The sequence below is a fragment of the Schistocerca nitens genome, chromosome 2 (assembly GCF_023898315.1).
Source record: "Schistocerca nitens isolate TAMUIC-IGC-003100 chromosome 2, iqSchNite1.1, whole genome shotgun sequence".
Taxonomy (NCBI): domain Eukaryota; kingdom Metazoa; phylum Arthropoda; class Insecta; order Orthoptera; family Acrididae; genus Schistocerca; species Schistocerca nitens.
The window spans coordinates 950,290,051-950,362,139 of NC_064615.1; positions in this window are offsets into that span (position 1 = coordinate 950,290,051).

Here is a 72,089-nt window from a genome sequence, read left to right on the forward strand (position 1 = left end):
CCGGCCGAAGTGGCCGTGCGGTTAAAGGCGCTGCAGTCTGGAACCGCAAGACCACTACGGTCGCAGGTTCGAATCCTGCCTCGGGCATGGATGTTTGTGATGTCCTTAGGTTAGTTAGGTTTAACTAGTTCTAAGTTCTAGGGGACTAATGACCTCAGCAGTTGAGTCCCATAGTGCTCAGAGCCATTTGAACCATTTTTTTGTATTGACTGAGACGAATTTCACTTGTGACTATTCGACAGATGCAGAAAATAAAATGACAAACAAATGACGCTGAAAGGAATAGATAAGTTATGTACCATTCCTAACTCAAATCAGTATTTACGGGGATCGCTAACTCCTCGCATCTCATAAACGACATTTTGACAGAACATAAAACCTGCTAATCACAATATTAAAATGCTTGGAGGCTCGCAACTTTGGATATATCATACGTCCTCTGGGCTTGGATGGAACAGCTACTTCGGGTGTGTTAGAACGAGTGAGCGAATTTTTCTTCTTGTATCAGCCGCATATTGTCAACAGGAGCCAGGAATTCTATTGTGTGGCTGTTTTTTACCGTCGTAGCCAGTGCCCAAAGGTCACTGACATAACGTGAAAACACTTTGGCCTGAGTTATTGCCACTACAATTTTAGTCTGACACAATTCCGCCCATTACCAAATCGGATGATTCTTGACGCCTCAGGATGTGCTCTATTAACTAACCCATTCCGTTTTGGCAAATTGTCCATAAATTTCTTTTGTCCCTGAGTCGACTGAGAACCTCTCCATTTGTGAACCCGTTTACCAATCTAGCCGGCCGGAGTGGCCGAGCGGTTCTAGGCGCTACAGTCTGGAGCCGCGCGACCGCTACGGTCGCAGGTTCGAATTCTGCCTCGGGCATGGATGTGTGTGATGTCCTTTGGTTAGTTAGGCTTAAGTAGTTCTAAATTCTAGGGGACTGATGACCTCAGAAGTTAAGTCCCATAGTGCTCAGAGCCATTTGAACCATTTACCCATCTAATCTTCAGTACTTTTATCCAGCACCAACACTTCAAAAGCCTCTCTTATCTTCTTATTTGTATTGTAAACTGTCTAATTTTCGCTTTTGAACAGTGCCACACTAATAACAAATCCATTCAGAAATCACTTTCTGATGCTTAGATTACTCTTTTTTCAGAAACGTTTTTTCTTGATATTGCCAGTCTGCATTTTATACCCTTTCTATTTCGAGCGTTGTCAGTTGCCGAACAACCCCTGACGTCCTCTCCCGGCCAATAAAAACAATACGATCAATTCTTTTCACCAACGTCATTACAATAATCGTCACTATTATCAGTCATCCCCTAATCGGTATACATTTCACTACTTCTCCTCGCATTACGATCTTTATTTGTTCACAAGCAAGTCTATCCTGCTTGTTTCCTTGTTTTGTGAATTCATTTGCCATCACGTCGATTTGTAGATCGTTCTGTTGTCACAAGGGATCATGAAATCCTGTACAGAATCTCCTTAGCCCCTCTGACATTTCAGGGATTTTCTCTGCCTCGTTATGACTGGGTGTTGTGTGATGTCCTTAGGGTAGTTAGGTTTAAGTAGTTCTAAGTTCTAGGGGACTGATGACCATAGATGTTAAGTCCCATAGTGCTCAGAGCCATTTGAACCATTTGAACCCTCTGACATTTCGTCTAGCTATATCTACAGCCCGTCTCCATTTCAGTTTCGTTAACGATCACTGTCACATCCTCAACTTGAGTCTCTACTCTCAGCCGTTCTTGCTATGCTCAGTATGGATCTATTCGCTAGGCAATCCTGAATTTTCAAACTGCTTTTTATCGTTTAGCAGCCATTTTCACTACAGTTTCCCGTGCAAGTATTGCTTGAAAATCAGCGCCAGAGTAGTCGTAGGAGCGCTGCGGGTATGACGGAAGGTTAAACTGCAGGGAAACATTGTAAATGTGAATGTGTCGTTAAGGTGACACTGCCCGGTCAGAAGCAGCCACCTCTTCCCCGTTTCCTGACGGCTGCCACAGGAGTGGCTCCCCTTTCGCTGGCTACCTGCGCGTCTAGGGAGGCAACAAGTCCCTCACTAGAAGTCAGTTAGGCCACCCGGCAAACAGCTCCTTCACGACGCTACATGGGGGACCCCTGTGAAGGCTTCAGAGAGACAAGTTACGTAGCCAGTTTCGAAACTATCAGCTATTGTGCACGCAGGTCTTCCGCTAGTATTCGTGCGTATTTCCTTATTTCCTCTTTTTCTTCGTAAATATTGTCATTCTGGAAATTTTCCAACTGTACAACTAAGATTGATGTCGTACAATACCGTAAACTAGCTCTCTTTTGTGACTTGCGATGGTTTTAGTTGCGACATAAACAGCACATACGTTGTCAATATTAAGTGTAACATGTTTAGGGAATAATAATGCATAACCTTCCTGACTATTTAAGTGATAGTGATTTTAGGAAATGTCATCCCCCCTCAGTAGACTAACTCGCCCCACTGAAGCGACGAAGAAAATGAATGAAAAATAACCGCCTTGGATATGGTACCACCAGACGTCACAACAGCGCGGGACGAGCAGCAAGCTCGAGAATTCGACAGAAATATCACTATAAACTTTTATTTTTTGATTGCTGTTGTTACATCTGAAATATACCGTAGAAGTTATTTTAGTCCATGTTGCACAATTTTTTATTATTAAAATCCACAGTGCCATATAATCGCTAAGGTAGGTCGTGGATATAGAACCAATAAAATAAACTAGACCGCGGGTCGAACGAAAGATCGAACAGAATCCAAGATTACCCCAACTGTGACGTAAGCTGTACGATCACTTTGACTCGCGAATCAGTGAAAACAGAACTGAAACAATAGAAGACGAATTCTCCAAAAACCACAAAAAGATACTCATTGAAAAATGTAACAACACATGGCGCAACTAATCATCTTTCCACACAGGTAAAGACGTATTCATTCGTCATACTCCGTTGACACCCAGTGATTCCAATATACCCTTCCGTATAAAGGGAATGCAGTTTGCAGTGTTGCTTGCATTCGCTAGAGTATCAACAAGGCACAGGGCCAATCACTTTGGGTGGCAGATACTGAACATACCGTGCAGTGCTGGACACTGGAGCTAGTTTCTCATAACAGTGGAATGTTTTCGGACATGACACTATTTTCCTTGATATCTTATCCCAGTCTTTTATCATCAATATCAATCAGTCCTACATCTGTTCCTAAACTGTACTAACCTTTTCATCTCTACGTGGTTACTTCAAGCAACTTCGTCTATAATCTACTTTGCATGTAAATGGTGGGCAAAATAAAACTGCCCCGTACAATATTTCATGCACCTTAAGATACGTAACCAAGCTTACATCAGTTACCCCGGTTATGGATGATGTAAGTTGGATTACCTATCGTAAGGTGCATGAAATATTTTAAGCGGCTGTTTTATTTTTCACACTCAGTACTGGTAGCTGTATGACCCTAGTGTTTTTTTGTCTCTGCTGATCCTCTAGTGCCACCTCTGTAGTTCCTAGATCCGTACCAGAAGTCTCACTAATCTGTCCGTCCTCCTAGAAAGGATCTTCCATACATTTCTTTCGTCACTTATTCTTTTCAGTATTCTTTCAATATTCACCTTAACGGCCCACTAAAATTTTAACGTTCTTCCCTAGCAACTGATATGAAATGCATACAGTATCCAGATTTACGATCTTCCACGTTCCATTTTGATACGCTGCTGCAGTCCAGACCTACACTTTCTGCATTTCTTTCCTCATATCTGTAACAATACCTGGTATCAGTGAAGATCTTTTTAATGGAAGAAAACTTTCGTCACCTGTGCCTATCTGATTCTGGTATTTTCCTTGTTCCTGTCATCCTCTGTGATTTTGCTTCTTAAAAGGAAGAAATAATCCACTAGTCTGACGTTCCGAATTTTAATGTTGAACAAGTCGTCATGCTCCTTTCTGCTACTCTTCATCTTACTGCTCACTGCTTTAACCACCCTTAACCCACATTCGGTGCTACGTCGCCCTTTCTTTTCAACAGCTATTCTAAGTTTCCCCAACATCCGACCAAACCTTTGCATTGCTGTCTGTCTCTCTTACACTTCTATTCCTCTTCCGAAACTTTCCTTCACGTCTTTCATAGTTTTTCAACGTAAAAGCTGAACAACACTGATGACAAGCTATAGCCTTTATTACGCCCACCTCAACACAAGGTTTTATATGTTGACCTTCCACATTTACTACTTACAACTGGCTATTGTAGATGTTGTAAAGTATTCGTCCATCACTGTACTTTACCCCTATCTCGTAAGGATTATAAACAATTTATTCCACTTTGTATTATCTAAGACCTCATCTAGGTGCTCAAATACTAGGAACATATTTTGATTGGTCTTGAATCTTACTTCCATGACTGAGTGCAACGTCAGAATTGCTTATCTGATACATTTTCCCTTACTGAAAGCATACTCGCTATTTTTTAGTACTTTACCTGACAACCCTTTAGGACGTGTTTGCCCAAAATAACACGGTCTGTGAGATTTAATACATTATTGGAATGCTAAGGGTAGCAACTTCTTTCATGATGAGAAGTACTGTCTACACATTTTCTTGGACATATTATTCATTGTGTCTTCTTTTCACCGAAAAGAACGTCACTGTTTACGACCATGTTCCCTTAGATCAAAAAATACTTATGAGACCCCTTCTCGAGCGAAAGACAATTTCTTGTTATTCACTATTTTCCATGCACGAAGTACTGCCGTTGAATACCCCTCAATTTCTATTCATTTAAATGCAAAAATCTTGACAAACAAATCCACACACGTAATCAATTTCTCCAACAAATTTTACAAAACGTATATCCCAGCAGCATATTCACTTGCTCTTGTTTACTGTCTGCCTTATTTCTTACGCATGATGTTTTAGTAAGGTCATGTGCAAATAATAATGGTTTGTCCTATGCTGTCCTTTATGTCAAACCAAAAATTACTAAAATATGAAACTGAATGTCTGTGTTGGTCATAGAATTTGCATAGTAATGTTGCTGATGGTGTTGATGACGGAGCGGCTGTTGTTCGACTGTGGCCATCTTTAGTGGCTCGATTACCATCTCTTTGTTGAAAATATTACGTTGCGTGGAATTTTGGAACAGCAAAGGATGCAGGAGCCGGAGTGAAACTGTGGGTTGTAGACTCAAGTGGCTCTAAGCACTATGGGACTTAACATCAGAGATCATCAGTACCCTAACTTAGAACTACTTAAACCTAACTAACCTATGGCCATCACACACATCCATGCCCGAGGCAGGATTCGAAACTGCGACCGTAGCAGCAGCGTGGTTCCGGACTGAAGCGCCTAGAACCGCTCGGCTGGGTTGTAGAAGTGAATTCAAGCTACGTATTGCGAAGGTTGGAGTAATGTATCTGGCTGTACCCATGGTCGCGACTGATTGCAGTAGGATAAAGATGCTGCATAGGGTAAGATGGGATTGGTATCAGATAAGGGTATTTAGGTGGGAAAAAGTGAAACAAGAGTTGCACTGCGACTATGTGGTTGTGACATCAAAGATAAATATGGAATAGGCTTCTATTGTAATTTGCAGGAGGAAATGGGGTCGCTTAAAATGTTGGATATTTTGGAGTACTAAGTCAGGAGATTGTAATTTTTGCAGTGAGGACAAATTGGAGGCTTTTTAAGTCTTCAGTGAGGTGATAAAAGTATTTTGGTTACTTTAGACATCTGTGTGATTGGGCCTCGTATCTGGTGCGTTCAACACTGTGTCTCCTGTGGAAAATGCAGGTGCCATTGGTTGTGAGGCGATTGGTGGAGGAGAGGGTTTCAGAGAAAATTCAGACAAAAAGAGTAGTGACGGAGTTGTTGTAAATGTGAAGAACTTTGCTGATAGAGGAGTCTGGGTTTGAATTTAGCTTCCAATCGACCTCATCTTCCCCTTTCTCCAGGTCAACCCCTTTGTCTACGGCATGGCAGGTGGCAGTGTCTGGGAGTTGTTCGAGCCCTACGGGTGCATGAGGAAGCAAGTAAGCTTGAGGAACAAAGAGTATGCTGTTATGGAACCGAGTTTGTGCAGCTGGAAATAGTGGAGTTTAGGGTCTGTGAATGTAATGATTACAGTACTGATATGGATTGTGTTAAAGTTGGGAGACACTTCTCAAAGGTTTTTAGGATAAAAATTTTGCTTCACGAAGGTACAGGACACAGGAAATTTGTTCAGGCATTCGTGCGTATTGTCATGGATGATAGAGTCTCCTGAATCGTTAGGCTGCGACGTATTTTTCTTCAGACTTCTCTGATACTCTTAGGATCTTTTTCACGATTACAGTGGTATTCCTGGATGCCTGGTCACTATGTTCACCCATCCAGGGATACTAATGGAGTCCTAAATAAAACTGAACAAAGCTCCACGGTAGTAAGAAATCTCTATCAGATTGTATGCCGAATATGAGACTGATTAGCACTTTATTTTAACCATAACTTACCGTAGATCCATCGACACAAAACCGCTGCGGTGGTTGGAAGAAAGTACAGGTTACACCCGTCCACCAGAATGGCAGTAGAAGCGATCCACAAAAATGCTTACGAATATCCTCGACATCCATTTGCTGTAGAATCTAAGAACACATTCTGAACTCAAACGTAATGAGTTATCTCAAACGGAATGACCTCCTCCACACTAACTATCGTGTGAATCCCACCTCGCATTTTTCTCTCACAACAGACTGAAAGTCTTCGATGAATGATGCTGTATTTCTCGATTTTCGGAAACAATGAGCACCCCAGTTACGCTTATTAGCAAAAGTGCAATCGTATCGGGTATTAAGTAAAATTTGTGACTGGATTTAGGATTTATTGATAGAAAGAAAGCTGGATCTTATCATGGATGTAGAGTCATCGACGATGTAGAAGTACCTTCGGGTGTGCCCCAGGGAAGTCTATTTGAACCCTCGGTGCTTATGTTTTATATATATAATAAAGTACTAATCGCTGGAGGAAGCTGCTGATATTCTCGGATCTTCATAAGTTTACGAAGTCATATAAAGATTGGCAATTTGTTTTAAATATAAAATTGTGCACATCACTAAACGAAAAAGCGTAGTATCCTATGTGTAGAATATCAGTTAGTCAGAATTGGTATCAGTCAACTCATACAAATACCTGGATGTAACACATTGTGGGTAAACGAAATGGAAAGATCACACAGTCTCAGTCGCAGGTGAGGCAGGTGGCAGACTTCTGTTTGTTGGTAGAACACTAGGTCAATGCAGTTTGTCTAAAAGGAGATTGCTTACAAATCATTCTTGCGACACAACGTAGAATAATGCTCAAGTGTATGCGTCCATATTATACAGGTTGTTACATTCCTCACACACAAAGAAAGAAAATATGTTATGTGGACATGTGTCCGGAAATGCTTACTTTCCATGTTAGAGCTCATTTTATTACTGCTCTTCAAATCACATTAATCATGGAATGGAAACACACAGCAACAGAACGTACCAGCGTGACTTCAAAGACTTTGTTACAGGAAATGTTCAAAATGTCCTCCGTTAGCGAGGATACATGCATCCACCCTCCGTCGCATGGAATCCCTGATGCGCTGATGCAGCCCTGGAGAATGGCGTATTGTATCACAGCCGTCCACAATACGAGCACGAAGAGTCTCTACATTTGGTACCAGGGTTGCGTAGACAACAGCTTTCAAATGCCCCCATAAATGAAAGTCAAGAGGGTTGAGGTCAGGAGAGCGTGGAGGCCATGGAATTGGTCTGCCTCTACCAACCCATTGGTCACCGAATCTGTTGTTGAGAAGCGTACGAACACTTCGACTGAAATGTGCAGGAGCTCCATCGTGCATGAACCACATGTTGTGTCGTAATTGAAAAGGCACATGTTCTAGCAGCACAGGTAGAGTATTCCGTATGAAATCATGATAACGTGCTCCATTGAGCGTAGGTGGAAGAACATGGGGCCCAATCAAGACATCACCAACAATGCCTGCCCAAACGTTCACAGAAAATCTGTGTTGATGACGTGATTGCACAATTGCGTGCGGATTCTCGTCAGCCCACACATGCTGATTGTGAAAATATACAATTTGATCACGTTGGAATGAAGCCTCATCCGTAAAGAGAACATTTGCACTGAAATGAGGATTGATACATTGTTGGATGAACCATTCGCAGAAGTGTACCCGTGGAGGCCAATCAGCTGCTGATAGTGCCTGCACACGCTGTACATGGTACGGAAACAACTGGTTCTCCCGTAGCACTCTCCATACAGTGACGTGGTCAACGTTACCTTGTACAGCAGCAACTTCTCTGACGCTGACATTAAGGTTATCGTCAACTGCACGAAGAATTGTCTCATCCATTGCAGGTGTCCTCGTCGTTCTAGGTCTTTCCCAGTCGCGAGTCATAGGGTGGAATGTTCCGTGCTCCCTAAGACGCCGATCAATTGCTTCGAACGTCTTCCTGTCGGGACACCTTCGTTCTGGAAATCTGTCTCGATACAAACGTACCGCGCCACGGCTATTGCCCCGTACTAATCTATACATCAAATGGGCATCTGCCAACTCCGCATTTGTAAACATTGCACTGACTGCAAAACCACGTTCATGATGAACAGTAACCTGTTGATGCTACGTACCGATGTGCTTGATGCTAGTAATGTAGAGCAATGAGTCGCATGTCAGCAAAAGCACCGAAGTCCTTCAATTGGGCCAACTGGCTGTGAATCGAGGAAGTACAGTACATACTAACGAAACTAAAATGAGCTCTAACACGGAAATTAAGCGTTTCCGGACACATGTCCACATAACATCTTTTCTTTATTTGTGTGTGAGGAATGTTTCCTGAAAGTTTGGCCGTACCCTTTTGTAACACCCTGTATAAGAGTAATACGGGGCACTGAATGTATACAGAGGACAGCACGAATTATCACGTGTTTGTTTGGCCGTTGGGAGAGTCTCCTTGAGATTATGAGAAACTGAACAGGTAGACATTTTAAAGTAAATGCAAATTATCTCGAGAAAGCTGAATCTAGGAGCGTAATGCAACCCCATACATTCACTACTGTACGCGTTAAGAGAAGATTAGATTAATTACAGCACACACAGACGCATTTAATAAGTCATTCTTTCCGTCGTCCATACGTGAATGGAATGGGAGGATGGCTAATAAACGGTATAATGGGAAGCACCGTATGCCGTTGACTTCACAGTAGTTTGTAGAGTACCGATGTAGATGTACACGAAGAAGATCCCAGCAGATGGGTCGAAATGTCGAGCATCAAAGAAATTTGAAGAGGAATGTGATATTGTCTAACGATTGAGATTTTACCATTTTGGAGGAGAAGTTTAGAGAGTGATGGGTGTCGTGCTGAAGTAGTTCCAATATATTAAGACACATAGGTATAGAAGCAGTGTCAGCCAGTGATTATGTGCTAATGTGCTACAGCACCCTGTAAATGCCGCACTAAAATTACGCCATCTCTATGAATGCGTGCTGATATGCAAATAAAATGGACGAAAACATGTTTTGCGGCGCTATCTCCACAATAGCTAGAAACCAGTGTTGAGTACATCTACATCTACATACATACCCCGCAATCCACCATACGGTGCGTGGCGGAGGGTACCTCGTACCACAACAGGCATCTTCTCTCCCTGTTCCACTCCCAAACAGAACGAGGGAAAAATGACTGCCTATATGCCTCTGTAGGAGCCCTAATCTCTCTTATTTTTGTGGTCTTTCCGCTAAATGTAAGTTGGTGGCAGTAAAATTGTACTGCAGTCATCCTCAAATGTTGGTTCTCTAAATTTCCTCAGTAGCGATTTACGAAAAGAACGCCTCCTTTCCTCTAGAGACTCCCACCCGAGTTCCTGAAGCATTTCCGTAACACTCGCGTGATGATCAAACCTACCAGTAACAAATCTAGCAGCCCGCCTCTGAATTGCTTCTATGTCCTCCCTCAATCCGACCTGATAGGGATCCCAAACGCTCGAGCAGTACTCAAGAATAGGTCGTATTAGTGTTTTATAAGCGGTCTCCTTTACAGATGAACCACAACTTCCCAAAATTCTACCAATGAACCGGAGACGACTATCCGCCTTCCCCACAACTGCCATTACATGCTTGTCCCACTTAATATCGCTCTGCAATGTTACGCCCAAATATTTCATCGACGTGACTGTGTCAAGCGCTACACTACTAATGGAGTATTCAGACATTACAGGATTCTTTTTCCTATTTATCTGCATTAATTTACATTTATCTATATTTAGAGTCATCTTGTATCCTCCTACAGTCACTCAACGACGACACCTTCCCGTACACCACAGCATCATCAGCAAACAGCCGCACATTGCTATCCACCCTATCCAAAAGATCATTTATGTAGATAGAAAACAACAGCGGACCTACCACACTTCCCTGGAGCACTCCAGATGATACCCTCACCTCCGATGAACACTCACCATCGAGGACAACGTACTGGGTTCTATTACGTAAGAAGTCTTCGAGCCACTCACATACTTGGGAACCAATCCCATATGCTCGTACCTTAGTTAGGAGTCTGCAGTGGGGCACCGAATCAAACGCTTTCCGGAAGTCAAGGAATATGGCGTCCGTCTGATACCCTTCATCCGTGGTTCGCAAGATATCATGTGAAAAAAGGGGCGAGTTGCGTTTCGCAGGAGCGATGCTTTCTAAAGCCGTGCTGAGTACTGAAATGATGGTCAGCCATGTTGTGGTACACTCAGAGAAGGGACGCAGTTGTTTGATTTCGACTGCGAATGTCTCTGCCGGCATTAAGGGTGCTACTTTACTCACAGCACATCTTCTGTGAAAGTTTGTGTAAAGTACTGTGCAAACAACTTGGAAAATATTAGATGATCCCCTAGAGAGATTCTTTTCCAGTAGGTGTTAGGAGGAGAAAACGAGAAGTAAAGAGTTGGGAAAACTTGCTCCAAATTTAAATCTGACAAGGAAAGGGTGTGGGATGTGGATCACCGACTTGGCTCAGACTGTGTGAGTAGAAATACGGCATTTTTCAAGTTCCTAGTATAATTCGTGTAAGTGATCTGTAGGAAAAGGTAAAATGCTCTTTACAGATTTACGAGTATCAGGAATTTTTGAGTAGTTGTTGACGAATCGGTGTTGTGGCGCAGTGGTCATGTGCAGAGACTGACAATTCGTCGGTCTGGACTCGATTCTCATTGCTACAATTTTTTTCATTCAACTTTATTACTTGCAATGTTAAACTATTAATTACAAAATTTAAATATATTACAATAGTTCAGTATATATACTTAAAATTAATATATTCAGTGTAGACTGGTGTCCAAAATTAAAGCAACAAACCGCTCTTTCCCCGTGTTGTGTCTGATTTATGGTATAATCACGCAAAATGTCAACAGATGTCCGTACAATTGTGTTCTTCATGGGAGATGGCATTCCGGTCAATGGACAACCACGTCAACGATGACGTCATGGCACCTGTCAAACGAGGCAGTATTTGCCAAGTAGTCCCATATCCACAATCGCGGTATTTACAGTCACATACGCTGCAGTATAGCACAAGCCTACCAGACTCTCTGCGGCGGAGGGCCGTAAGAAGAATGGAAGCCGGACAGTCGCAAATAGATGTGACCCAAAGGCTTAATGTGAATCGCCCTGTTATTTCTCGGATGTGGCGACATTTTACAGAGACCGAAACAGTATTCCGAAGACCAGGGCATGGCCGACCACGTATGACATCAAAGGAGAGGACCGTTATTTGGCCGTAAAGGTACGAAAAATGGTTCAAATGGCTCTGAGCGCTATGGGACTTACAGCTGAGGTCATCAGTCCGCTAGAACTTAGAACTACTTAAACCTAACTAACCTAAGGACATCACACACATCCATGCCCGAGTCAGGATTCGAACCTGCGTGATGTGGTTCAAATGGCTCTGAGCACTATGGGACTTAACATCTGAGGTCATCAGTCCCCTAGAACTTAGAACTACTTAAACCTAACTACCCTAAGGACATCACACACGTCCATGCCCGAGGCAGGATTCGAACCTGCGACCGTAGTGGTCCCGCGGTTCCAGACCGCAGCTCAGTTGGTATAGCAGTTGCCTGCAAAAGGCAAAGGCCCCAAAATTGAGTCTCAGTCTGATACACAGTTTTAATCTGTGGGAAGTTTGAAGCGCGGTCTGTTTATTTATGTAATATAGTAACACAATGGTGAAATTTTGCACGAGCCACTGCTGTAGAGAAGTGAGAGAGAGGAACGAAAGAGGTGGTAAGCGGGAGACGGTTGTTGTTTGTTGTGGTCTTCAGTCCTGAGACTCGTTTGATGCAGCTCTCCATGCTACTCTATCCTGTGCAAGCTTCTTCATCTCCCAGTACCTACTGCAACCTACATCTTTCTGAATCTGCTTAGTGTATTCATCTCTTGGTCTTCCTCTACGATTTTTACCCTCCACGCTGCCCTCCAATGCTAAATTTGTGATCCCTTGATGCCTCAAAACATCTCCTACCAACCGGTCCCTTCTTTATGTCAAGTTGTGCCACAAACTCCTCTTCTCCCCAATTCTGTTCAATACCTCCGCATTAGTTATATGATCTACCCATCTAATCTTCAGCATTCTTCTGTAGCACCACGTTTCGAAAGCTTCTATTCTCTTCTTGTCCAAACTAGTTATCGTCCATGTTTCACTTCCATACATGGCTACACTCCATAAAAATACTTTCAGAAACGACTTCCTGACACTTAAATCTATACTTAATGTTAACAAATTTCTCTTCTTCAGAAACGCTTTCCTTGCCATTGCCAGTCTACATTATCTGAAAGTAATCTTTGTCAGATACTGCCAGCTTGATGGTCTCCAGACTGGGGAGCAGCACAGAGGAGCTGTCGCCGCTGGTTTCCCATGATGCCGGACGGCGCGGCAGTTTCCCGCGCGCGGGAAGCCAGAGCTGCGGCGTTGCCACGTCGCCAGGGCCCGACCGGGGTGTGACGCGCGGTGCCTCCCCGCTCCCGGCTCGCTCCTCAGTCGATCGCCGGCAGCCGCAGCTGGTGGTCGCCCTCTCCGCGGCACGCTACCCCACTGCTCTCCCGTCCCGCCTCGCGCCGCTCGTGTTCGCGACCCCACGCGCACGTGCGCCCAGTTGCTGCGTGACTCCGGGCGTCAGCATATTCTGTCTTCGCCAGCCTGAGCGTCCCGTCAGTACCACCTTCTGTTTCCTGTGGTGAGTCGATCACAGTGGCCAAAATATTGTTGCTGTTTGCAGGCATCATCGGAAATATTAGACATGCCTTGCGACATACATTGCAACAATGCCCTTCCGTACATTCACTGGAAATGCCAGCTGAGTGTGACCGATCACACCACCTACTGCTTAAATTTTCGTTCAGTACGACTGCTGCTGCTCATAACACGTTTCTGTCTTTCAGCAGTGAGCGAATGCACATGGAACTACACACCTTCCCGTTCGACTCCATTATGAAAACGAGAGCATTCTGCAATATAGGTTCTTTAAAAAAATCATTGTTTACTAAACCACCAACAGGTTACTTATAAAAAGGACCTGTTCAACAAACTCAATACCTTTTTTTAATGTGTCAGTGGTTTTTGTGTTGCGTAAGGTGCCACTACCCCTGTTTAACAAAAATCTGCAACCTTCGTTGTACGGCTGCTTTAGCGCCTGCAGTGGACAGCGTGCAAAAGAATTTATGGAGCGCTGCACACGGAGACAAATTTCAAGAAATTATACTCAGACCAATCATATTTTAGAGCAGTGGTCTGTGGAATTTGGTGTTATTAAGAGTTTCGATAAATTTTTACGGCAACTATTTGGTTCTAAATAAACATATAATAAATTTTTACTCCGAGTATTTGGTTCTTAATAAAAACATAATATTTTAGGGAATTGAATACAAAACGCAAAGTCAACAATGTTTCCATTGTCTGTCTACAACAGATTATTACAACGAAAACTAAAAAATAATTGGTACTGCCCTTTCTGTAATTACCATATATCCTGACTACAAGTCTTCGTCTTCACGAACAAAACTGAAGAGTGTACTTGCAGTGTACACAGAGAATGATTTGAACACGTTTGCTCTCCTATGAGATACTGTTCAAGGATTGGCCCTTCAGTAGATAGCGATATTTAGAAAAACATTTATATGAAGTTTTTTAATGTTTTGTTTGGTCTTGCTGGAGTCACTGCTCTCGTCTTCTACGTATAAGAAATAAGTTCATTTGCAAACCAATTTCGCATCTTTAGAGCTACATTTTCAGAGTATCTGAATACCAAACAGTATAACACCTAAGTTATTATGTCAATAGCTGCAAAATTAAAACATAAATAACTTCCACTCAGGTGGAAGTTGTTTATACTTAATTGCTTTTCAGTTTCTGTGAGACAATCTGAGCTACTCACTCATGGAACAAATTACTGCAGAACTGACAACACTCAGCGATAAATTAAAGATATATAATAAAAAAATGCGGGAACAAAAGATTTGTGACTCTTTAAAATTTAATTTTCTGTTCCAAGTAATAGAGTGGGCTGTCGGGCGTCCATTACGTTATAGAATGACGGTTTTGTCACTCAGCTACAAAGCGGACTAACAGTGAGCCAGGTAGGTCCCCAGTTGAGAATAAATGGGGGGAACCAATTATGGCGTCTGTGTTAATGACGAGACCCAGGTCGAAATGCGGCCAGTGTTGTACATTGCGTCAGACAGAAATGAAAAGCTTCTGCACATGTGTACGCTGATGCACTCGCGTGCGTGCGAGCATGTGTATTTGTGTGTGTTTCTGTGTTTGAAACATTTGCGAAGAGCGCAATACACTGGTCTGTATGAACAGCAAAAGGCTACAGACGGCTGTAGGTTCAGAATAAAATGGTACAGCTACAGAACGAAGAGAATGATCTACAAAGAATCCTTTAAATTTGTATTTGAAAATCTGGGCTATATCACTGGACATTTTAGGGCTACTGCTGGAAGATTATTGAAACTGGAACTTGTAGGACAGGGTACATTCATCTTTACAGTCGTTAAACAGGTATTAATAAAGTACAGCTCTTGTTTCTTTGGAGAACTGATTAACTGAAAGCTTCAGTACTTATTAATGAAGTTCATATTATTAATCACACATCTTCTCAATGCATAATTACGTGGGGGCTTATAAGTAATAGCGAAAACTGATACGCCTGAATATATTCGATAACACGACGAAAATCTTTGCAGGAAATATGGTACCGCAAATATGAGTGTAGTTACGATTCATTGATTTCACTGTGAAATTCGTCCTAGTTAACACAAATGTAAATGAACTGTGTACTTTTATATACACTTCTGACATCGCAGCGTGGGAGTGATCTGTAGTATTACGAACACTGAATATATTATCATCAGCTAAGATCGCTAAAATCAATTATTCATATAGATGATCGGTTTCGGCAATTCTCTGTTGCCATTTTCGGATCTACAAAAGTGGGAACGAAAACGCTAGGATACAGCAACTAACATAACAGCACTCATAACTATATCCACGATTTGCAGTACACAGAACGGCAGCTTTTCCTATGTTTACGTTGTTATGCAATCTTCTCCCTCAGTATAGTAAGAGGTGTAGTATAATATATGTCCATGTTGGTATCATGAGCTACACTAAAAGTGTGCAGGTCAGTTTTAAAATAACAGATAAAGCACATGAACAAGTTTTCACATTCATCACCACATTACAACTGACAGATCTCACCGTAAGTAGTCTTAGTGATACAGAAGCACATCAGATGATGTATGATGCAGTGGTGGTACGAATCGATATCATCTTTTCTCATTAGATTAAGGCATGAATCTACTATCCCCTATAATACATACGCCTAAATTATTATCGTAACATATAAGCCAAGTCAGTATTCTACATTTTCAAAAACTGTTTCTAAACTCATATGCAACATTCATAAAGCATGATTATAAATAAATACTTTTCTATCATTTTAGAAAATTTTAAAAACATTTTACAAAAATTTTAATAATTGCTTATCAAATTTTTTATACAAAATCACAAGCAATATGACAACTTAAAACCATACAAAACCTCTCTATTTACAGCTAATGGTATTATGTGTAGTTTGATTTTAAAACATCCAGGAACAGCTCGATATCTAACTATACGTCCGCAGCTCGTGGACGTGCGGTAGCGTTCTCGCTTCCCGCGCCCGGGTTCCCGGGTTCGATTCCCGGCTGGGTCAGGGATTTTCTCTACCTCGTGATGACTGGGTGTTGTGTGCAGTCCTTAGGTTAGTTAGGTTTAAGTAGTTCTAAGTTCTAGGGGACTGATGGCCATAGATGTTAAGTCCCATAGTGCTCAGAGCCATTTGAACCATCTACCCATACCTTGAATGTGTAGTTTTTTTTTCTTTATTGTGATTTTAATACCAGTATAACAGGTAGGCTGGCAGCAGCACAATACGCCGCTCTTCAGCCAAAGATAGTACAATGATAAAACAGAGAAGACACATGGGTTGGAACAAAACGGCGGGAGAAAGAAACAGTAGACACACGGACATAAAAAAAAACATGAGGCCGTTCACACTCGAAGACAATGCACACTACAAACTGTTAACACGAGGCACAAACACTGAAGATGTCGATGGCACTGGTGAACGATGGAGTGTGACGGTGAACACTGAACACTAAACATGACGGCACACACGAAACACTGATGGCGGTGATCTCCGGCGCGCGAATGTCCACTTAGCGTGTGCGAGTCCGGGGACCTGCCAAGAGGGGAACAAGGGTGAGGCGGGGCGAGAGGGGAGAAAAAGGATGCCAACGGCTGAGGAGACGGGGGCAGGAGGAGAGGGACAGGGGAGGGGAGGCCCGGGGGAGGAGGGGGGAGAAAAGGAGGAGGGAGGGAAAAGGGAGAGAAGGGAGGGAGGGTGCCCAGAGGAGCAAGCACAGGAGGAGGGCAGGAGGATCAAAGTTGGTAGGAGGGGTAGATGGAGGGGAGGAGGGCATCATCATGGAGGGGGAGCTGGCAGAAGCCACCTTGGGAGAGGGTAAGGAGGGTGGAGAGATGGAGACCGGGTGGGACGTGCGAATACAGGCGCGGCAGCGGGTGGGGGTGGGAGAGGATCGGGGAGACAAGCGGGTGAGGAGGATCGAGTTTGCGGGAGGTGTACAGGACCCGTATCCTTTCAAGGAAAAGGAGGAGGTGGGGGAAGGGAATGAGATCGTACAGGATCCGCGTGGGGGAGGGGAGACGGATGCGATAGGCGAGGCGGAGAGCATGACGTTCAAGGATGTGGAGGGATTTATAAAAGGTAGGGGGGGCGGAGATCCAAGCCGGATGGGCATAACAAAGGATAGGGCGGATGAGGGACTTATAGGTGTGGAGGATGGTGGAGGATTGTGGAGGGGTCCAGACCCCACGTACGGCCGGAGAGGAGCTTGAGGAGACTGAGTCGGGAGCGTGCCTTGGCTTGGATTGTCCGGAGGTGGGGAGTCCAGGAGAGGCGACGGTCGAGGGTGACGCCAAGGTACTTAAGGGTGGGAGTGAGGGCGATAGGACGGCCATAGATGGTGAGATAGAAATCAAGGAGGCGGAAGGAAGGGGTGGTTTTGCCTACAATGATCGCCTGGGTTTTGGAGGGATTGACCTTGAGCAACCACTGGTTGCACCAAGCGGTGAACCGGTCAAGATGGGATTGGAGAAGGTGTTGGGAGCGCTGTAGGGTGGGGGCAAGGGCAAGGAAGGCGGTGTCATCGGCAAACTGGAGAAGGTGGACGGGGGCTGACGGCGGCGGCATGTCCGCCGTGTACAAAAGGTACACAAGGGGGGAGAGGACGGAGCCTTGGGGCACACCGGCAGAGGGGAAAAAGGTGTAGGAATCTGTGTTATGGATGTTGACATAGGAAGGACGGCGGGAGAGAAAGGAGCCGATCAGACGGACGTAGTTAATGGGAAGGGCGAAGGTTTGGAGCTTGAAGAGGAGACCGGAATGCCATACGCGGTCATATGCACGTTCGAGGTCCAGAGAGAGGAAGATTGCGGAGCGACTGGAATTAAGCTGTTCGGAAAGGAGATGAGTGAGGTGAAGGAGAAGGTCGTCGGAAGAGAAGGACGGCCGAAAGCCACACTGGGTAACGGGAAGGAGGCGGTGCTGGCGGAGATGCTGGTGGATGCGTCGGGTGAGGATAGATTCCAGGACCTTGCTGAAGACCGAGGTAAGGCTGATGGGACGGTAGGAGGAGACGGCGGACGGCGGTTTGCCAGGTTTAAGGAACATGAGGATACGGGAGATTTTCCACAGGTCGGGGTAGTAACCAGTGGACAGGACTACATTGTAGAGCCTGGCCAGGGTGGAGAGGAAAAGGACAGGAGCTTCACGAAGGTGACGGTAGGTGACACGATCGTGACCAGGAGCGGTGTTGCGTTTTGTGCGGAGTGTATCAATGAGATCCTGTGTAGTGATAGGAGCATTGAGTTCCGTGTGTGCAATGTTGTCCAAGTACTGGAAACCAGGAGCGAGGGAAGGGACAGAGGTGTCAGTTCGATCGCGGATATCCGGGAAGATGGAGTAATCGAACTGGGGATGAATGTGTGGTTGATGAAATATCATATCTATGCCAGTAGATGTCGAGCTATTCCTGGGTATATTAAAGTCATCCTAGATATGATACCCTTAGCTGGGAAAATTTGGTAAGTAATTATTAAAAATTTTAATAGGTTTATTTATAAACTGTAGTTTATGAATGTTGCACATGGAGGATGTCGTGATATGAAAATGATTAGCTTTTCATAGCATTCACACAAGGTTGGCGCCGGTAGCGACACCTACAACGTGCTGACATCAGGAAATTTTCCAAGCGATTTCTCATACATTAACAGCTGTTGACCGGCGTTGCCTGGTGAAACGCTGTTGTGATGCCTCGTGTAAGGAGGTTCCGACTTTGATAAAGGTCGGATTGTAGCCTATCGCGATTGCGGTTTATCGTATCGCGACACTGCTGCTCGCGTTGGTCGAGATCCAATGACTGTTAGCAGAATATGGAATCGGTGGGTTTAGGAGGGTAATACGGAACGCCGTGCTGGATCCCAACGGCTTCGTATCACTAGCAGTCTCGATACAGGCATCTTATCCGCATGGCTGTACCGGACCGTGCTGCCACGTCTCGATCTCTGAGTGAACAGATGGGGACGTTTGCAAGACAACAACAATCTGCACGAACAGTTCGTCCACGTTTGCAGCAGCATGGACTATCAGATCGGACACCATGGCTGCGGTTACCCTTGACGCCGCATAACAGACAGGAGCGCCTGCGATGGCGTACTCAACGACGAACCTGGGTTCACGAATGGCAAAACGTCATTTTTACGGATGAATCCATGTTCTGTTTACAGCATCATGATGGTCGCATCCGTGTTTGGCGACATCGCGGTGAACGCACATTGGAAGCGTGTATTCGTCATCGCCATACTGGCGTATCACCCGGCGTGAAGGTATGGGGTGCCATTGGTTACATGTCCCGATCACCTCTTGTTCGCATTGACGGCACTTTGAACAGTGGACGCTACATCTGAGATGTGTTACGACCCATGGCTCTACCCTTCATTCGATCACAGCGAAATTCTACATTTCAGCAGGATAATGCACGACCGCATGTTGCAGGTCCAGTACGGACCTTTCTGGATACAGAAAATGTTCGACTGCTGCTCTGGCCAGCACATTCTCCAGATCTCTCACCAACTAGAAACGTCTGGTCAATGGTGGCCGAGAAACTGGCTCGTCACAATACGCCAGTTTCTACTCTTGATGAACTGTGGTATCGTGTTGAAACCGCATGGGCAGCTGTACGTGTGCACGTCATCCAACCTCTGTTTGACCCAATGCTCAGGCGTATCAAGACCGTTATTACGGCCAGAGGTGGTTGTTCTGGGTACTGATTTCTCAGGATCTATGCACCCAAATTGCGTGAAAATGTAATCACAAGTCAGTTCCAGTATAATATATTTGTCCAATGAATACCCGTTTATCATCTGCATTTTTTCTTGGTGTAGCAATTTTAATGGCCAGTAGTGTATTTACAATTTTATAAACTTTATTCGACAATGATAATCAATTACATCGAGCAACATCGAAAATCTGTATTCTTATGTTAATAATTTCTGTGTTTAACTATCTGTATACTCAATGACACATTGTAACACACTCCAGCACACACTGCAATTTTCAATTCTGGAAGCCTCAAGGCGGATTTCCCTGGTTTTACCGTTCATCTATGTTCGAATGAAGAGGCAAGCTATAGCCCAGGGTGGTCTATTCCAGCTTTGAGAACTGTAATGAAACGTAGTTAGTTGTGCACTACACAACCAACATTTGCACCATTACAGTCGCAATAGCTGTAGACTACGACACATGGTGCTTTTTAAGTCACACATAAATGACATTTTATTCTACACTTCAATTTAACGTTCACCATTTTCGAAATCTATTACGCGACATTATTATCAGTGATCAGATGGGATAAGAGCTAAAATTATAGAATCTCATTAGCATTGTGTAAGTAGTCTATATGTGAGAAGAACATGTGACATTCGAATCAACAATGAAAAGTGAACTTAATACTATTTGGTGCAGGGGTTCAGCATAAATTTATACTTCATAATGCAGTACTCCTGTGGAAGCCTAGGTAGCAAAATATACATGGAATGTGTTAAGTACTTTATCGTACATAAGAATCAGAGACAGCATTATTTGTTGACAGTTTTATGAACCAGGCACTTTATTAATAAAGAATATCTTTGACTCTCTTCAGACGTGGGACATGGTAGCGAAATAATTAGATAATTTTTGTTCTGTGTACTAATCAAGAACTGGAGAATAAATCGGTGTACACTACAGGATAACAAGTGAGGCAGGAGCTTAACATATCTCTTATCAAGTGATTTCTAATCTTCTAGAGCTGTTGCAGAACTACTAAGAAGACATAGTGTCAGAAAGAAAGTAACAGACCTTGGAATCAAAGTGCGCTACATACACGGCAATCGTAACGCTAGGCAGACTTTGGCACAGGTTGCGTTGTTGGCAGATTGACCCAAGATGGCAGCCACAGATGCAGCAACGGCCCACTGACGTCATGGTGAGAATTTAAAGTTTTGGTTGGAAATTCGGCAGTTGGGGTAAATCCAATAAACAAACTCCCCCCACCCCCAACTCTCCCCAACCCCTATGACGTCGTCCACTACCACCACCACCCCGCCCCCAAAAATGGCAGGAAACGATCAGTCCTTGTCCAGCTGCCAGAGAGGTTGGTTAGGTTAGTGTACGTGATTTATTTTTGGTGCGAAACTGAAGTAAACATCGCTTCTCATTATGCATCTACACTCCTGGAAATGGAAAAAAGAACACATTGACACCGGTGTGTCAGACCCACCATACTTGCTCCGGACACTGCGAGAGGGCTGTACAAGCAATGATCACACGCACGGCACAGCGGACACACCAGGAACCGCGGTGTTGGCCGTCGAATGGCGCTAGCTGCGCAGCATTTGTGCACCGCCGCCGTCAGTGTCAGCCAGTTTGCCGTGGCATACGGAGCTCCATCGCAGTCTTTAACACTGGTAGCATGCCGCGACAGCGTGGACGTGAACCGTATGTGCAGTTGACGGACTTTGAGCGAGGGCGTATAGTGGGCATGCGGGAGGCCGGGTGGACGTACCGCCGAATTGCTCAACACGTGGGGCGTGAGGTCTCCACAGTACATCGATGTTGTCGCCAGTGGTCGGCGGAAGGTGCACGTGCCCGTCGACCTGGGACCGGACCGCAGCGACGCACGGATGCACGCCAAGACCGTAGGATCCTACGCAGTGCCGTAGGGGACCGCACCGCCACTTCCCAGCAAATTAGGGACACTGTTGCTCCTGGGGTATCGGCGAGGACCATTCGCAACCGTCTCCATGAAGCTGGGCTACGGTCCCGCACACCGTTAGGCCGTCTTCCGCTCACGCCCCAACATCGTGCAGCCCGCCTCCAGTGGTTTCGCGACAGGCGTGAATGGAGGGACGAATGGAGACGTGTCGTCTTCAGCGATGAGAGTCGCTTCTGCCTTGGTGCCAATGATGGTCGTATGCGTGTTTGGCGCCGTGCAGGTGAGCGCCACAATCAGGACTGCATACGACCGAGGCACACAGGGCCAACACCCGGCATCATGGTGTGGGGAGCGATCTCCTACACTGGCCGTACACCACTGGTGATCGTCGAGGGGACACTGAATAGTGCACGGTACATCCAAACCGTCATCGAACCCATCGTTCTACCATTCCTAGACAGGCAAGGGAACCTGCTGTTCCAACAGGACAATGCACGTCCGCATGTATCCCGTGCCACCCAACGTGCTCTACAAGGTGTAAGTCAACTACCCTGGCCAGCAAGGTCTCCGGATCTGTCCCCCATTGAGCATGTTTGGGACTGGATGAAGCGTCGTCTCACGCGGTCTGCACGTCCAGCACGAACGCTGGTCCAACTGAGGCGCCAGGTGGAAATGGCATGGCAAGCCGTTCCACAGGACTACATCCAGCATCTCTACGATCGTCTCCATGGGAGAATAGCAGCCTGCATTGCTGCGAAAGGTGGATATACACTGTACTAGTGCCGACATTGTGCATGCTCTGTTGCCTGTGTCTATGTGCCTGGGGTTCTGTCAGTGTGATCATGTGATGTATCTGACCCCAGGAATGTGGCAATAAAGTTTCCCCTTCCTGGGACAATGAATTCACGGTGTTCTTATTTCAATTTCCAGGAGTGTATATGTGTAGCGCTACATACGAGTGCCTAAAATAGCAATACGGCTCAGAATTGACGACGTTGCATAAATGGCGTTATCCTTCTGGGAAAAAAGTCAAAATACCACTCGAAACTAGTAGCAGGAGGACTCAAAATAAATAGTAACTCTACGTAGGACGTCCCCTTCACCTAGAAGTAGAAATAAATCTCTCTGCCCCGCTTGTGAAGGGGAAAGACTCTCTGTCCCTAAACTCTTGTGTGCCTGGAAATTATGTGGTGTTAAGAAACGAGAACTGCAGTGTTGTTAAAAAGTCATGCTACACATGCCTACTACTGATAATAGCGCCGTGCTGAGAAAGAGTGTGCAAACAGTAACACCACTTCGTCCGTAAATTACAGCTGTGAGCTGTAGGTCAAAAAAACAACACAAAAAAGCTTTGTAAGTTACTGGGTGCTATCGCAGCGGAGGTTAAAAACTTCTACACACGACGCTCGTAATAGTGTATGTAAAGCACGGCGTTAGGTCCTGATCGCCGCGCAGGGAGTCCGGGGGGAGGGGGGGGGGGGCGAGGGAGGGAGGGTGTTGACGCATGACCCATCGAGTTCGGGTAGTGGTGTGACTTGCTCGGTGCTCTCGCAGCAACTGCGGTTTCTACGAGGACTGCCACACACGCTGCTGATAGTTGCAATACCTGCCAGCCACCGGCGGTACTATAGCCTTGCCTCACAGCGAGTCGGGCACCATCCGAATAAGAGGACATCTATCCGTGGCTATTTTTGATGCCGGCTCACTTCTCCCCCCACCCCCCTTCTCAGGCCAAGTGTTTCAAAAGACAATGGAATTCACAGCACACCCCTAAAGACGAGAAAACTGCGAAAGAACTGGAAGTTACGGAGTGTTAAAAAACCACAGTTGCAGTGGTGTTAAAGAATCGGACTACACACATCTGGTACTGATAACACCATGCTAAAAACAACTCCGCCAAGAGTAACACCACTTCGTCTATAAATTACAGCCGTCTGGTGTGGTATATAAAAAGCAACCAAAAAAGCTTTGTAAATTATCGCGTGCTAGCAGAGGATAAAAACTAGTACACACGGTTCTCGTAATTGTGTATTTAATGGACAGTGTGGTGCGGTGTGAGGTCCCGGGTCAGTGGCGGAACTGTAGCTGACGTCGCTAGACAGTCTGCCGGCGACTGCGGTTTGTAGCTGGACTGTCGGGTGTGCTGCCGACTGTCCCTATACGTGACAAATGCTGGCGGAATTATAGCCTTGGTCTGCAGTGAGTAGGGGAGCATCCGAATGACAGGTCTGTTACCCATGACTATTTTTGACGCTACCTGGCTGTCCCCTCTAAGGCCACGTGTTTCAAAAGACAATGGAAGTCGCAGCTCAGTCTTACAGACGAGGAAACTGGGAAAGAAGACAACGTGCTGTCCTACTCATGAGAGACAAAACACCTCCATGGTAATAATAAACATGAGGCACACCTCACCATCCAGGAGAAGCCTCAAATACTGCGTCCCACCACCGTGCCATGTAACGGACCACGAATCCAGTGCAAATACCTGCTGGATGGTGAAAGAGAGAGAGAGAGAGAGAGACTTGTCTCACTCTGACAGACAAGTGTGACATCACGGATCATACCACCTTACAGTAAAATGAGGGATTACTCGAACTTTCGCTCAAAGTCTGAATCTTAGTGGTTCCTGAAAATACTTCTTCAGAACTTCCCATCAACTGCCCTTCCTGATTGGGCATCCATTGAAAATGAGGCAGTCTGATTGGCTGCCTGTGAAACGTGGTGAGTCTATGTAAACCCGACCCCCTCCTTCATTCTCAATCTGCTCCTGTCCACGGCGGTGGCTACAATTACTTGCCTGTTTTGTCTGTCTGTGCATATTTCTTTCTTTCGCTACTGTCTTTATCCCTCATTGGGCGTACTCAACCCTGCCCAATGCGGTATCTCGCATTGGGCAGGATTAAGTACGGATTTGACATGGTTAAGTGAAGGGGTGGCCGGATGCCCTTCCTGCCGCCACCCCGTACCCCCCGGGACGGAATTAGTGTACCCCAGCTGTCTGCGTCTAGTGTAAATCGTGAAATAGTGTGAATGTGTTTCAAATGTCTGCGAGTCGTGTAACTGAGGCGGGACGTGGGGGACCAGCCCGGTATTCACCTAGTTGGATGTGGGAAACCGCCTAAAAACCACATCCAGGCTAGCCGGCACACCGGCCGCCGTCGTTAATCCGCTGGGCGGATTCAATCCGGGGCCGGCGTGCCTGCCCGAGTTCAGGAAGCAGCGCGTTAGCGCTCTCGGCTGTGCTGGCGGGTTTTGTCTGCCTGTGCATGTGTACCTTCAAAAATGAAACGCAGCAGCAACAACTCCAACGTTTGCAGCAAGCGCCGTCGATTTGATGAGGACGAACTATCATGTAAGTAAATGATTTTCTTTCGAAGATATGTGGTTATGGTGTAAAAATTGGAAAAATTCCATTTCTTAAATTCTATAGTGAATTTCTCGTCAGTAATTCAGTTTCTTTTCGCTCGTTACAGTAAAGCTCTAGAATTTTATTCTGGAGTGTGAGGAGGGAGAGGGAGGGGAGAAGCCTGGACCATGGAAGACTCTTCTGTCTTTTCCTGTTGAGATCCAACCTCCTGTGGAAAACCCAGAGCCAGGGCTGCCTTGTAAGCACAACAATAATTCTGTAATTTATTCTCTTAGAAGTAGCGGTAGTTTGACGTTCAAAATTTTATTTCATGCTTTTTGTTATTACAGCTTACATGCCAGAAATGCAGGCTGAGCTGGAGGAATGCTGGAGGCTGTAAAAAAAGTAACATGCTATGAACACCCTCCAGCAGAGAATACTCAGCAGTAACAACCCCGTAAGTACATGCAGAAAAGAATATATCTGTAGTAGCCGTGCAGTCTTTCTCTGTATGTAATTCAACAGTCAAAACAAAAATTGTTTCGTTTTATCACAGCAACCATTCTAGAGAAGCCTGAGTTTGTAGATAGGTAGCTGGAAGCTGTTCACCAGCAACAACAGATACTAGAACAGCCTCCAGCAGACAAAAGAGTAAGTAGAAATGAAAAAAATTCTGTAGTGCTAAAATATATTTCGTTTGTGGCCACAGTATAGGACAGATGAGGTCTTCCTCTACGAAATCGGTTTATTGTTGCAGCCTCTGATCTCTGCATAGCTGACCAGCGGCAGTCAGGTAGCTCGGACTCTGAGATATCGAGATTACCCGAGAGCCAGGTTGAATCAAGGTTCGAGCTGCCACTACCTGGATGGGCCCATGCAGTGCCTGAGGGTTTGGGGAGATGATCGCCTACTGCACCAGAATGATGACAGCGGCGCTGCTGGCTCAGGTACCTTATTATATTCACTGGTTTTCACTCTTTGCGGTATCTGTGTTCTTTTAATCAATATATTTTTCTTCCTCCCTCTACACCTGATGCTTCTATGTGTTTCGTTAATGTTCTTTTTCATTCTACAGTTAGTCAGCTGGCAGTATCTGGCGGCGGGCTACCTCCACACTTGACCCATGCGTGGATGCTGTGTATGCGGCTTGCTGTACCTGTCGTGGACAGACCAGTACGCCCCTGGCCAGAGAAACAGTAACGCCGCAGCCAGCAGCCACAGCCACAATGTCCGGCATCCCCACAACCTGGATGTTCGTTCTGCCCAAGCCAGGGGTGCATCCTCAGCACTGGAATCCTACAACATTGCCGCCACCATATCCTTCAGTTAGTTCTAGTAGTAGTAGTAGTAGTAGTAATAGTGACAGGGGTAAGGCTAGTAGCAGCCCCTCCCCCCCCCCCTCCCCCCGCTCCTATTACAGAACATTAAATTACAAAAATCAGGCCAGACTGGACTATGTAGTGATCGAGGACGCATTTGATGAGCACGTCTCGTTTACAAGGATGGAGGATCCGCAGGGCAGTACAAGGATGTTGCAAGTTTCCTTTTGGCATGCTACCCTTTCGTGGAGGGAGAGCTCATCAAACTCATAAATGACTTGCAATATCCATCTATGAAATGCAGTGCAGTACTATGCTGTGAACTATCGCATCCCCCCAAAGAGGGAGGCGCTCTTGAAGAGAAAAGTATTGTATATAATTGGTGGGAAAACGGTGTGATATCGCAGAGCACCTCGATCACTGAGTGCTTCCATGGATTCGTCATGGGTGCTATTAGGACCAGGCTTTCAGAAATGGCGGTAGAGGATTCGGTAAAGCACTCAACCGTGTTCTACATGTTGATATCCATTCACATTTCCATGACCCTATAAATGGAGGGTGACAACGCCTTGGGCAATCCTGGCATGTGAAAGAAATTACAAGGCACATCCGCAGCATCCTAAACAATACAAGGTAGATGATAGCATTCATGGGTATTACAACGTTGATGGTATCGATTTCCCTGTCAAACTTCAGGACATACCCAGTTTCGATAGGTAGAATGAGGGTGTTTCGATCAACGTTTTTGGCCTGAAGAAGAACAAGCCAGATGCCAGACGACGATGACGATATCAATGGTGTAATTACCCACAAAGTCGTCAGCTAACCCCCCCCCCCCATTTATCCGATTTTACAGATTATCGCAAGCTCTATGTTAATATGCTACTAATCTCACATGAATGCAAATAAACACTGCACGTGGATCAAGGATATGTCCCATTTCCTTTCCTCCCAAAAGAATAAACACAAGAATAAAAAGTATATTTGTTAAGGCGACTCAAAGTTAAAGAACCACCACCACAAGGAATCATGTCTCTATGATGACTTTGAGAGGCGCGTCGCTCCTATGACACGTTGTGAAGGGGATACTACAACGTCAAATACGAATTTCACCGATAAACGTATACTGTATGTGATGCCGTACCAGATGGTATATAGCTGTGATTTCAATTTCAGCTGCCACAAATCATATGTCAGGGATAATGTTTGCGATCTGGTTGCTCATTGGTCTCAAGAAACTTTCGTGGGATGTCGATAAGCTTTAAAGCACCAACATTCCCGTGACCGAAACAGAGTAGAATATTGATCTGTACAACAAAATGGTTGACTGTCATATTTAGATGTTGGTCTTAGATCAGAAAGCGGAAATGCTCATAGGAACTATTGTCACTATATGGAAAAATTTCATCATGTGGTTTACAATGCATGCAACTTGAAGTATTAGTTACAGTGACACATACCCTTTTCCTTCCATAATTTGAACGGGTGTGATGCTCACCTTCTTGTCGAGCGTTTGCCTAAATTCGGTATGAAGAAAGATCAGTTCAGTGTCCTGCCCGAGAACGTTGAGAAATACATTTCACTCTCCAACCAAATGAAGCGTAGAATTACCCGCCATTTCCTCCAGTCGCTACGTTTCATGCAAGCACCACTCTAGAAACCTGTTGAAACTATACCCCCAAAGATATACATGTCACCTGGTCTGCGTATCTGGATGAGGAAAAGTTCCGTCTTGTAACTAGGAAGAAGGTTTTCCCAAAAAAAATATCAGGATGGTATGGCAAAAATCAACAAAACAGGGCAACCCGTCATAACTGCATTCCCAGCAATCCCGCAGGTGATGCCATAACAGATGCAGAGTATGAGGATGCTGTAGATGTCTGGTAGGAATTTAATATCCCATATTTGGGCCACTATGCAAAACTGTACGTGGACATACCAGGACACCCCTAGAAACATACGATTTTCATACAGGTGCATCGTGCTGCCACCTACTGACAGGTACTCCGTATCAGATACCTCAGTAGTGATTAGACATCGTGAACGAGCTTAATGAGGCGCTCCGTGGAATTCATGGACTTCGAACGTGGTCAGGTGTTTGGGTGTCACTTGTGTCAGACATCTATACGCGAGATTTACACACTGCTAAACATCCCTATGTCCACTGTTTCCGATGTGGTAGTGAAGTGGAAACGTGAAGGGACACGTAGAGCACAAAAGCGTACAGGCCGACAGCGTCTGTTGACTGACAGAGACTGCCGACAGTTGGTCAAAATGTGTAATAGGCAGACATCTATCCAGATCATCACACAGGAATTCGAGACTGTATCAGGATCCACTGCAAGTACTACGACAGTTAGGTGGGAAGTGAGGAAACTTGGATTTCATGGTCGAGCTGCTGCTCGTAAGCCACACTCTACGCCGGTAAGTGCCAAACGACGCCCCGCTTGACGTACACAGCGTAAACATTGGACGATTGAACAGTGGAAAAACGTTGTGTGGAATGACGAATCACGGTACACAATGTGGGGATCCATGGCAGGGTTCGGGTATGGCGAACGCCTGGTGAACGTCATCTGTTAGCGCGTGTAGTACCAACAGTAAAATTCGGAGCCAGTGGTGTTACGTTGTGGTCGTGTTTCTCATGGAGGTGGCTTGCTGCCCTTGTTGTTTTGCGTGGTAGTATCACAGCACAGGCCTTCATTGGTGTCTTAAGCACCTTCCTGCTTCCTACTGTTGAAGAGCAATCCAGGGATGGCTATTGTATGTTTCAACACGATCGAGCACTTGTTCATAATGCACGGCCTGTGGCTGAGTGGTTACACGACAATAACATCCCTGTAATGGACTGGCCTGCACAGAGTCCTGACCTGAATCCTATAGAACAACTTTGGGATGTTTTGGAACGCCGACTTCGTGCCAGGCCTCACTGACCGACATCGATACTTCTCCTCAGTGCAGCACTCCGGGAAGAATGGGCTGCCATTCCTCAAGAAAGCTTCCTGCACCTGATTGAACATATGCCTGCTAAAGTGGAAGCTTTCATCAAGGCTAAGGGTGGGCCAACACCATACTGAATTCCAGAATTACCGACGGCGGGCGCCACCAATTTCTAAGTCATTGTCAGCCAGGTGTCCGGATACTTTTGATCACATAGTGTACGTTTGCTTGCAGTCGTTTTGGAAAAATTTTACTCAATATGCATGACATTATACAAACACGATCCTGCCTTTTATTACACAGCACCGAGATTATCTTGGCCAGCAATGCTCAAGAAAATGAACAAAACCAGGAAGCTACTGACCAGCGTGAACATGCTTCTTTTCTTTGAGTGAGGGATCGATGGGCATTTGTCCATAGCCAAGCCAAGGAGCTCTGAGCACTATGGGACTCAACTTCTGAGGTCATTAGTCCCCTAGAACTTAGAAATACTTAAACTTAACTAACCTAAGGACATCACACACATCCATGCCCGAGGCAGGATTCGAACCTGCGACCGTAGCGGTCCCGCGGTTCCAGACTGTAGCGCCTAGAACCGCACGGCCACTCCGACCGGCGCCAAGCCAAGGCAAATAACTCGCTGAAGGGTGAGGTGATCAATGTATCTAATGAGTCTAGTATATCATGTATTTGGATGTGTACAACTTACATGGTCATGACATGACTCTGTCGATTGGTGGGTATCAAAGGGTGCCTGAAGAAGATGTCAAAGGATTAGGCGAGATATTTAAAAAAGAAGTTTGGAGCATGGTTCTGATGGAGGGTATGTTGTGAAGGCATACCTCACATACCCTACTAGTTTGCATGATGCACATGCCAATATGCTGCTATGTCCAGTGCGACTAGTTCTGTAAGGACAGGTTCCATCCCGAAGCTGATGACATCGCCCACCAGAAACCCTGGGTGAAGGAGTATATTGATTTGAACACGAGACGAGACGTGATGTGTGACTCTCAAAAAGATTTTTTAAGTTAATGAATAATATAGTTTACAGCAAAAATATATATAATTTAAGAAACCGCCATGATATTCCTATTAGAAGCAAATTTGATGGGCGTTATGAAGTAAGGAAATGCATTGCCAGACCAAATTTCAAATGGGTCACCATATTCAATAAGAACTTTGGCACTGTGAGGATGGCTAAGGTTGCAGTAGAGTTTAGAAAACCTCTCTATGTGGGAATGTGTGTACTAGACCTATCCAGACTCCACATGTTCCTCTTTCATTATGAGTTCGAAGTTCTTTATATGTATGCAGATAGTTTCATTTACTAGATGAAGAACTGCAATCCATATCAAGTTTTGAGGTACCACAGAGATGAATTCAACATGTCTTCACGATAATCCTTACAGTATTGTTCCGCAGAACAAGAAGGTTATTGGCCTAATGAAAGACCAGGCTAGTGGACTGCCGATTGTGGAGTTTGCCGATTTAAGATCCAAGATATATGTGTATCGCTCATTGGGAGATGCTATCTAGAGATGTGTGTTGTGTTATGTTGTGTCAAGGGCCCTCATTACTCGAGATTACTTGTGGTGCCTGTGCGATGGTGTCCATGGGGCTGCACTGCAGGTGCAACAAACGAGTATTCACTCAAAAGGGAATGAGATGTACACTGTGCTGCAGTCTACAATCGGCCTGTCACCTAATGACAATAAGCGAGTCATTTGTGAGAATGGGATTGAAACTCGCCCGTACTCACACTATTTACTTCATGATAAAGGTGGAAAGTACGATAGGGTTTGATTCAGGATGTAAGAGGAACGAATGTGTGTGCGGTAGTGTGGCCTGTTTATCATGGTGTGTAAATGGTAGTAGATTGCACACTGTGTGTGCTATAGGATAAACAGTTCTTTTTTACGGGATCACAGCACCTTGTAAGTATTTCTTTTTCGTGCACACCATGTGTGTCAGACTTTGCCTGCACACTTTGCTTGCCATGTATATATTTAGATGTGTCTATATAGAAAAAAATTATAAAACTGAAAGAAATATTGAAAAATCTTAATAAAAACAATGAAGTGCAATGTATTTTACTTTTGTAAACTGATTGACAGCACGTCATATAAAAAATTTTTACCAAGTAGACATGTAAATAGTCTAGGTTTTAAGTTTCCCTTGTTACTAGCCATCCCAGTCTGATTAGGCTTTTAGAATTTTTTTTCCCCTGTTCAATGCAACTTGTAGATATTTCGAACACATCCAGTGCCACTATTGTAGTATTGTCCATGGATATATACTCTATCGTAAAAAAAAATTTGTTACTCAAAATTGCTTGGATGTAGTTATTTTTGGTAATAGTAATAGTAGTAGTTTAAGGGAAAAAAGCACCTATGCTTGACTGTTCGATCTCATTGTAAAATATGATGGTACCTGTTTTCTAAAAAAAGCAAATTGTAGCTGTTTCACAAAGAATCAAATATGTATCTTTTTCCTAAAAATGAACTAATTTGTATCTCATGAAACAAATATACGTAAATTGTAAATGCGTGAAAAAAACAAATTATATCACTGAACACTGACATGCATCTGTGTCTGTGTATAAAAGAACCAAGTTGTATCAAATTGTAAGAGTTTTAAAACCATCAAAAAAAGTATCTATTCCCTGAGAGAACAAACTGTATCACATGAAACAAATACTTTCTGTGAATTGTATCTCAGCAACCATTGTGTAGAAGTAACCAAATTGTATCAGTGAACATTGTCATGCATCTGTGCCAAGGTCCAAAAGAACCAAATTGTGTCTCAAGAACTAATTTGTGCCTCTGGAATCAAATTGTACCTGTATTAAGTAAATAAATGAAAAAAATTCGTTACCATAAGTCTTTGTTGTTTTTATTTACAGAAACACTATCCCAGCTGTATATGTAAAGGACTTGAAGGACACAAGTGACATTACTTTCTGACTAGAGTCCTATTAAGGAGAACTGGAGATTAACAAAATATATTTAATGGTTACATGGGACTGTACCTATCAGCTGTAAGTGTTTCGTTATGGGATTAGGTGGCACGTGACCATGCCTACATCTAGAGACATATATCTCCTGTGCTTGAGAAGAACCACAGACGTAGTATCCAGCATACTGACAACGTGTGAAGGAAAGAATGTGCACACAGATTATGAGGTAAAAATTTCTTTATTTCTCATCCAACGTAAAAGTAATTTTACATTTCCATAAGCAGAGGCAACACGGTTTCCACACAATGTCTTCTTCTTAAGTCGATGGACAGCAGGGTACCCATAGAACTATAGGTTTTGAATAGCAGCAAACTTGAATATTCGACGCAGTAATGTGACCTTCTCCTCACCTTTGATGTTGATGATGGTTTGTGTGTGGTTAAATAATCGAAACGGTCACCTTTTCTTTGTAGGGTGTATCAGGATCATCCCAGTGAACTCCATGGGGGAAATGTGCTAACCACTCTGAACTCCTCTGTGTTTTAAAACTCTTCACATCCTTGAAAGACCTCTGTAATGCATTGTGTGCTGACAATGTCACTATTATGCATCTTCTGTGTACACTATGAACACAACATCTTTAAATATGATCTCTCCATGCTCTTCATCATGGAAACCCTGAACGTCTGCAGTGATGTTCTCACCCTGAGATGCCACTGTCAAATGATTCAGGTAAGGCACAGCACTTGTTTTTTTATTCACCTCATTGCACAGCATTAGTGAACAGGCAATAGTAAATCACGCATCAGAACTATAGCATACACTGCAGTGTGTTCAGGGAAATTTGCCGAAGATTAAAATTCAATTCTCACTTCTATAGGCCCCAATGTAACTATCTCATTCTGTTTTGAGCAGTCTGTTATGATGATTGGCGGAAGCTCCTTGAATTTCCATGGGCTGAGTCGAAATCCTTCCTCTTCATAGTAAGAACCACGTGAATGCAAATACATGTCAAATGCTAGGCCATACACATTTGCATTCCAGTCCAGATGTAAATTATCATTCTGGTAGAAGTGAGAGATCAGGAAGAGTTTGGCATTATTTAACCTTCAGTTACCAAATGTGGTGGAATCATTTGCTATAGTACTTCTTCTGTTGGTGTGCAAAGCTAGGTGTCTCCAATTGAGCAGAGGTTTCAGTAGCCCATATTTGTTTAGCTGCCATCACAGCACTGGGTGTTCAAAAATCTCCCATGAGTGTAAAGATAACAGTAGAAATACACCTGCATTTAAAAGTTTTAAAAACTTCAAAAGCTGCTCATCTGATACAATGGTATTTTCCATATTATTTTATTAATGGTGTTCTCGTTTTCTTCTTGTGCTCCCTGAATGTGTGAGCACCCTGTACCAGAACAAGTTCCTTTTAAGCGATCAAAATAAGTCGTTGTATGTCTTCAAAGTGTCCGACAAGCAATTTTGGAGGTACACATGCAGTAAATCTCCCATACTCTTCAGCTGTTCTACCCACTGGCTCATCTATGAACCATCCAACATTTTCTAAATCGTTCAGAACCAAAGGAGAAGCAGAGACATATGTTTAAGAGTTGATTCCATGCCTGCAAGGTCACTCTCAACCCCATTAAGTTTATAATGTATCTCATCAAACAGGAGTGCTAAAACATTACATATCAGCTTCAGTCTCACTATAGCAGTGCCATCCCTTTTGTAAATGATCCCTCGACGTTTAAGAGGGAGGGTTAAAGCGTCTTGATGTTGCATGGCAATCCTATTTTCATCATTGTTCTTAAACGTGCTTGAAGCATAAGATCTATCCGAGAAATATTCCTGACAAGCAATACACTTGTCACGTTCCACTGTCTTAGCTATAGCAAACGATGTCTTTGCAAGGTTTCAGACCTACTGGTTTAAGAAACTCGTAGTTTGCACGTGTTTTCACCTTGTGGTTCTGCTGTGAAGTGTCACGTTGTCCATTGTGTAGTTCGGTTTTGTATCCTATCCCCATAGTTGCTTTCTGACCGCTACCACCACTCAAGTCTCGACTGGTTGAAGGTCGCCACTAACGGTCTCCTAGGAAGGTGGTGTCTTTGTTCTCACTGGGAGGTTGAGGGATGGTCCACAGTTAAGTCCTGATCGGATGCAGGTCTCTGCACGTTTGAGGTAACTGGTGGTTCCTCTTTAGACGTAGTCATACAGCTACGCTCACCATGAAACTCGACAAGTTAATTATCCTGGTCCACAGTACGCAGCTCCATCTAGACCACTGTCTGGACTGTTACTGGGAAATATACTCCTGGAAATTGAAATAAGAACACCGTGAATTCATTGTCCCAGGAAGGGGAAACCGTAGCCCAGCTTCATGGAGACGGTTGGGAATGGTCCTCGCCGATACCCCAGGAGCAACAGTGTCCCTAATTTGCTGGGAAGTGGCGGTGCGGTCCCCTACGGCACTGCGTAGGATCCTACGGTCTTGGCGTGCATCCGTGCGTCGCTGCGGTCCGGTCCCAGGTCGACGGGCACGTGCACCTTCCGCCGACCACTGGCGACAACATCGATGTACTGTGGAGACCTCACGCCCCACGTGTTGAGCAATTCGGCGGTACGTCCACCCGGCCTCCCGCATGCCCACTATACGCCCTCGCTCAAAGTCCGTCAACTGCACATACGGTTCACGTCCACGCTGTCGCGGCATGCTACCAGTGTTAAAGACTGCGATGGAGCTCCGTATGCCACGGCAAACTGGCTGACACTGACGGTGGCGGTGCACAAATGCTGCGCAGCTAGCGCCATTCGACGGCCAACACCGCGGTTCCTGGTGTGTCCGCTGTGCCGTGCGTGTGATCATTGCTTGTACAGCCCTCTCGCAGTGTCCGGAGCAAGTATGGTGGGTCTGACACACCGGAGTCAATGTGTTCTTTTTTCCATTTCCAGGAGTGTATATAGCGGTTGGTAGGGATGTTTACACATAGCACGATTACTTTTCCTGACTGTTTTAAAACTTCGTTCAGATCGTCAGTATCGTATGCACCAGGTTCTATTTCCACAATTTCGTTTCGACCATTAATTTCCAGATGAGGTTTATTGTTAGCCTCTGTAATATTCGGAATGCTATTGTACGCCTCCAGTCCAATCAAAGCAATGCTCCACTTTCCACTGCTGGAATCAATCGGTGGGAAGTAATTTGCGCGTAATACAAACGATCATTATTTTAAAGTCATTGTGTACGACATTGCATCTGAACCTCAGCTGATAATACACCTTCTTATCTATACTTCTTCGTAAACGTTTCGAAGAAATCGACGCATAGATGTCTGCACAGCAGGCAAGTATTAAAGTCTTGGTAGGGATGAAAATTGCAGAACACGCGAATTCTGTTGGTGAAGTATCGTTGTGATTCTTCTTGTGGTTGCACGTCTCCAAATCTTCGAAATAGTAGACAATATTTGTATTTTTCTTAACATACGCCACCCAATGGATTCCAGGTCCTCCAGCAACATCTACATTCACAATTCCACATTCTCTGGATTTCCACAAAGTCTTCAGTAATGTATTCTACATAAACACATCGCGTAATCTCGTAATACTGAATTTTTCCCGAACAAATTTGAGGAGATTTGTATTTGTAAGCGGTCTAACCAGTAGGGTGGCTGTTTTCCTTTTTTATTTACGAAGAGACCTAGTCCTTTCTGGTGTGGTTTCAGTTATAATACTTTTCCGATAGCTGTTGCTTCCATCATGTGGTTATGGCCCCTTGCGTCTTCTAGCTGCTCCTGTGAGTTCTGTGAATTCTTGACTGTTCTGGCAATAGCCGCAGCACCACCAGCCACTGAACCCACTGCTGAGAGATCTGCGTGGGGAGGAATGATGAAGGGGATAATTTCACCCGATATCTTGGGTATTAACACAACCCATGGTTCTTAAACTGGTCCTTTATGCTTCAGGGTGCTTTTATCTGCATACGTCGCTGTCAGCATACAGTTTTTGAGACACTTCTTCTTATTCTTCAGTGCGCGACATGCAGCGTTCATAATTCAGTTGAAACCCAAGCCCAACTTAATTTTACCACGCATGATTTTTCAACCACAAATGCTGCAATGCACTGCCATATACCCGTATCCTTTCTTACACGTATTGGCTTGGCTTTATCAACTAAAATCCTATCTTCAGCGTGGCGACGTGGGAGCTCTTTATGTTTTGCATAAGCAATGTTGTGTTCCAAATAGCCTCGTCAAGCAGGTTAATCTCCTTACCACTACAAGCCAAACGTTTTTAAAGCTTTGTACCAGGGCCGCAGTAATCGTAACCCGGAATGTGCAATTCGACGGGAATTTTGTCGACAGTACCACTGTCTTGTATAATGTGTCTCCTATCGTGCATGTTATGCTACTGTGCTGGTTGTGCTCTGTACACTCCATTATATAGCAAATCGTCAGTGTCAATCCAGCTGTTTTGTGTTGCACGGAAACGAAGCCATTCAACTAGTTCTCTATTCCCTCGATATCTTCTGACATCCTCTATGAGAAACACGTGTGGTTCTAAGGTCTTCTGCATTTCCTCTGCGTAAAAGCACCCTGAAATTGTAGTGCTACTGCTGTTCTTTAATATGTATGTTTTGGGGCGTGTTCTCTGCACTTTGGAAACTCGACCAGTTTGTGAGGTATGACTTTTCAAATGCTGTCTTGTGTTTTGAGATACATTCCAAATCATCCACATAGATTTCTGTTTATGTGGATCCACCATTTTAATACCGTAACACACCATATCTATGAGTCCATTATCATGAACGTTAATTGGTTTCATATTTATGGTGTTATATTTGGTTCAATTATACTGTGCAGTTATATCTGGGAGGATATCTGTCCATTTGCATGAACCATGAATACTAAAATGTACTCAGATCTAACTTTTTATTGTTGTTCAGACATTCCATGATATACGCCTTCAGGTGAGTGAATGTTGAATAGTGGTGTATTCCATACTGTTGCATCACAGTCTTGAAATAACTAGTATAAAACTCTCCACCATGATCAGTTTGAAGGTTGTCCGGACATCAGTTCATCCCTGTCGGTGACAAACGCTCAAACATCAGTGCAAGATCCTTCCCTGTTTCTGTTTTAACAGGTATTGCCAAGGCGAATTTAGAATATGTATCAATGACTATTAAAATATATTTGAATCCATTATTGGGATGAGCAGAAGATGAACCTGCCATAAGTCATCCAAACCTTGAATGATAACGTGTCTACGTCGGCACGTTTTACGTGCTGATTTGTGCAATTGTGAAGCTACTGCCTCCATTCTTATTCGATTATACCTCTCTCTCTAAGCTAAGAACCTCATTCGAATAAGCAGTATTACCGGCAGCAGCCGATGCCATGAGCAGTCGTAGTCAATCTATTAGCTCATCGGGATCACCGTAGTTTACACAGCGTACTGCAGGGGTTGATCGCTGGCTCTTTTTTGCTGGATGTCAGTACCATCATCATTGTTATATCAAGCCTCTAATATAGGTCTTATAACGGTTTTGTATTTCGCACTGCATTGGCTCCCTGCTTCCCTACGTACACCAGTCATTTGCAGTGTTTGACCATACATCTCCAGAGCTTTGGGTGAATAATTTACAGTTTTTGTGGGGTTTAGGAAAATGAGGTTCATTAGACCAGTTATTCCCCGAAATTGTCTATCACCTATCTATATTGCTTTTACTTTAAACTTACAGATTTCATGCGTAACGTGTATTGTTTTTCACCACTGAAACCAAATATTTTGTATATCCTATCACTGTGACGGATAATGAAATCAGCAGCTTCATCGTCAATGTATAATTTTACTGAGATTTCATCGAAACATTCTGTAATCGGGTTAAAGGTTTCTCTCTCTCTCTCTCTCTCTCTCTCTCTCTCTCAGTGTATGTTCTCGATCCAATTGCCTTAGCCTTAACAGTCGTAAACTCCTCTCGAACTGCTTTCCACGCAGCGATGACCTTATGCTTAGTCGACATCGTGTTACCAAGCGGACTGCACCTTATATACATTTCGCACAGTTCTATCAGCTTTTATAGTTACGTCAAGTGCTTCCTTTTCAATTGCATCAACCTTTACAGTTACTTCATTTACATCCTGGGTATTGTGAAAAAAGGTTCAAATGGCTCTAAGCACTATGGTACTTAACATCTGAGGTCATCAGACCTCTAGACTTAGAACTACTTAAACCTAACTAATCCAAGGACAACACACACATCCATGCCCGAGGCAGGATTCGAACCTGCGACTGTAGCAGCATTGGGGTTCTAGACAAATGCGCCTAGAACCGCTCTGCCACCGCGTCCGGCACCGAGTATTGCGAAATCACTAAGATAGAAGCAAGAACTGTGTATTCAGGGTAATTTGTTTCACTGCATAATTGTTCGTTGCTTATAACTTTAGGACGGTTTAGTGTATCAAAGCATGGCACTCTCAGGCTATAGTATAAATAAGTCTATTTAATTTGCCATCTTGTATGAGTTTGTAGAAACTCGAATTCTCATACATTTGATTTGTTAACTATATTAGCGTAAATAACGGCTATTAATATAGCTATCACTTGTGTAGTTTTTTGTGTACAAAAGCATTCTAAAGGCGATGGACTCGTCTCATACACACACTTAGATTAGTAGCTTCGAAATTAATGTAGTGTTACTGGATCGTCTGACACTAAATATCCAAGAATTTTTATGTAGAAGTATTTTATTTCAGTGAACATTCGCGCAATGACACGGCTTTCGTTCCGAGTGTGTGGATCTCACACGTCTTGTCTGTAGAGAAATCCACCGTATACTCAGCGTCTCTCGCTCCTTGTCATTTATTTGGTCTATCACCACACTTTCTAATGGGATCACGCGTTCAGAGCCTGCGCTCATCTGAGCATCCTCAGTGTCGGTTATGTTACACGACCTTGGCGCTCAATCCTGTCCCATACTTAGATGGACGGAAATGGGTGGATAGGGTTCTTCCATTGACGATTGTTATTTTCAACTGGCCCTAAGCATGTTCAGGCGGGCTAGTACCAGCAGACCCGCAGACCAGACTATTCGGTTGATCACTGCCTTCTACGGTAAGACCTTCATGAAATGGGCGCACTCTGCTGGTGTGTGAGCCGTGGTAAAATTTGCCGTTTTGAAGAGCGCGCCGGAGCGCGTAGTGTGAAGCAGTCGCCCTTCGTTTCTGGCGGTGGCGGCGCTGTGGCAATCGCAGCTTTGGTATCTCCCTCTGGGGGAAAGGGGAAAGGTTCCCTGCTCACGTGCATTTAAGGGGCACTATGAGCTCGCTAGGCAGGAGTCTGGTCAGATGGTCAACCGGGTCAGTCAGTGTGTCTGTCGTCCGGAGTGCTACTATGTGTTAGGCCGCCAGTCTACTCGAGTTTGCACAGGTAATGGTTATTGGTGGATGGATCGATCGGTTGGTCGGTCGCGCACCGGGACACAAGATGACTTGTCCGTCTTGAGCGTCGGTGCATGTGAGGTCGCCACGTGAGTCCAGTGGGCCGCGGCGTATAGCGAGGGGTAGTGGCTTCGCGGCCGACACGAGAGCAACAGGAGCCAACCCACGACATCGGTCTGGCCGGTGCGAGCTGTGACGCCGTGAGACGGGAGATGGGCGGGCCTTCCTGCGTCCGTTGAAGCGGCTGGCAGCGGACGGTTCGGGAGAGCGATTTCGGGGTACTGCGCTAGGCCTTCGCCATGTTTTTATGTTCCCTATCATTTTGAGAGGCGGTGTATGTGTAATGTAGAGCATGTTTGGCCATCCTTGTATATTTTATGTAAGACTGCATTTCATCATTTCATGGGTTTTTATTTAAATGGTCATTTTATTATATAAAGTTGCAACCCTTCCACCGTAAGAGTTTTTTTTTTTTTTTTTTTTTTTTTTTTTAAAATCAAGTTGCACCTTCGGTGGCAAGTTAATATTTTAGTGTTAGTGTTTGTACCATTTCCATCCCTCCTACAGAGTGCATAGTTTATGTGCTTGTGAGATTTGTTAAAATTTTTAGTTTAAAGTAATCTGGTGTGTTGCAGATTTCCACCACTGGAGTCTTTCAGAGGTTATTGTGAGCGGTCGTGACTACGGCCGTGTCAAAAGGGAGCGGCAAGGTTCTCAGCCCGAAAGCTCATACAGTCAAAATTTGTTCTTTCTGCGTCTGAGTAAATTGTAACTTGATATTTACAGGGTGCTTTCTGATTATAATTTTAAATCTGTTTTAAAAAAATAGGCTTTTTGGAATAAAATTTCCATTTGTTGAAAAAAAATTGATTTGTTTTCATCAGTTACCCACTGGCAACTACTTCTTCGCTCACATAGTGTCATTAAATGTGTTAATGTTCGTGATGAATCGCTAGTAAATAAAGTAAATTCTTAAGAAAAAGTTTTGAAAGAAAATTCACGGTTCAGTGTGCTAATTTTGTAAGTTCCTCACATTAGAAGAAGCGCAGTTTTGTTTGTGATACTTGCAACAGGAAGCACATTTTCAGAGTACGTGTATAAAGGAGACTCTCTGGATTCCAAGGTTTATATTGTTGTCAAGCAGTGAGTCGGCGGCTGGCAGGCCTTTCTCTGACGAGCGTTTGTCGAATCGGGTGTTGCCTGACATCGGAATGCTCTTGCTGTAGCTTGGAACATATTAATAAGGTAACATCTGGATACCCATTCTTGTACTCCATCCTTCAAGAAAACCATGTGTTGCGTTTAGGGAGCACTTTTAGTTTTGGTTTGTCAGTGCCGTTATTAGTGCTTTAACTACTAGGACATTGTTGGTTCAAGCACTTCGTAATATGCATTAACTCAGGAATTGTTCACATCACCCTTTAGCCCTCTTTATGTTAAAACAAATTCAGAAGAAGTTTTATCTAAATTTTCATTTCCTGAAATTTGTGCGCAATATCCAGAATTATTGTCTTTATCAACAACAAAGGTTAATAATGTATACATATTCCATTTCTTTCATCTGGATGATTAATGTACTACCGAATTATAACGGATTTCGAAGTCTCTGACATCGAGCATCTCCATCCCAGTTGCCTATTCAGAAGTTTCAAAAGTAAAATTATTCGAATATACATTGCATTTTACGTGGTCTGATTACCAACTAATGATCTCCTGGGGCTAGGCATACTTGCAGTTCACTCCGCATGGCTTATACAAGCAATACCAAATGCGGCATGATTTGTTTCAGTTCATCTAGTTGCAGATGATTTTAATTGCATTTTACAGTGTAGCTACGTATCCGTTGTTGCAGAGCTAAACCGTGTCATTATTAGGACCAGACATTTATTAGCGTATTTAGGGAACACTGCCTTGAGTGAATTGTTATTTTCGTTTACATACCGATGTCGTACTATGAAAAGGATTTTGTAAACGTCTTGTATTTGAAGGTCAAGGTCACAGATTACGTACAATGTTTACAGCAACCATATCTACAGGGTGCTTCAGAAAGTTTAGACCATTTCAAATTTAAGTAACACAAGCGAATCGCGAAACGAAGTCGAACATTTTACACAAGGTACAACATTTATTCAAGTTTATTTGTGAAACACTACATCGGACAAATGGAGACAATTCACTGATATACAATATTCGCGGCGTATCATTCAGTTTTTCAACACATCTTTCGTAACTGCTAGAGGAATTTTGGAAATTTATCATGAATTCGATCTTCTAAATGTCGCAAGCTTCTCGGCTGGTCGGAGTACGCTTTCGTCTTCAAATAACCCACGCACATGTTCGATGTTATCGGGAGTTCGGATGGTTGAAATGAAGTTTCTTACCCTGCTCAATATTGCTCCAAGAGCAGCAACTGAAAATTGCGGCTGAATCTTGAAATGTTTAAGAGATGCACATTACTCGCACACGAGAGATTCGCCGTACCTACAACAGAATTCCACCGCGAATGCACGATGTTACTTCGACCAGTACGAAGTAATTACTGGCCTACATATGGAATGATACTTGTCACTTCGCACTTCTTAGGGATGGCGCTACCGTTTTTAGCGTGCATTATTCAAATCAGAAATCGTCAAAACATTGTGGAACACCCCGTAAAAGGTCAGATCTCTAGGCTCCATAGAGATTGCACATTACGTACCCAACTTTATGTACACGGACTCTAAGCACGGAGGTTTCATATAGTCACAGTTATGGTCATATACAGCCACTAACAAGCATGAAGTTACACCAGGTAGACAATCATACAGATAGGAACGTTAACACCAAGAAAACTTTCTTCGTACTTAAAGACGAACTTATCGCCGAAATATTGACTGTAGTGTTGGACAATTCGTTTGAGGCTCTCGTGCTAATACATCATAGCCCTCCAATTACACTCGATAGCGATGAAAGATGTCGCAGGTTACACATGCTGGCAACATGAGTTTCCATTTCTTGAAGAAGCATTAGTACCTAGCCACCTCCACACGCCCATACGAAGATCATAGACGTCAGACAAATCTCAAAATCGTTAGTGAAGAGAACTGGACAAGAGACTGTATTTCATCTTTTCCATTTATCACAGTCTCCGTAAACCGTGGTGCTGTGAGGTTTGTACTGTTGTTCGTAACTGATGCCTATAACTGAATGGTTGGTTCAAATGGCTCTGAGCACTATGGGACTTAACATCGGAGGTCATCAATCCCCTAGAACTTAGAACTACTTAAACCTAACTAACCTAAGGACATCACAAACATCCATGCCCGAGGCAGGATTCGAACCTGCGACCACAGCAGTTCCGCGGTTCCGGACTGAAGCGCCCAGAACAGCTCGGCCACCGCGGCCGGCGCCTATAACTGAGAAGGCGACGCCACGACGTTGGGATAACAGATTTCCGTTAGATTTTTTGCACCTTTAGTAGGCCATTAAAACACCATAATCTGCAAGTAGTTATGTGCACTACTCTGGCAGTCCCGAGAAAATCGCAAAAGAAGTTTTACGCGTCTATTACGTAACCGATGTATCTGTGCCGCCTGTAGGAAGTTGAACCTGAACGAGTGTCATGCGACGTCCACCCCGAGCAAATTCAACGAAAAAAAACTCTCTGTAACAAAAAATATAAGTGAATGGATCAACGAAGAGCCTAAATGGGTGTCACGGACGTCCAACCCGAACAAATTCAGCGAAAAATATGGAACAAATGAGATAAAAAAAAAGAAATGATCGTGGGTTCATTCGAATAACGAGTTTTACTGATGTAGTTTTCAATATATTTACGCATGCTACCAAGTCTTGAGTTGTACATCGTGGGAATGTCCTGTCTCAGTCGTTCTTGGATGAACATGCCCCAGTAATTAGCTAAGAATACCTTCTGAACTTGTTCTAGAGTCTGACAGCCATCTGCTGACTCTGTAGGTCACAGAACCGCATCACTGACAATGGGCGAAGCTACAAACTGTGTATTCTGATGTTCTCTCCAGACTTTGGGCAGAACGTGCCTAAGACTCCTGACAAAAATAACGGGGCCGGCAGCAGTGGCCGACCGGTTCTAGGTGCTTCAATCCCGAACCACGCTGCTGCTACGGTCGCAGGTTCGAATCCTGCGTCGGGCATGGATGTGTGTGATGTCCTTAGGTTAGTTAGGTTTAAGTAGTTCTAAATCTATGGGACTGATGACCTCAGGAGTTAAGTCTCATAGTGCTCAGAGCCATTTTTGAAATAACCTGCACACTAGATTCCTTTCGTTCTAGACGTGCAATACGTGCTGTAATATCGATTTCCCACTGTGGAAGTTCGTCATATAATGTTTGTTGAACGTGGTATAATTCGGTTGCAGATTGATCACGGCCGAATGCTACTTCAGTAGTGATTCTTTGTACTACCGCTTACACTCAAGTGGTTATGTGTTCTCTAATCTCAACATCTTCGCTAACCACTGTGTTATTTCAGTTCCTATTTTCTCAGTTTGAGCTTTTGTGTGCTCTTCTACCTGCTCAGTTTGTTGCAGAAAAAGCTAATTTAATCTACTAGTGATCTCCTGTAGTCTGGTGCCCAAGGCATTTTGCGCTTCCTGACATTTTTGTACCTCTTTCGTGACCTCGGTTACTGCATCAGGTAGCCCGCGATAATATTGCTTCACAGCAGTCACCTCAGTTCTTATGGTGCCGGCCGCGGTGGTCTAGCGGTTCTAGGCGCTCAGTCCGGAACCGCGCGACTGCTACGGTCGCAAGTTCGAATCCTGCCTCGGGCATGGATGTGTGTGATGTCCTTAGGTTAGTTAGGTTTAAGTAGTTCTAAGTTCTAGGGGACTGATGACCACAGATGTTAAGTCCCATAGTGCTCAGAGCCATTTGAACCATTTTTAGTTCCTATGGTTGCTGACTGTTCATCTAGTTTTTGTAATAAAGCTTAATTACGCTTTTTTCAAACTTCATTTAACTAACGGGTGATGTTTTCATACCGCAGTTTCTCTCTAGACTCTAACCTCCCGTCCGGTCCTTTTTCTTTAAGAGATAGCCTCTCTTCTCGTTTCCTTTCTTTAATGGTTAATCTCTCTTCACGTTCCCTTTCTTTAAGAGCGACTGTTTCATTCATTTGTTTATCGCGATCCTCTAGTTGTTGACTTAGTTTAGCTAGAAGAGCTTCGTCACGTTCCTTTTCTCTAAGTTCTATGTTTTGAAAAATAATTAAAGAAATCACTGTAATGCCACTACTTGTTAATAGCTGCACGTAAAATTATAATTGTACAGGTTAGAAGCCGCTCGGGATTAGCTGAGCGGTCTAGGGCGCTGCAGTCATGGACTGTGCGGCTGGTCCCGGCGGAGGTTCGAGTCCTCCCTCGGGCATGGGTGTGTGTGTTTGTCCTTAGGCTAATTTAGGTTAAGTAGTGTGTAAGCTTAGGGACTGATAACCTTAGCAGTTAAGTCCCATAAGATTTCACACACATTTTTGAACAGGTTAGAACCCTCTAATTACTTAGGTGGTGGGTTATTATTGTATCATCATTTATGTTAAAAATAAAGAATCTTTTTTAGAAAGAAAGAACTCAGCGTCGAGCTGTCCTGCCGAAGATGGCTTACTACTGAATTTGACCTCGATTCTGCAGAGGTCGATACTGCTGATGTAGTATTGTTTGCTAACGTATTGGTTTCAGCCTCGCTGTGCATCAGCTGCTCAGATTTCCGTTGCTATCATGTTTTCTTGGGAAACGGGTTCGGTTAATTCACTGTCTTCACCATGTAATCCTTGTAAATTACCTAGAGATTTGGAATTAGACATTTCTGTTTCCTTTTTCGCTTGCTGACGTGTTTTAGCACGGTTCATAATGTGAACAAATACAAATTTTATCTTGTTAGCTGCAGAGTATAAAACCACAGTCAGTTGTTGAGTCAGCTGTTATTTGAATGCGAGTGAGACGCGCTATTATTCACAGTAAAACTGTAACTCAAGCTTTACACGGTTACAACCTGTTGCTGTTATCCTCAAGGTGCATACGATACAAGGTGTAACACATAATAAGTGAAAATGTACGATGGGCTATCACAGTAAATTCCTATCCTATCGCCACAAAAACCGTAGGAACATACACTAGCGCCCTTACCTTATTTACGTGCAGCAATAGATTCAGATTGTTAGCAATTTAATCTTACCCGGTAATATTTAGTTCTTTGCAGTACAGTCTTTCGTCAGAGTAGGGAAATATTCTTATTAATTTTCCATAAGTCGATAAACATGTGGAAAAATATGAACAAATTAATTTCATGTACAGTACAATGCAACTAATCAATGTATTTTCTATTCCCGTGGAAATCTGACCACTGGCCCTACGCTTGGTGGCAGTTATATCGTCTCTCTCTCTCTTTTTTTCTTTTTTTAGTGAAGGGTATCGGTTTGTTACCTCTAGAATTGTGGATGAAATATTTATAGGTCGTGACGTCGCGTATATTTCGCACACTCGTACTAGCGGCTAAAATATATTCTAACAATCATCGATGTTGCTACATAGACAAATTATTCTAAGTAAAGGTACTATGTTAGGTTTTAACAATTCACTTATTTTGTCAACACGTACTGCTAGCTCAAAAATACTCGTCGTTTGTTTGAAACTGTAGTAGTTAAGGCCCGATAAATAAATATTGTTGCAGAGAGAGACATGATATAATCTCCTTAGTAGCTCCACTATTATTCTCAATGTTACATAAATTCTTTGTTAAATGCTGATCTTTTATACTGTTAAGTATGATTCGAACAATAGTTACGGCCGTAAAAACAAGATGATTTTACCAGTCAGTGATTTATTCATAAGCAAGCCTGAACCTTGTATTATTATTTGTTATCTTTGCGTTCGTCGTGTATATTAGTGAAAACTTGCGCCATTACGACAAAAGAATGGCAGAAGGCCAACGATAAAACTAGAATTCTAGAGATAATTAATTATTTCCAGTTAATTATTTCCAATTAATTATTTTCACATGGAGGGAGAGGCTTGAGATGGCATAACAAGAAGAAATACTTTTTATACATGTATTGCCGCGCGGGATCAGCCGAGCGGTCTGAGGCGCTGCAGTCATGGACTGTGCGGTTGGTCCCGGCGGAGGTTCGAGTCCTCCCTCGGGCATGGGTGTGTGTGTTTGTCCGTAGGATAATTTTAGTTAAGTAGTGTGTAAGCCTAGGGACTGATGACCTTAGCAGGTAAGTCCCATAAGATTTCACACACATTTGAATATATACATGTATTATGAAAAAAAAACTTACGTACAATTAACAGTATCGTGCTTTCAGAAGCAAAGAAGTACAAAAGCTTGAATGAATCCAATTCGCTTCTGCTCCGCTTATATACTATCAACGCATCACATATCCGCATCGCCACCTGGCATCATTCATTCTCACGATGTGCATTCCTATAATGGCCAATACCTCTGCGGCAAACACTCATGTTTTCTTAGGGATGAAGCACGTCATTGGATTGTGGTTGATAAGTTATCTTACTGGCGTCGGTGACTATTTTATTTGTATTTGCAAGACTGACATGAAAAGGTTTTCATATGTTATCTCTATGAATAACATTCCGTCGACTGTCTGTATTTCACTTTTTGGGTATTTATTTGTGATATGTATTTCTGAACGAAAGTATTGTCTTGATGGTTTTCAACATCGACATAAGGATTTTGTTCTTGAACTGGCGAAATAAACGCACTTGCTCCGCCGATGGCCTTTTGCGAAATTTATCGAGATATTTTGCAATACGTCCTTTTTACGATTTTTACAATAAGCGTACAATAAAAGCAAAATAATTTTGGAAAATTTCACCATGGACCGGCAGCGAAGAAATTTCGCACAACATTCAGCGACGACTCCTACGCCAGTTCGGGACGGAAAGCCTCGTGCGAATATTGACAACATGATGATGGCACTTGCTCTTCGAAACACATATGAGAAAAAAAATAAAAAATAGAAAAAGTGATAAAATACAGACGGCGGAATTTTTGTCATAAGATACAGGATGTTTCAAATGATTGCAAGGGTTTTAAGGCTTTGTAGCCTTACACACAGTATACAATAATAAATAATAAATCAGATGAAACAGCAACTCAAACAGTTTTGTTTGTGTACCTTTGCGCGTAGGAAAAATTATGCAACGACGAAAAGTGACTGAAAAACATGTTGAACGAATGAGAGTTTTTCAGAAGTAGCCCCAAGAAATCAGTGCGGATGGCTAGTCGTGAACTAGCAATTCCAGTGCCTTCTGTAGGAGACTTTTAAGCAGACGCTTATGACAATTTCCTTATAGTTTGTAGCCTACAGACTGTGGTTTACGTGCCAACTTTGCAAACGAAATGTTGCTGCCTGACGATGAAGATTTTTCTGGATCGTGTCGCCTTCAGTGATGAATTGACATTTCACTTAAGTGAAGATGTGAACACCCATAACGTGCGCATCTATGAAACTCCCCTAAATTGAACGGTTTTTGTGCCATATCGCGGCAAAAAGTTTATGGGTCTTTCTTTTTCTGCGAAGAAGCTGTAGTGGTGTTTCTTATCTTGATGCCCTAGAGTTATGGTTCTTTCGTCAATTGGAAGAAGCTGAACTAGAGAACATTATTTGCCACCGCCTCACTGGCATAACTCAGTACGCGACTGGTTAAACGCCATTGTACCCGACCGCTGGATTGGCCGCGTGGGGCTGGATGACACAGTTCGTTTCGCATGACCTCCACGTTCACACGAGATTTGACGCCTCGCGATTTTTACCTTTTGGGCTTTGTACACAGCCACAAAACGCGAGGTAAATTCTACGCTGCCTCGCTCTTTCCACAGTCCAAACGAATGCATACACTCGTTTCAAAGGAAAGGCGGTTGAAATTAAAGTACATACATGATTGGTAAAAGTAAATTGTATTTAGAGACTACATTGCGAAACACTGTGGTCCGTGTGCGTTGCTTGGCAGTCATGACCCGTCTCCCCTGTCCCTGCCAGTTCCGGCCGTTCATTGCGTGGACGGCAGAGCAGAAAAAATCCTTACCTGTAGCGAGCGTCCGGTCGCTGCTGCGACCTTGTGGCACGTTGCACCAATACTGGACATTCCGCCCACCTAGTTTATATAAATTACCCAAATACAAATAATCACATGCAGTACAAATTACACCAAACAAACAAGGAAACAAAATGACTGAAGAAATTATCCACTGTAAACACAAAAAACACTTCAGTTAGTAATTTGATAATTACGTGCACTAGATTCTATGTCTCCTGTGGAACAACACAGATCTTCGACAGTGGTCGTTTATAAGTTCCCATCGCTGTGCGCACTGAAACAACTCGTACCATACCATCAGGACCAGGGTGTGTGCTAACAATGACAACGAGTGGTGGCAAAATGTCTTCCTTCAGTAGGACCAATGTACCTGGCTGTAGATTGTCCTTTGTTGATAACCACTCAGTACTCTGTTGTAGTTAGGTAATCCCTTGACTACCGTTTCCAGATGTGCTGCATGCACTGCTGGATGAGCTGCCATCTTGACAACCTGGATGATGGCTCTGAAAGCTGGCCTGGCTCTGGGATAGTTGTTAAGGGTTCACCAATAAGAAAATGGCCTGGCGTAAGGTGGGAGAATTCATCTGGGTTCTCAGGGAGTTGTGTATTGGTTCGGGAATTCAAACATGCTTAAATTTGTATTAGAAGTGTGTATAATTCTTTAGACTTCAGCACTTGGTTTCCCACGACTCTCTTCAAATGTGTCTTGATGGATTTTATGCCTGCTTCCCACAGACCACCAAAATGCGGGGCATGAGTCGGGATAAAATGATGTTGTTGTGGTCTTCAGTCCAGAGACTGGTTTGATGCAGCTCTCCATACTACCTTATGGAGTGCAAGCTTCTTCATCTCCCAGTACCTGCTGCAACCTACATCCTTCTGAATCTGTTTAGTGTATTCATGTCTTGGTCTCCCTCTACGATTTTTACCCTCCACGCTGCCCTCCAATACTAAATTGGTGATCCCTGGATGCCTCAGAACATGTCCTACCCTTCTTTTAGTCAAGTTGTGCCACAAACTTCTCTTCTCCCCAATCCTATTCAATACCACCTCATTAGTTATGTGATCTACCCATCTAATCTTCAGCATTCTTCTGTAGCACCACATTTCAAAAGCATCTATTCTCTTCTTGTCTAAACTATTTATCGTCCATGTTTCACTTCCATACATGGCTACACTCCACACAAATACTTTCAGAAATGACTTTCTGACACTTAAATCTATACTCGATGTTAACAAATTTCTCTTCCTCAGAAATGCTTTCTTTGCCATTGCCAGTCTACATTTTATATCCTCTCTACTTCGACCATCGTGAGATATTTTGCTCCCCAAATAACAAAACTCATTTACTACTTTAAGCGTCTCATTTCCTAATCTAATTCCAGCAGCATCACCCGATTTAATTCGACTACATTCCATTATCCTTGTTTTGCTTTTGTTTATGTTCAGATAAAATGATAGTGGGTACCATTCTGCGATGCATAGTTCTGGATTCGGGTTGTGTGAAACTGTCAGCTGAGCAGTTTATGCAGTTCACTCAGCTCATTCCTTGCACCCACAAACGTCTTTCCATTGTCACTATATACGTTTGTGCAAATACCTCGTCGTGAAATGAATCTTAGAAGAGCAGCAATGAAAGCTTGGGATGACAAATCAGTGAAAAGCTCGATGTGTACTGACTTTGTTGCCATGCAGACTAACAAGGCAATGTATACCTTTGTTCTAGTTTTGCTCCTCTTTCCTCCTTTCCTTAAGTGTAGTTGCCCTCCATAGCCAACCCCCACAATTAAGAAAAGGTCTGCTTTGTTCTACACGCACTAACGGAAGTTTTCCCATGAGCTGTGTTGCAGTGGTTGCCTTCTAGCGGTAGCAAGGAAGGCACTTGTGAATTATTTGCCTGATTACAGATCTTCCATTGAGTATCCAGTACCTTTGTGTGAGGCTTGCTAACAACGGCTGAGATCCTGCATGCAACAAACGAAGATGCTCGCTCATGACTATTAATTTAGTGACATGATGCTTCGGAGGAAGAATCATGGGGTGCTTCTGACTTTAAGAAACTTTCGATTGTTCCGATCTGCCGCCCACCCTTATTAACCATTCCTCGTCCAGAAAGGGGTGAAGTGAGTGCAGTTTGCTTTTCTTGGGAGTGGTTGGCCATATTGTAGTTCTTCAATTTCCTTGTAATAATCTTACTGTTGTGCCATGCGAATGACTGCCTTAGATGCTGTGTGAAGTTCTCCTGCTGATAGGATTCCATTAAGCTTCTCAGTTGGTTGCCGCCTAAGATTGTTTATATATCTCAGCACATACTCCATAACTGACCATGAGGAATAATGCTGGGCTATCTCATTCACAATGCAAGTAGTTGTGAGCAAGCAAATATGTTGAATACGTTTCTCTTGTGCGTCAGCTGATTCGTGTGCATACTTCATGGTGTTAACAGCCCATGCTGATGTTGGTTGATGGAGCCAGCAAGGACCTGTCCACCATTGCTTACTGTCGCCTAGCAGTTGTGATGCAATTCCTCTCGAAATGATGTCAGCAGGATTACTCATAGAGGATACTCGGTTCCAGTCTTCTACTGCAGAGAATTGCTGGATATCAGAGACACGATTTCAAACAAACGTTTTCCATGACGTTGGTTCCTTCGCCAACCATGCTAAGACAAAAATAGGATCTGTCCAAAAGTAAGTTTTGGCGATGTTTAAGTGTAGCCCAGATTTGACCTCCTCCATTAATCTAGTCAGTAGCAGGGCTGCACACGATTCAAGTCTTGGCAGCGATATTTGCTTGATTGGCGCTACTCTGGATTTCGAAGCTTGATGGAGAAATTATTTTCTTCACAGACACTTCTGACGTAACTGCAGGCTCCATATGCTTGATCGGAGGCATCTGAGAATACATGTAGCTCCAGCCACTTAACTCCGTTGCTGATCACCCTTCGTTCGATATGAATGCTATTCAGTGATGATAGATAATTATTCACCTATTCCCACTGTGTCTTCAGGTCATCTGGTAAAAGCGTCTCCCATTCTATTTGTCTTTGCTAGAGATGTTGCAGAAACACCTTGAAAGTCACTACCACTGGCCCCAGAAGTCCCAATGCATCGAATACAGAGGCAACCCGAGAAAGTATACGTCGTTTAGTCCAGCTTGCGTTACTGTTTTCTGCATCAGTGGCTAGGAATTGGAAGGTATCGCTATGAGGATGCTACAACAGACCCAAAGTCTTCACTGTTCCTGCTGCTCGTTGCCCAGACTCCACCGTATTTGCGCTTCAAGATGTTCAGGTGGGATGTTTTCCAGCAATCTTGAATCGTTCACGCACCATTTACGAAGAGGAAACCCTCCACTGTGAAGTAATCTAATAAGCTCTTCCTGCAGAATGAGTGTCTCCTCTATGGTGTCAGCTCCGCTCAAAACATCGTCTACATAAAAATCCCTTTCCTAGGTGTTTGCCAATGGTTCAAATGGCTCTGAACACTATGGGACTTAACTTCTGAGGTCATCAGTGCCCTACAACTTAGAACTACTTAAACCTAACTAACCTAAGGACATCACACACATCCATGCCCGGAGCAGGATTCGAACCTGCGACAGTAGCGGGAGCGCAGTTCCAGACTGTAGCGCCTAGAACCGCTCGGCCACTGCGGCCGGAAAGGTGTTTGCAGCTCTTGGATATGTTGTTCTCTCACCTTCTGCTAGCTGTAATAGACATATTGTTGCTAAAAAGGGCGCTGCTGCTGTACCATAGGTGACTGTAGTGAAACGATGAGCCTTGATTGGTTCGTTGGTAGACTCACGCCATAGAATTCTTTGTAGTTCTTGATCTTCTTTCCTGACTTCAATCTTTCTGTACATTTTTGTAAAGTCAGCAGTGAAAGCATATCCGTGTGTTCGGAACCGCAGGATAATTGAATATAAGTCTTCTTGTACTGTTGGCCCAACCATCAAGATGTCTTTGCTGAGGCGTTAAACACTACTCGAAGTTTAGTAGTACTGCTTGATTCTTTAAGTATTTCGTGATGTGGCATGTAATACGTGCAGTTCTTCGTATCTGTGGTCACCAGTTCCATACGACCCAAGTCTTCATATTCTCTCCTGAAGGTGACGTACTGTGCTCTTAATTCTGGCTGTAGCTGTAGCCTTCTCTCTAAGCGTTGTGAGCAGCATGTAGCATTATTTACGAACTCTCCTAGTCCTGCGTGATTATCTTTCACTGGTAGTTTCACCAAGAATCCGCCATTTGCATTCCTCTGAATGGTTTTCGCAAAATGCTCCTCACACAATCGCTCTTCTTTTGTGTTCACAGAAACAGACTTCACTTCTTCTTGCTACCAGAACCTTTCGACCTGAATGTTAAGGTTGGTATTGCGTGCAAAGCATGACAGTACTCTTCGAGCATTGGACTTAACTGAATGAGAAGGTATCTTTCATGACACAATCCAACCAAATGATGTTTCCTGTAAGGTTGGGTGGTGATCCCTTTTCAGCTGTCCAGACTGCATCACATCAGAAAAGATCGATGCTCCAAGCAGAAAATCAATCTCACCAGGTTTGTTAAATGATGGGTCTGATAACCTTACGTGCTTAGGAAGTTGCCAGGTGGAGGTTTCAAGGGATGCTGTTGGGAGTGGCCCTGTTATACGCGGTAGTAATGCACAGACAGCATGTGTGCCGTCTTCAGCAACTCTTGCGGAAATGTACACACTGCAAACGTGCGACGATTCTGCCGTCGGAACATCGCTGGTGCCACATATTGGTATCGGATGCCGACTGAGCTGTAGTCCCATCCGATCCGCTAAGTTACTAGACGTAAAGTTCATTTGTGAGGCACTGTCAAGAAGTGCCCTGCATTTGTACACCTTCCCATTTTTGTCGGCGATGTTTATAGGTGCAGTAGATAATAGTACTTCTGCACGTTGGTGATCTCCTTTCACTGTGCGTTATGTTTGCTGTTGTTGTACATTCGTTTCTTGGTTTTTACTGTCACTATTACTGGCTTGTTCCTTGTGCAAAAATGTGTTGTTATGCTTGTTACAAATACGGCAGTTGCCAGCACGGCATTCTTTCTGCCTATGATTCGAGCCTAGACAGTTGAAACAAAGACCTTTGCTTATCGCGGGCAAGTGCTCTACCAACTGAGCTATCCAAGCACGACTCATGCCCCGTCCTCACAGCTTGCCTTCTGCCAGTATCTCGTCTCCTACCTTCCAAACTTTACAGAAGCTCTCCTGCGAACCTAGCAGAACTAGCCCTCCTGAAAGAAAGGATATTACGGGGACATGGCTTAGCCACAGCCCGGGGGATATTTCCAGAATGAGATTTTCACTCTGCAGCGGAGTGTGCGCTGATATGAAACTTCCTAACAGATTAAAACTGTGTGCCAAACCGAGACTCGAAATCTGGAGCTTTGCCATTCGCGGGAAAGTGCTGTGAGGACGGGGCGCGACTCGCGCTTGGGTAGCTCAGATGGTAGAGCAGTTTTCCGCGAAAGGAAAAGGTCCCGAGATTGAGTCTCGGTCCGGCACAGAGTTTTAATCTTCCATGAAGTTTCAGTTGAAACAAAGTTTTTTCTGTTCACGAAGTCTGTTCTGCTAGCAGTGTCGCTCTCTTTGAACTTAGGGCACCTATTTAGCTTATGAGTTGAGTTGCAAAACGCACAGTCGGGAGCAGTCACGAGAAATGTACGTCGAGAACTGTACCCTTCTGCCTCGGTATGGTTTGCGGCCTGCTGCTGGGACTGGGTCAGCATTTTGTCTGGATGAATGAGCTCTAACGTCTGACTGCTGGTTTCTAGAAATGGCACCAGATCTTTCAGACGCGGAAATGTGGTGTCAGCTGTTTTACATTCCCACTGTTTCCTCAGAGTTGCACTCATATGATCCAACAAAATGTGCGAGAGCAATATTTCATGCAATGGAATACCGACCTACAGTACCTCAATCGCGTTCAGATTTCTCATTAGCTGATTAATTAACATCTGTAAGTCCCTAGCAGATTCAACTATGACCATGGGTGGATTCAGAAGTTCTTTTACATGCAGATCAACAATTAACTTGGGATTATTATACCTTTGAACGATCAAATCCCATACAATCTTGAAGTTACTTTCTGTAACCGGTAAGTTTTCAACCAGCTTACGAGATTCACCAGACACACATGACAATAAATAATAATATCGCTGGACATCAGTAAAGGCTTCATTGCTAATAATTAATGCCTTAAAAGTATCGAAGAAGTGCATGAATTCTGCTGTGTTACCATTGAATTTTGGTAATGAAATTGCTGGTAGCTTTAGTTCACGTATACTGCATGAACTTGCAGACTTAGGTGGTAACATGACATTCGACTGGACCAGTGTTGCTATCTTTGATTCTAATTTTAAGCACAAGTCTTCAAACGAGTCTCTGTCTGCATCATGTGATTCCTCTACGTCGTTAATCTCTAACTGAGTTCGGATGTCGCTGTATTTATCTTTGCTTGTATTTAGCAGTGGCTGCCTTACTCTGATGTAGTTGAGATTGGTTCCTTCTTGAAAGCAGTTAACAAATGTGGTGAGTCAAGTTTGCTCTTTTCTTAACTAAATTTCGTTTCGTCACAGGATCAATGCTTCAGGAGACTAGCACAAAGGATAACAGATTAGGGAAATAGAGCCAGGCTGCTCACAGATCAGGACGGTGGTAATTTGTAGAGCGCTGGCTGGGCTGCAGCTGCTGGAGGAGACGGCGACGGACGGCGCTCACTGATGCACTGATGTGTTGTCGGGACTGCTTGGCTGTGTTGCGACGTCTGCTGGCTTGAGGTGCACTTCACAACACGATTCTCGCGGCGTTTGTACCGTGGAGAGCTCTAGCGCGGACGTCTATCGCTGCTGATGCTTGAGTGACATGCGGAGCGTATGGTAATCTCGGAGAATCACACAGAAAGCCACGATAATCGGATAATCGGATAATCGTAATTCGCGGTACGTGCAAATCGAAGCACAGAACTTTTGTGCTGGAACATGTTCGACTAGTTATATCTGGCCCGGGGGACCAAAAATGAAGACAGCCGCAAAACGCGCGGTAAATTCTGCGCTGCCTCGCTGATTACACAGTCCAAACGAATGCATACTGTCGTTGCAAAGGAAAGGCGGTTGAAATTAAAGTACATACATGATTGGTAAAAGTGGACTGTATTTAGAGACTGCATTGCGAAACACAGTGGTCCGTGCGCGCGGCTTGGCGGTCATGACCCGTCTCTCCAGTCCCGGCCAGTTCCGGCTGTGCATTGTGTGGACGGCCGGGCAGAAAAAAATCCTTAGATTAGATGATCAGATTAGATTAGTTTTTCGTTCTATAGATCCGTGCTGAGGGGATCTTCGTGGATGTGGAACATGTCCATTTTTTTTAAAGCTGAAATAACAATACTAATAAAACTTTGAACGTAGCTGCTAAAGTTCAGTGACCGTGTCAGAATTATATTAGAACAAATAAGCCCTCGGTCACAAAAATTAAGTCAAAATTGACCTGGTTTCGACGCTACTATGAGCGTCGTCTTCAAAATTAAACTAACTGTTCTAAAACATGTTAGGTATATCATACATTAATAAAATTAAAGTTCGTACTGACTGGAAAGAGATGCAGTACTTACAAGTCACGTTTTAAAAAAGATCTAAGTCGGAAAGGCGACGTCATGAATAGTTGTAAATAAGATGGCGAGCCGCTAAGGGCTGCTCGTACTTGAGTGAACAAGGGTTGCAACAAGACTGAGGTGCCCACGTTAGAAAGTGTGGGCAAGTAAACATGGTGTTGCTGCGAGCGCCATCTAGTAGCCGCAGAAACAACTAGGCTACTGTACATTCAAAATTAGACACATGAAATTGTGATGCAGTTGATTCAGGCAAAACGTAAGCACTAATAATAATACGATGAAGTTACATGTTTATCTGATTTAAACAGAGATACATTTTGTAACGTAAAAAAAGTTCAGTTACGACATACAAGAAAACAGCAAAGATGTAACAGGAAAACAACATTTCGGTAAACTGCATGAGAAAATCTGAATCAAAGATCAAGCAATGGCTTTATACAGTCGAAAAAGTTTTTATTTCGCAGCTGCAGCTGTTCGTTGAGAATGAGGCCATCGTGACGAGAGAGATGTTTGAAAATTTTGACTTAATATTTGTGACCGATGGCTTATTTGTTCTAATATAACAATACTAATAGTATGAATATATACAATACATCATTTGTTTCTATTAAAAAATTCGTCAATGGAGTAGAAGGAGTTGGCTACTAGTAACGCTCCTTATAAACTGATCTTTATTTGTAACTACATTTTTTGTGTTTGCTTGCAAATTATTGAAGATGAGTGTTCCTGAGTAGTGGACCCCTTTTTGAACTAAAGTAAGTGCTGTTAAGTCCTTGTGCAGATCATTTTTGTTCCTGGTATTATATGTATGAATTTAGCTGTTTGTTGGAAAAATATATTATTTAGGACAAATTTCATTAAGGAGGAAATATACTGAGAGGCAGTAGTTAGTATACCCAGTTCCTTGAAGAGGTTTCTACTGGACGTCCGTGAATTTACTCCACAAATAATACGTATTACTAGGGTGACCAGATGAAATTGTTTGAAAAGGAGGACGAACAGCTTCAAAAAGGAGGACAAAGGAAGATAAGAAGAGGACACATCAAACGGGTCAACTGCAGATGAGGGTACCACTCGCCACCTTTGGACAAGTCACGTGACTGCCGGGAATTACCGGTAAAACTAGTGGTTAATTGTTACTGATGGTCAGGTTGTGGTTAACTGAACAATATAAAAAAATTAAAAACATTGATTGTGGTGACAGTGTGGCGTCAATTGTTTTGTTATGTCAACAACACGGAATTGTTTACAAAGCGAAAAACGAAAGACCATTCACCTCCCTTCATTTGACGTACCGCTACCAACATCTACAATTCAAGCAGCATCTGACGACATGTAAACTGCACTTTGACCTTCCGAATACAAATAAATTGAATGACTATGAAACAATGAAATAAAACCATGACAGTTAATCTGTCGAGTTATTTCTTACCTTCATTGGCCACTGAGACGTACGTTCCAGCTCCATATATCTTACATTCCGCGTCAAATTCATTTCCCTCTTTCTTAAATCCGGATATTTGCAGGAAAGGACATCAGAAAATGTACACTTTTGTTTAGGCATAGCCAAATATTTTACGTAACTCACTCGGTTAAAAATTACACTCACAAATCACACGTGCACTACAGGAAGCCAAGCCAATACAAAGCGAAGATACGGAACGAAAATTTTAAATAATCGATATTTGCATTCGCTTGTAGGTAGATCAACGATAACATCGACGATCCTGGTGCCACCTACTAACACCGCCTTCGTGCGTGTTTGTCACGAAAGCTGTGCCAATAGTTAAAGTATTTAAGAAAAGAGCAATAGAACGGGACGAATTGTAAATTTAAATGTATTACACTCAGCTTTGCGAAAAATCCGGACACTGTAAAAATCCACCCGGACCCCGGACAAAGAGCTAAAAAGGACGACATGTCCGGATTAATCCGGACGTCTGGTCACCCTACGTATTACACGCTTTTGGACTCTGAAAACTTTTGTTTGATTTGAAGAGTTACCCCAGAATATTATACCATATGAGATTATGGAATGAAAGTAGGCAAAGTATGCAAGCTTTTTCATTTTTATGTCGCCTATGTCAGCTAACACTCGAATTGGAAGTACAGATTTGTTAAGGCGTTTCTGCAGTTAGAGTCCAGTCGCTGATGCGACCTTGTGGCACGTTGTACTAACACAGAACAGGGTTACCAGCCGATCTACCCGACTTCAGATTCAGCATTATTGCAACAATTACTGCAAACACACTGATCAAGCTCCGTAAGAACTCGCCTATCGACTCGATGTGTGACGAATGGTGCCTACGTTCAGCACTTGTACGAAAAACTGGTTGAGTTGCTCTTTCATTTGGTGTATTATTTAAACTTGTAATTTGAATGTAATAAATGCTATAAAGCCTTAAAACCCGTAATATCCATTTTGAAACACCATGCACATATCTTTAAATGTCTCCGTGTTCCACGTGCGTTCGTCGTGGATTCGTTAAAAAGATAATGCTTTACTTTCGGTCGTACAGGCAGATGCTGCAACAACGAAAAGCCGAAGAAAAAGGGACTTTCGGGCTGCTAGTTCGTCCGGTGAACTGGACTGTAAAGAATCGTTCCTGGGTAGACACTTTGTGCGCGCCGGTCTCCCATTTTGGCACCCGAGCTGCCCTTCGGGTTTTCCCAGCTGTTAATGTGACGCGAGCACTAACGTGAAGCGGAGAGGTGACTTGCCCACAGCCGACAGCTGTTATGGCGTCCCGCCCGTATTTAATCGGAGCTGCCGGCGACAGAACCAGTTCTTGTGGCAGCCGCGAACAAGCTATCGGAAACCAATGGCTGTAATTTAGTGTCGCTCGCCGCTGCAGCTGCCGCCTAAGCTATTGAGTGAAGCTATGAGTGGCGAGTGAGCGAGTCGCGCCCACACTGAACGAGGAGCTGACCAGGTGGTCTCCGGCAGTCTGCTCCCCGGTCTTCCCCTGTTTGGCGAGAAAGGGACACCACTACTTACGACCTCGCGGACAGAGCCACTACCAAGCCTTTTAGGAGTTGCTGGAGATGGTGACTGACCCCAGTCTCATTTCGGTGAACAGACAGTTCAGATTCATTTTCACAGTCTACACAGTAACCTCGCGTGTAGTAACTGAGGCTCTCTCGCTAGTGGACGATAGTACCACTTGAGCATGGTAATAGTGTGGAGCAACGAAGGTATGTAAGACGGTAAGTAGAGTGACGTCGTGAACTGGCATACCAACCAAGATCCAATAACAAATTACAATTATCGAAGGACAAGGTTCGAAGTTCCAGAGAAGAAATCCACAAGCGTAAGCCAAATAGCAGAGCCAGCTCGAGTAACAGGATCCGCGTTTCGTACTGCGTATTAGCTTTTGCCTTGCATTCTTCGGCCGAGATATGGTTAAGATTTTCCTGACGTTTCACCGTCACGTGTGGCTGGCATGTCAACGCTTCACCGTCCATTGTTGGTGGCGGACTAGAGTCGAGGTAGCAGCTGCGGATTAAGTCTACCTGCCAATGCCAACGTTTGAGGGTTTTTCACCGATCATTGGTGCAGTGGTTCTCCACTTGCTTTATGCTGAGGTAAATTGCTGCAGCACAGGAATCCAGTATCCGTTTACCTTGCCGCTACTGCCATACAAGCGTTGTTTTCAGGAGCGTTTGTGCCGAAATTCACGTCTACAATGTAGGCCACTGTTGGTTGAATAGGAATGACCATACGCTGCGTATTCGCACAGCGAGGGCCCGCCGTATAAGAAATTATATTTACAAGGTCCGGCAGAAAAACCTCCCCTTTAAGGAAAGCTAATAAAAACAAAACCAAATAAGGTAGAACAATTTTATTTATACTAAATAAAAGTACATATTATGCCATTTTAGAAAATACTCTTATGGTCTTACTTTTTAAATAAAACATCCCTTAAATGGCTTCCTGCACTGTCGACACACTGATTGAGTCTTTCCCTGAAGTTATTCATTACTCTTTGAGTCATTTCAGGTGGAATAGCTTCAACGTGTAATTGCTTCTTTCAGGGCTCGTAAAGATTGTGGACGTTGTTCATAAACTTTTGCTTTTAAATAGCCCCAAAGAAAGAAATTACAGGGCGTTAAGTCCGGCGATCTTGGGGGCCAGCCAATGTCTCCACGCAACGAGATCACATGTCCAGGAAAAATTTCCTTCACCAATGCCAGTGACTGCCGCGCTGTGTGGGCTGTAGCACCATCTTGCTGGAACCACACGTTCTCTATTTCACCAAAAAGCTCCCTTAGTTGCGGTTGGAGAAAGTCGCGGAGCATGGCACAATAGCGTTCACTGTTGACGGTTAAATTCCTGTCATTTTCTTCGAAAAAGTAAGGACCGATCACTCCGGAATTGTAAACAGCACACCATACTGTTACTTTAGGGCTATGAAGTGGTCGTTGATGAAGTTCTTGGGGATTGTGTTCACACCAGTACCTGCAATTTTGGCTGTTCACTGTTCCGGCAAGGTGAAAGTGTGCTTCATCAGAAAAAATCACAATATCGTTGGGAAGAATGTTCCGAAGAAGGTCTTGGCACAAACTTACACGGACACCACAGTCTCGTTCACTCAGTTCCTGCGTAGTTACAATTTTGTAAGGATGCATTTTAAGATCTCGATGCAAGATTCTTCTCACACTTCGATCAGATATCCGTAATGCTGCCGCATGCTTTTTAGCGGATCGTCGAGGAGATTGTTGAACTGAAGCTCTAACTGCATCAACATTTCCGGGGCCTGTTGCAGTCCGTGGTCGTCCAGGTGGTTTCCTTTTTAATGCGGAACCTGTCTCACGAAAGTTAGCAACCCAAGAATAAATTGTTTTCTTATCGGGAACAGGGTCCCGTCGTCCGAGCGCAAAGCGAACGCGAAAAGCACGTTGAGTATTAATAGGCGATTCGCCATTTTGAATAAAATCTTCCACTACGAAGGCACGATGTTCACCAGACCACGCCATGGCGTACACTGAAAACGGCACGTAGGCAGCTACTTAACGACGCGCCCCCCACCACTCTGCTCCTTCTACTGTCCGCTGCACGTTACTTTGTAATCGGGGAGTTTTTTATGCCGGACCCTGTATTTGTGTATAAGAGTTTAATTATCACAACAACTGATACACTAGATGAATATCGAATTGGATGCACGTTTACGTTTCCGTACCGTTAGCTGGAGCGTCACGCATGTAATATAACTAAAACCGTGACGGGCTACGGCTTGTCTGAACAACCATACAAAAAAGAAAGAAAAGGAAAGAAAAGAAAACCATACGATGAACCAGGAAGCAATAATCCGAACGGGACGGAATTCGGTAGACGTACACATCTCAAACAAATTATCACAATTTCATGTGTCCGAGATGGATTAGTTAGTGTTGCGGAAGCACGAAGACAAACAGAACGTTTCTGAAGAACGCTACATTATTATAGCCGAAACCTAGGTAAAGTTTCTTTGCTTATGCATCTGGAAGCTGAAATTTAATGTAGTTACATTTTGCTGCACCATGCTAAAAATATACAAACAGAAGAAACTGTCTGCAGTCATGGACTGTGCGGCTGGTCCCGGCGGAGGTTCGAGTCCTCCCTCGGGCATGGGTTAAGTAGCAAGCTTAGGGACTGATGACCTTAGCAGTTAAGTGCTAAAAAAAAAAAAAAAAAAAAAAAAGAGAGAGAGAGAGAGAGAGAAACTCTCGCCGTGTGCGGGCCGGCATTATCTTGCTGAGATGTAAGACGCAAGTCCAGCAAGTCCAGGATGGCTTGCCATAAAAGATAACAAAACTGGGTGTAGAATATTGCACACGTACCGCTGTGCTGTAAGGATGCTGCGGATGACAACCAAAGCGGTCCTGCCATAAAAAGAAACGACACACCAATCTTCGCTGATTATCGGGACTCAGTTCTAAGCGGAACTCATCACTGAAGACAGTTCTACTCCAGTCCATGAGATTCCAGACCGACGACGTGCATAGAGACGTCCTGAACAGCGGCTGCATACCAACCCCACTTTCGGCATCCATATTTTGTAATAACTATTTTATCTAACGTTATGCAATGTTGACATGAAAACGTAACGTCCTAGGCGGTATTGATCAACAGTAATGTATTCTCCACGTCAGGCTGGGAAAATGCTACCTAATCACGTCCATGTCATCTTAAAGTTACGGCAAGTTTTTATTTTGGACTGATACAAAATTCTGTCTCTGACCATGCTCGAAAGTATTTCAAATGAATAAGTAGGTAACCTGTAATACTGAAGAAACTTGTCTCAATTTGCCTTCAGTTTCATGTGTAGGAGTGAAAGCTTTCCAATATCCAATGAATCTAATACACTACTGGCCATTAAAATTGCTACACCACGAAGATGACGTGCTACATACGCGAAATTTAACCGACAGCAAGAAGATGCTGTGATATGTAAATGATTAGCTTTTCAGAGCATTCACACAAGGTTGGCGCCAGTGACGACACCTACAACGTGCTGACATGAGGAAAGTTTCCAACCGATTTCTCATACACAAACAGCAGTTGACCGGCGTTGCATGGTGAAACGTTGTTATGATGCCTCGTGTAAGGAGGAGAAAAGCGTACCATCACGTTTCCGACTTTGCTAAAGGTCGGATTGTAGCCTATCGCGATTGCGGTTTATCGTATCGCGACATTGCTGCTCGCGTTGGTCGAGATCCAATGACTGTTAGCAGAATATGGAATCAGTGGGTTCAGGAGGGTAATACGGAACACCCTGCTGGATCCCAACGGCCTCGTATCAGTAGCAGTCGAGATGACAGGCATCTTATCCGCATGGCTGTAACGGATCGTGCAGCCACGTCTCCATCCCTGAGTCAACAGATGGGGGCGTTTGCAAGACAACAACCATCTGCACGAACAGTTCGACGACGTTTGCAGCAGCATAGACTATCAGCTCTGAGACCATGGCTGCGGTTACCCTTGACGCTGCATCACAGACAGGAGCGCCTGCGATGGTGTACTCAACGACGAACCTGGGTGCACGAATGGCAAAACGTCATTTTTTCGGATTAATCCAGGTTCTGTTTACTGCATCACGATGGTTGGATCCGTGTTTGGAGACATCGCGGTGGACGCACATTAGAAGCGTGTATTCGTCATCGCCATACTGGCGTATCACCCGGCGTGACGCTATGGGTTGCCATTGGTTACACGTCTCGGTTACCTCTTGTTCGCATTGACGGCACTTTGAACGGTGGACGTTACATTTCAGATGTGTTACTACCCGTGGCTCTACCGTTCATTCGATCCCTGCGAAACCCTACATTTCAGCAGGATAATGCACGACCGCATGTTGCAGGTCCTATACGGCCCTTTCTGGATGCAGAAAATGTTCGACTGCTGCCCTCGCCAGCACATTCTCCAGATCTCTCACCGATTGAAGACTTCTGGTCAGTGGTGGCCGAGCAACTAGATCGTCACAATACGCCAGTCACTACTCTTGATGAACTGTGGTATCGTGTTGAAGCTGCATGGGCAGCTGTACCTGTACACGACATCCAAGCTCTGTTTGACTCAGTATCAAGGCCGTTATTACGGCCAGAGATGGTTGTTCGGGGTACTGATTTCTTAGGATCTATGCACCAAAACTGCGTGAAAATGTAATCGTATGTCAGTTCTAGTATAATATATTTGTCCAATGAATACCCGTTTATCATCTGCATTTCTCCTTGATGTAGCAATTTTAATGGCCAGTAGTGTATTTTATCTAGTGTTATGCAGTGTTGATATGAAAACGTATCGTCCTAGGCGGTATTGATCAAGAGTAATGTATTCTCCACGTCTGGCTGTGAAAATGCTACTTGGTCACGTCCATGTCCTCTTAAAGTTACGGTGAGTTTTTATTTTGCACTGATACATTTAATAATGGTTGCAATTCTTTTAGTAATTCTGTCTCTGAACATGCTCGAAAGTATTTCAAATAAATCAGCAGGTATCCTATAATACTGAGGAAACTTATCTCAATTTGCCTTTTGTTTCATGTATAGGAGTGAAAGCTTTCCAATATCCAATGAATCTAATATTTTTCCCGGAACCGCGGGACTGCTACGGTCGCAGGTTCGAATCCTGCCTCGGGCATGGGTGTGTGTGATGTCCTTAGGTTAGTTAGGTTTAAGTAGTTCTGAGTTCTAGGGGACTTATGACCTAAGATGTTGAGTCCCATAGTGCTCAGAGCCATTTTTAATATTTTTCCTCGTGCAGTAGTGCCCGGCGCCTATGGACAACTAAAGTATAACAGCACATAATGCAGGGACTGTACTCTACTTTAACCAATTTTCCACCATAGCTGTCTCTGTGCATTGTAAACCTTACCGCTGCTTGCATCAAGTCACTTTTGACTGGATTTCTATTCCCTGGGTTTCGCGCTGCGTAACAAAAGTGCCCGTGTGGTCAGCACTGAGAGAGTCGTGCGTGCTGCGTGTAACAAGGGCAAACCGCCGTCTGGAAAACACGCTCCTGTGGCCATAGAATCACGCTATTGGAGCTGTTGCCACGTTTGTGAATTTGTTTGACTTCCGTGATCGAAAGGGCGAGGGAGCTCTTCTCCAAAGCGAGAACCTACGTGTGGGAATCGCACAGCACATGTTCCACTACAGCCTATTTCCCCACCTGTACCAGCCTACAGTACCGTTTATGTTCGATGATACTTGTATTGATGGATCGTCCAGTCATTCCAAAATACACTGAAGTGCCAAAGAAACTGGTAAGGGTATGCGTATTCAAATACAGAGAAACGTAAAAAGCAGACAAAGGCGCTGCAGTCGGCAACGCCTATATAGGACAACAAGTGTCTGGCGCTGTTGTTCGATCGGCTACTGCTGCCACAATGTCACGTTATCAAAATTTAAGCGAGTTTGAACGTGGTGTTATAGTCGGCGCACGAGCTACGGGACACAGCATCTCCGAGGTAGCGATGAAGTGGGGATTTTCCCGTACGACCATTTCACGAATGTTCCGCGAATATTAGGAATCCGGTAAAACATCAAATCTCCGACATCACTGCGGCCTGATAAAGATCCTGCAAGAACGAGACCAACGACGACTGAAGAGAATCATCTTTCAACGTGACAGAAGTGTAACCCTTCCGCAAATTGCTGCAGATTTTAGCGCTGGGCGATCAACAAGTGCCAGCGTGCAGATCATTCAACGAAACATCCTCGATATGGACTTTCGGAGCAGAAGGCCCACTTGGGCACCTTCGATGACTGCACGACACGAAGTTTAGCGCCTCGCGTCGGCCCGTCAGCACAGATACTGGACTGTTGATGACTGGAAACATGTTGTCTGGTCGGACGAGTCTTGTATCAAATTGTATCGAGCGGATTTATGTGGACGGGTACGGAGACAACCTCATGAATCCATGGACCTTACATGTCAGGAAGGGGCTGTTGAGGCTGATGCTCTGTAATGGTGTGGGGCGTGTGCAGTTGGAGTGATATGGGACCCATAGTACGTCTAGATACGACTCTGACAGGTGACAAGTACGTAAGCATCCTGTCTAATCACCTGCATTCATTCATGTCCTTTGTGCACCCAAACGGATTGGGCAATTCCAACAGGACTACGCGACACCCCACACGTTCACAATTGATTCAGAGTGACTCCAAGAACACTCTTCTGAGTTTAAACGCTTCCGCTGGCCACCAAACTCCACAAACATGAAATTATTGAGTATATATGGGATGCCCTGCAACGTGCTGTTCAGAAGAGGTCGTACTCTTTACAGTTTTATGGACAGCCCTGATGGATTCAGGGTATCAATTCCCACCAGCACCACTTCAGACATTGCGCAAGTCCATGCTACGTCGTGCTGCGGCACTTCTATTTCTCGCAGGGGCCCTGCACGATATTAGGCAGGTGTACCAGTTTCTTTGGCTCTTCTTTGTAGCTTTTCCGCATGTAGACGGTATGCGGTTCATTACCGTCGTTGCGAGTGGACCCCTTTTGTCCCTTGTCAATCTGCGACATTCTTCGATCTTCTTCGTCGGTTTTTAAACAAAATATTTACACCGTGATTGCGCAATGTATTGCCCATTCCTTCAGACATCCTGGGAGATGTACGCTGCGTGTCACATATTCGTCTTGCACGCGCTACAAGCATGTTTATCATTCTTTTTTTCTCTATCGGGTGATGATTAGAAATTTGTGCCGGTATCGGACCGTGTGCGTCGGTTTTCGATACACGCTGCAGCCCACGTTCTCACTGTCGCTCGTAACCAGCACGTCTAGAAAGGGTAGCTGCTGATCCTTTCTTACCTGCAGTGGAAACGTAATGTTGGTATGGAGACCGTTAAGATGTCTGAAGAAGTTGTTAAGATGTCTGAAGAAGTTACCGAGCTGTCTGTTACCATGTCTCCACATCACCTTAGGATTACGATTGCAGCCACTCCAGCTGGCGAAACGTCAGAAAAATGGTTGTACAAAATTCATCCAAGGATCCCAAGACATGAGCCAAAATGCAGTGTCCAGCAAGTGGCCACGATAATCTCGACAGTTTTGTAGGCACCGAGACGTTTCGGTCACTACTTTGCAGTTCCGAATGGCGAGCAGTGCCAGCTGTTTAACATAGTTCACCAGAGGCAAATAACACTTCTAACACTGGGTCACTAAGCCAGAAATCGCGCACACCTCACTCCCCATTGGCGCATCGCGTAGGCAGGCCGCAAGGCCGCAACTGCTAACGGCTCCGCTTGCAAGTCAGAGTACTGGGTTACCGATTCCATTATAATAACATATAAAATAAACAACTGTTATGTGCATTTGTAAGCACCACATTGGGGAACTTCTTTCTTACTACCCACCTTGAAAATGTAATTCAGATTAATTTTCTAAAAAGCTGCACTTGAGTGTGACTTTTGTGGTCAATACCCTTTCGCGATCAAAGGGAAATGTGTGTCCCACACAATAATTTATTTCCCAGAGTTCACAGGGAAATGAAAGTACCGCATCTGTGTGGTGCTGTGATCTAGCGTCAAATGTCTCATTTATTTATAGCTAACAGGCTTGTTGTTTGGAACCTAATGCGCGAGATATCGCTTAGTGGTGCATTGTGTACCTTGCGTTTCGGCAGTTTTTTCGTATTTCTTTCCTGTGTGCAGCAGATAAGCTCTGTAAAGATGTTTATCGTTTTTTGCACTGTTTGCTAAAAATATGCAGATACGTGCACATATTTATAATAAAACACTTTTAAATTAGTATAATGGTTTTGCCTTACGGGCTATGTGTGTAGAGAGTCTTTATTTCCGTCTACTGTACATGTTTGTGTCTAAAGTTTTACATTTATATAATTTTTTCGGTGCTTTGATTTTGCTCTGTTGTCTATGATTTAATATTAAACTGACTAACCTCATATCCTAGGTTTAAGCTTGTTACTGCTACGTATTGGAAGCCACGACATCGCATTCAGCTGTGTCGTTGGAAACTAAGAAGGTGAATTGAATTTCACTATCCCCAAAATACACAAACAGAATAAATTATGCAAATTTTCTGAATATTTTGTTATCTCCTGTTTTTGAAATTTCTAGATTGACAGAAGAGAAAATTTTGGACAAGGGCCTGTTTCTTTTCTCTGACCAATGATGAAGCGTACTCTGAAGACGAATGTGACGAATAGGCAGGAAAAGAACTTTTATCATTTGATGGCTCAAATGTGAGTTTGACAGGAGTATCCCTAATGACAGCTATACATTAAAAGAAAATAGCCTACCAGTGTCTAGTTTGGATGACGCAGTGTTGGAATCAATAGAACCAAATCCAAATGCAAATCATTGTTCTGATGAGGCACCTGATTTTTACAGAATTTATTGTGCCTTTAAGAAAATTGTTACTTCTGCAGATAAGGAAATAGATTACTTCCTTTTAAGTATTCACTGAGTCTGTTACTTAAACGCTTTGTGAGGAAACAAACCGCTATGCCTCACAAGAAAGAGAACGACATACTGAAGGACAGATGGTAAAAGTGATGAATCGTAACTGGACTGCAGCTACTGCAGAGGAAATGGAGACATTCATTACTTTTCATATCTTGATAGGTATACACGTTTCACCTGCACTGCCACAGTATTCGTCGAGTGATTCTCTTCCAGGCGTCACTGTTGAATATGACCGCCTTCACAAGCTCTCTCCTTCCAAGCATTTGTCCCGACCTGCGGGCTCTGCTGGTTAATCGGATGTGGCATGTTAATTTTAAGCCCGTACCCCCCAGGAAGGAATTAGTGTACTCCAAATGTTTGCGTCTAGTGTAATCCATGGAAGAGTGCGAATGTGTTCAGATGTCTGCAAGTCATGGAACTGAGGCGGAACGTGGGGACCAGCCTGGTATTCACTTAGCGGGATGTGGAAAACCGCCTAAATACCACATCTAGGCTGGCCTGCACACCAGCCCTCATCTTTAATCCGAGGGCGGCTTCGATCTGGGGCTGGCGCGCCTACCCGAGTCCAGGAAGCAGTGCGTTAGCGAGCTAAGACCCATAATTGATAAGCTCGATGTTCGTTTGAAACAAGTTTACGTTTCACCAAGCGTCATTGCTGTTGACGAGAGCATGGTACCTTTCAAGGGCTGATCGTCCTCCAGCAGTATATGCAGATGAGCCCAGTAAAGTGAGTCTATTAATTTTTGTCTCACTCGACTTTAAAACAGACTTTTGTTTCCTAGTTCGAAATTTATGCTGGGAAATGTACAGAAAAAGAAGAATCCAGATTTTTTATTGGCGAAGAATTTTTGAGACTATGTGAGAGATACATGAACTCTCATTGTCTTGTTGCTTTAGACAATCTTTTCACCTCGCACAGAGTAATGGTATCCTCATATGAATCTGGCCTTGATGCAGTGCACATAGAAAAAACAGAAACGACCTACATGACACTATGAAGAGAAAGGAGCAATTACAACCTGGAGAGTTTGCCTTCCGTACAAAAGGGTAGTGAAAATGGCAAGATAATAAGCCAGTTAGAGTTCTGTTACCTGTTCATCACCCGAAGGACATAAGATTCGTCACAAGAAAGAAATAAAGATCTCAGCTATTTTCTGCCCTGCATCTATAGCAGAGTTCATAGCTGCAATGGGAGCTGTAGACTAGTTCGACCAATAGAGAGAAAAATATGCTATTAGCCGAATGTCACTCGTATGGTGGCAAGACGGTTGCAGTAGTAAACTGCTTAATCATGCGGAACTGTAATAATGGAGGAAAATGTGGAAGAACTTCCTTTCTGCCTTGCACTTGTAAGGCAACTTTCAACTGGGAGAAATATAAACAGAAGGCGAAGGCAAGCATTCTCCACAAAAAGGAGTTTGAGCACGTACATGCCGCTGAAAAATATTTTCCAACATGGAGCACAAGGAGGGGATACAAGCAATGCAGCACACAGAAGCAAGAAATAAGGATTCATTTCATGTGTAGCTACTGCAAAGTATCATTATGTCTTCTGCCATGTTTTGAAGAATTTCATAAAAATGTTGGCAACAGCCTTGCCGCGGAGGAGACACCAGTTCCCGTCAGATCACCGAAGTTAACCACTGTCGGGCGTGACCGGCACTTGAATGGATGACCATCCGGGCCACCATGCGCCGTTGCCATTTTTCGGGGCGCACTCAGCCTCGTGATGCCAACGGAGGAGCTACTCGACCGAATAGTAGCGGCTCCGGTCACAGAAAACCATCATAACATCGGGAGAGCGGTGAGCTGAGCACACGCCCCTTCTATCCGCATCCTCATCTGAGGATGACACGGCGGTCGGATGGTCCCGATGGGCCACTTGCGGCTTGAAGACGGAGTGCACAAAAATGTTAAGTTATGAACAAATAAATTTGTTTGACATAATAATTGTATTACCTTCTGCATCATATCACAATCCCTAGTAAAAAAAACTCGTTCCGTAAATTTATTCCTCCTGAGTCCAGCGGGACATATACGTCTCACTTAAAATAACTGTAAAATATAAAAAAAATCGAAACTTAAAAAACATGTCCTGACTTACAAGGGGAGGCCACGACGTTTGGAACGCGGATTTACTGCAAACTTCGTACAATCGCAGTACTTCATGAGGACAACAAAATGTGTAAGCAGTAGCGCGTACTTCTCAAGCGTTATTGAGAAAATTGCAAGACAATTTCGGTCGTGGAATATATATTTGTGCGTGGCCATTTTTACCATGAAGCGGGTGTAGCCGAGTGGTGCCGGTACGGTAGCTCAGCGTGTTCGGTCAGAGCGTTAGCTACCTTTTATAATAAAAATAACTGAGCGAACGGCTCAACGAACAAACTGAACGGGTGTCATCGGACGTCCGCCCTGAACAAATTCAACGAACAATATAGAACAATTTAAAAAAAATGTCTTTGGCGTTCAAGCTGCTGGATCGCTGGATCGAGTTCCGATCGTCAGTTTTTTTTTTTTTTTTTTTTTTTTTTTTTTTTTTTTTTTTTTTTTTTTTTTTTTTTTTTGAGACCTTAGCATTTCCCGACGAATCGAATGTTCAAGTAACTTACGGGTTTGCTGCCGGGTGATGTCGTCGCACACCGCCGATATTTCGACAGGAGCACACCCTGCCATTCTCAAGCATTTGTGCCTTGAGAATGGCAGGGTGTGCTCCTGTCGAAATATCGGCGGTGTCCGACGACGTCACCCGGCAGCAAACCCGTATGTTATTTGAATTTTTTTTTATTTTCAGCAAAGTCATTTTCTTTATTATTTATATTACAATTTATATAATGGGGAAAATATGTGTATTCGGATGAAATGTTATTAAATTTGTTATTTGGCAGTCTACTAATTTTTATGATCACAAATAATGTAATACTCATAACTATCGACTAGTAAACGACCAAATGCATAAAGTCATACTGAAAATGTATGCTTGTCGGTGATTTGAGAAATCCCTTATACCTGGAAGGAGCCCGAAACGACTTGTTACCTCCAAGTTTTGACCAGCACAGACGAATTTCGAAAGATGTACAATTAATCGTCACTTTCGACATTACAAGTTCCAGGATTGTATTTTTCGTAAAAACATGGAAAACATAAAGTTAAACGGCACCAGCTGCAATGAATAAATACTATGTTTCTGCATACGCAAGGTCTTTTGACGTTTTCTGTGCAAAAACAAACCTTGTTAACATTTTCAAAAACCTCTCTTTCAGACGATAGTTTGGAAGTAAACCATGCATAACGCAGTAATTCCTTAAAAATCGGCGCTGATAATTGGTTATGCAGTATCGAGTGTATTTTAATGGCGTCTTCCGAGAAGCAATTTCTCGTTCTCTTTCGATTAAATACGAACAGTTTTGAAGACACGGACAAGCATACATTTTCAGTATCACTTTATGCGTTTGGTCGTTTACTAGTCGATAGTTATGAATGTTATATTATTTGTGATAATAAAAATTAGTAGACTGCCAAATAACATTCAAAATTTAATAAAAGTTCATCCGATTACACGTATT